Here is a 72,089-nt window from a genome sequence, read left to right as displayed (position 1 = left end):
ACTGTAAGAAGCAGCATACTGTAAAAGAGATCTGTAGGCCAGAGCTGAAGTGTCAGTGATTCTTCTGGTGATAGCAATACTCAAGCAAATAAACCACAGGGCTTTGAGAGCACATCAGAGATACACATTAATGCTTAAGGTATTCAGATGAGAGCAAAAATGAGACTGTAGGAACTATTCCATATCTGAACAAGATGCAAAGTAGTAAAGTTTGCAAGACGCTTGTGTGCACAGAGCTAACAAACACAATCAGGAAGCAGGAGGCCCTGTATTGTGTGTTTTCACAATATATGTCATACATACTGCTTTCCATCACGATGTGATAAATCATTTGTTTGTATCCACAGCCTGACATACTTTAAAACAATCAGCAAAGGACTGCATTGCAAACCAGCTTGTCACTGCTGATTCTCTAAGCTTTTAGTGACTGCTGTTTTGTCCGTATCATTACTGTTTGTCCTTTTAAAAAACATATGGCAATATAGCAAGCACCAAAGCAGGAAGAAAGGAACATGGCTAAAGCAGTAGTTTAACTGTGTCCATCCTTTATCAAAGTAGATAGCTTGGTTTTGGCTGGAAAAAAGTTATTTTTCTTACCAGTAGCTGGTACAGTGCTTGTTTTGGATTTAGTGTGAGAATAATGTTGTTAACGCACTGATGGCAGTGCATATCTACATAAAGGTCTATTCAGTTTCCCATGCTCTTCCAGTGAGCAGGTGCACAACAAACTGGGAGGGAGCACAATGAGGAGAGCTCACTTGAACTGGCCAAAAGGACATTCCATACCACAGAACGTCATGCTCAGTAAATAAACTGTGGGGAGCTGGCTGGGAGGTGCAAACCACTGCTCACGGTGGTGAGCAATTGTATTTTGCACCACTTGTCTTTCTTGGGTTTTATTCTTCTCTTTCTTTTTGTCATCTCCTTTTTCATTACTATTATTGCTATTATTACTACTACTACTATTATTATTGTTGTTGTTGTAATTAAATTTTACTTTATTTCTATAATTAAACTGTTCTTTTCTCAGCTCACAGGTTTTATCTTTTTCCCGATTCTTCTCTCCATCCCACTGGGGGAGTACAGAGTGTGAGCAAGTGTCTGAACAGGACTTAGTTGCTGGGTGGAGTTAAACTGCATCATGCAGAGCAGGTGGTAGACATCTGCAGCCTGGACACTAAAGCACTGCACCTTTGCCCTTCCTCTCTTAACACCATGCAACTTGCAGTGTCACCTGATGATGTTGCACACTTCTGCAGCCTATGGTCCCACATTGTGGCTCTGATTGTTTGAATCAAATAAAATACATGTAGATTTTCTCCCTGCCTTCTCCCGTAGTTAAAAACTAGCAGGTGGCAAGTAAATTTTATTCTGTTTTTTATCCAACATTTCATGCAGTGTTACAGCAAATTGTTAAAACCTCACAAACCTCAAACAAAAAAATGTGTCTGTGAATTTTTGTCAAGATGGAAACACAAGAACAGAAAAGTATTTAACCTATTGAAAAGGACACCAGAATATTAGTGGCAGCATCAAGAATGAAACAAAACTTAAAAAGACCTACCTCACCATTTCTTGTACCAGCCGTTGTACCATTGAGCCTTCATCACTGTCCTTGTGATGCAATCCATAGCAGTGTACCACTGCTTCCACTGGTGCTTTACCATTAGCAGCTTTATTGCTTAAGATTTTCTTTTTCTGCAAACAGTAAAATATTGCAATAACATTTTTGAATGTAGATTATTCCCTGCTTGTAACAATTACCACTAAAATCCTCATATGATTCTTCAGTGTTCTATGCCTTGAAAATGGTATGAGCTCAAGAACTTTTACTGCACAACAGGAATGATTCAGTATTAATTTTCTGGGTTAGGATATTGGGATAACCAGAAAAGATGACACTCTTCTTAAAGGACATCTAGCAAGGGCTTTAGTTTTCTTAAATTATTGTCATCCAAGTTGAACACTAGGGGTCATATTTAGATAACCACTGACACATTGCAGAGCACATCCAGGATTAAAAATAACCACACACTCACCAATGCTAAACCATGAATGTTTAACAATTCACAAAGGAACAGCAGTGATTTTCATAGTATATGGTGCAAATGTTGGTTTGCTGTGAAGTGCTGGGTTGATTCCTGTATTTCTGTTCTCAGCAGGAGTTTGGAAACAAGTGGGAAGGCTCACAACATGCTTACAGCGTCAGATGAGCCCTATATTTTCCCCTAAAGGGGAATGCCCCTGCACAGATGTCTCATGGTCTGTGCTCTCTCAGTTTTTTATTTTCAGCGCCACAACTATTCTAGTTCAGGAGAAGTGCGGCACAACATTTTTGTTGTTGACCCAAAGTGCTCTTGGGAAAACCAGAAAGTTCATTTAGGAGTCAGATTCAGGGGCAGCAACACCAGCTGTTTCATCAGTTTTACTAAACTTTTGTATACTTACACATTTCTTGATATTAACTTTCACCACACACAAAAGACAGATGACTCTGAGGAAGTACATCGACATTACATAGATTCCTGGAAGCCCAGATAACGCCATAGTGCAACATTAATTTTCCACCATTCTTACAGCAGTGGAAAGAGACTACCAGGAGATACGTGCTTTTGTGGAAGTGCAGCTCTACCGGTGCTGAGGGACAGACGTGTTCCCTTACCCCAAACAAGAAGTGCTAGAAGTGGCTTGACAGATGTCTTTGCATTCCCCCTATCTCTGGCTGTGCGTGGTTCTCCAGTGGTTCTGGGGTCACAGTAATAGGTTGTCGCAATTCTGGGTTGATGTCAACTTGCAGCATTGTGCTGCTGCAGTTCCACATGATGAAATGCAAACACAGAAAATAAGCATTAGCTTGTGCCTAATACCTTTCTGTCCACATGGCTTGCTTGTTTCCTACATTATAGTTTCCATTGTGTTGCCCAGTCACCTTTAAAAGTCCTAAGTACTGGAGTTTCCACCATTTCCTTTAGGAGACTATTTCACAATTTGAAATGTCTCGCTGTCAAGGAGGTTTTCCTGACATTCATCCTAAAATTTCCTTCTTTTAATTTCATCTAATTATCCCTAATTAAACACCCATGTAAAAAATTCCTTTCCTTGTGCCAGATTGTGGCTGTTCTTTCATATACTTGCAAGCTGAAGAAGGAAAAGGGAACCTGAATTTACCCCTGCCCTGTGAGGTAAATGCAGAACCAGCACTGAGTGACTCTGAAGAATATTCTTTCAAATTTGAAGTGATAAATGTGTTAGTATATACAGTTAGTTTGAACTCAGATGCTGTAGAAAATGTAAATCAGAACTGAAAATAAATAAAGCAGTTCAAGACAAATAAAAGGTGCAGTGGATTTTTAGTGACCTAAAGCTTTTTTAAGAACATTTACTGCTATTCCATAGTAAAGATATGGGATCATATATATACCTTTCAATTTCTGAAAATGTACTACCTTACTTAAGTATCCCCACTGTTTTGTGGAGCTTCTTGTGAAACTACCTGACCACTACAAGTCTTTCTTCACTGGTTGACAAGTTACTCCAAAGTCTTATTGCTTACCACTTAGTAGTAACAGGTTACCCCTTGAAGCAGGGATTCATCATCAGGCATGGTGATAAGAAACCCCAGATTCAAGTATTTGGCTGAAATTCATCAGCATTTTGGGCAATAAGAGATTAGGTCCATGTTGTCCTGGTTAAATTCTGATTTACCTCTCTTGTACTAACATTTAGTTCTCCTGTAGTTTCAAACTGAGTGTGCTGGTTTTGATTTCCCTTCTCAAAAATGGTTGCACAACATTGCTAGTACACAGTGGCTGCTTTGGTTACATCTGTCTCAGACACCAAGCCTCAACAGTGAGTGGATTAACTGGTGAGATACTTCAATCCCTAAATATTCTGCAGGAAAACAAAAAACTCTACCCATATAGAAATTTAGCAGTATAGACATCTTTTATTAAAATGCATAGCTGCTCACAAAGTTTGCTCTTCAGAAACCCATGCTGTTTCTTGCATATATCAAGTTTATCTTTGGTTTGATTTCAGAACATTCAGAACAGTATCAACTGAGATCCAAAAGGACTACACCAACTTTAAGCTGTCAAAACCCTACAGAAATAAAAAGGAACTTTAAAAATTGCTCCAGTTCAAATTAAATAACCTATATTTAAAATATTCTTGTTTTCTTTAAGGTCTCTGGGAAATCAACTTGTCTTAAGAAATGGCATGGCTTTAAAAAGCATGCCAAATGCCAGCTGCTGAGACTTAAGTTTGTTAACTGGGATACCAAAAAATTACCTTACTTTCATGATTTTTCCTGCTTGGGATGGGATGGAATGGGATGGGATGGGATGGGATGGGATGGGGCAATTCTGTGGCTTGCATGTGGAAACCCTGCTCTGCTCTGCCTGCATGCTGGAAAGAGCCTTGCCTGGAGAAAAGAAAAGCAGGCAGGGAGATGGAAAAAAGTCTGGTTTCTTTCAGGCCCTACAGGAAGTTTGGGCGCAAAAGAGCTATATTAATAGCAATATTTCTTTCATCCTTGGGTGCAATGGGACAAGAGAAGTATGTAAAGACTGAGGCTAGTAGCTGGAACAAGCTGGCTTCTTGTGTGAGTCTTCACAAAGCTTTACTGGTAGGTTTTAAATAATTTTTTAGAGTCTATCATTATGAGCCATTTCAAATCATAAGGAGTGCCCTATTAATTCGGTAAAATGTCAGCCTGAAAATGAGAAAGTTTTACAGACTGCCAGAAATTCTATGTTTTGTTACTTTCCAGCCTCAGAACCAGATTTTTAATAGGTGAATTCCGCCCCGCCCCGTGCTTCTCATACTACACAGAAAATTATTCTGAATAAGTAATTATGGGGATTTTTTAGCATATTCTATTCTTAAAATCAGACAGACTATAAGGAAAGGATAAATACCAAGCTACAGAGTGTCTATCCAACTAGATGTAGAGGACTATTTTTATCAAATATCTAACACTGGAACAAAGAAACACCTGATGTATTGAAGTAAGGCAGGTGGGGCAACTCATCAAAGGCTGAAGAATTAACACAGGAGTCTCACACAGATCACCTCTACTTAATATGGTTTTGTATTCCGATAGATAGTTGCATAAGCATCCTCCACATGCTTAAACATTGAATTTAGCATTTCAAATCAGAAACTGGACACCTTTTAAAAGCTGGTGAGAAGGACTTAGCTTGGGAACCACAGCTTATGCAGAACACTCAAGCACGGGCATTTGCTGTAGAGATGAAGGCAGTGGCTTGTCTTTGGGGTACTAACTTCAGTAGTTGACTCTTTAACTAACAGTTTCTGTGCTTGGGAGTAACAGAGGCTCCTACCAAGCATGTTGCTGAACGTCCTCACTTCTTCTTTTCAATGAGGACTGGGGAATTCAGCACCTTGCAGGAACTGAGTAGTGTTCAGGGAACTATAGTGTCATGTTTTGCTGTCGATTGATATAAAATGGAGAAAACATTCCTTTAATAAATCATAGTTAGAGAATTATTTAAACTTACTGCAAATGAAATTTTTGGTGATGTTAGCGCTAGTACTATCTTCTGTAACCTACTTATCCGGGGTTTTATCCAAAATACATAAACAAAATCTACTGATTCGTTACAGAATGCACCAGAACGCACAAGTTTGTCTAGACAAAATGTAATTGTTTTGCTTTAGCAAAAAAGGGTATAAAAGGCAAAGACCACAATATGTGAATATGTCAGTGCTTGCTTAAGGCCGTGCTTTTCAAAATGTAGCAATCATAACTGTTTGTTTAATGTTGACAGCATGCTTGCTGCTCTGCAATAGCAAACAAAATCATATTTTAATACTTTTGAGCTAACATAACAAAGAACAGACATGACAGAAAGGACTGACAATACTAAAATAACTAATTTGAGTTACTGCTCTTACCTTCCAATTTTATGGCTATTGTAAAAGAAATGAGTTGTCAAAATGGATTGAGTGGAGAGCTATAACTTTGGTGAGATGAAATCAGGAGGATTCAAAGCAGTTTCCAGACTGTGCTGTTCCTGTCATATGGCTCAGTCAATGGTCGAGCCATGTAGAAGGCACTGGTTTTAGAATACTTCACCTGAAATTTACCCTCTCAGAAAACCATATAATTTCTTGAAATAACACTTAGCTCTCCTAAAACTGTGACAGAGATGTTGCGAAGGCTGAACCCCCACCATCCTCATGTTGTTTTGTTTTATAATTTCTAGGTAGCATATTTAGTCTTCACCTAGACAATAGTACAGATAAAAGGTGAATATCAATTGAAATTTTTCCCCTTTTTTTCTTGAATACACATCACACAAAATATAACATGGAATTTAAATCTGTTTTGGCTTGCAAGAAAGCCCATAGAGATAGCAGGAATCCAAAATAACGAATGCATAATAGATAATATATAAATATATATATAATAAGTAAGGAAGTCTTCCTTTATTTTCAGGATATGAAAATAAAGACCCTGAAAAAATGAGGTCTGAAAACATGAGCAGGCGGGGAGGGGAAGTCCCTACATTTCTATGGGCTGTCCCAAGACCTGTAACAGCAAACTAGGAAGAAAGCTCAGAACATAAATAAATAAATAAAGACCAGTTCCCTCTTTGCCTAAAGGAGAGGGAGGGTGAAGGTCTCTGGCCATCTCACGAGCTCCCTTTGCTGAAGATGCAGAGGAGCTGTCAATCCAAGAGCTCTTGCAGGTGGCCTTTGGGTAAGGGTCTAAAATGATACCTTTCCCCTTGCCCCTTCACCCACCTTCCAGAAGGTGGTTAATTCATGAGTCTGTGACTTCCCAGCATTATGTTTTAGTGACAGAACCTGTTCAAGGTGCTGGTGCCCCCATTCCCCCTGGTACACGCACACTGCACAGCGATGCTGAGGTTTCTGAGTGACCCAGCAAACAGCAGCTACCCCTTTAATGAATCATTGTGCCTGGTGGCACTGTTTACTCACCGGTTTCCACACCTCAGTACTGCCTGTGGGACCCTTCCTGCCCTAAGTACTGCAGCTCTGTCCCAGCTTTTCCTTCTCTTCACCACCAGTAGCTCATTCCTGCCCTTCTGCAGCCCAGCTGGAAGAATGACTGCCAGAAGTGGGAAGCCTGCTAGCAAGGTCACATTTATGTTTACAGCACATTCTCTCATCTTCTTCCTTATTCCAGGGGCTCCCAAGGCATGAAGTCATTTTAGGACCAGATGAAGAGAGAAGTGAGACAGCCATGAGAAAAGTAGGGATCTTTGTGGGCTCTGCTTCCCCTTTGAACTGCGATCAACCCCTGGGATGCTTTATAAGACAACTAAGCTTATCTGAGACAACATTAACACCCAAGAGATGTATTCACACTGTCTGATCCTAGATATCTAACATATGTGCTCTGACTAGTCTTCTGAACGGCTCTGTCTCTCTCACTCCACTGACTTTGCTGAGGGCTCAGGCATCCAGGCTCCCCTCTTCTGCATCATGTCCCACAGCCACAAACCCAAAGCAGTCCAGAATACTGAGACCACACGGCTGCACAAACCACAGCTCTGCTTTCCTGAGCTCGAGTGCTGGGACCTGCCAGCTGGTGCAAGAAACAGAAAGCCTTCAGCATTTCTTCTCCTGGTGGATCAGCCCCTGCCATGCATTTGGAGGGACCAGGGGTGAAGAGGTTTCCTCATCAGTTAGCACTGCTAAGCATTGGTGCCTACATGTTCTCTGTGGTGCTCACCTGGACAGACCCCGTCCCCATGAACAGCCACGCTTGAGCTTCCTCTGTCTTCCAAGGAAATAGCACAGGGACCTGTGAGGCTAGAACCGTTATAGCAATGGCACACAGAACACAGTAAAAAGCCTAGCAAACCAGAATTTTTAGGTTTTTTCCAAGAATGGATGATATTTTATGAAGTACTTAGCTCCTGCTTTATTCTCTACTAGGATGTGAACTGTCTTGCAACTGTGAAGTGCTTCAAGTCTTATTCTTAAGTGACACTGCCTTTTATGAAGTCTGTGAAAATGATGAGACACACCGAAGACTGAGGACTGTTTGCTTAGCAGATTACAGGAGCAAATTATTAGTGCTAACACACAGAGGACCTTTGTGTGGTTGGTCTCTCCATGTAGCTGGTTTAGTGACAGCTGTTGGCAAAGAAGATGAAAAGGGAATCTGTATTACAGCTGGCCATGGGGGAATGAAAAGAAAAGAAAAAAGTCTTCACAGTTTGTGAGTTATTTTTTTTACTATTGCATTAAAGAAGTTTTATGAGTGTGCTATTTGCTAGTCACAATAAAAATGTTAGAAGTAACCAACAGGTAGTTCAAGTCCAAATTTTACTGCTTTCCAAAAGCAATAAAATAAAGGTTTACAAAACTTAATGATTATTGAAATATCTTTCAGATGAATGTGTTACCAAAAGGTAAGTTTTACTTTGGATTTTGTAAAACCAAAAAAACCCGATAAATGATACCAAACCTGATTTGTAAGGATGGTATATCTGATTAATCTTATTTTTCTGAACTGAATGAAGGCAAACACGAGAAATAATGAAAAATATATGGACTTGAAAAAATACTACTGAAATTCAAGAATAAAATTCTAAATCTGCCAATGCAAGAATAATTAACTGAATTTGATATGAAAATGTCTGACTGTCCCTTGCTAGGGAGCAGGGATCCTCATTTGCAGAGACACATGGTGGCCTTTCCATGATGCCTGAGCGTGTGCTACTTTCCACCCCTGGCCATGAATGCTAAATCTGTGGTGCAGCCATTGTGCAAGGTAGATGCAAGGAATCAGCATGGTGTAGGCAGCTGTCTGTCAGAGACTATGACCCTTCCTCCTCCCTTCTCCTCTCCCCTCCCCCTGCATGACACAGCTTGTCAGTGGTTCTAGCCAGTGGAAGAAAAAAATACCTTATCTGAGTGGTTTTTTTGTTAAGCCTGCACTGAATCACATTCAGTGTGCATTCTTGGAAATGCCATCCCTTGGAAAGTGACTTGGAAAAAACCCCATTCCTTACTGTTCTAAGTTTTTTCATGAACATTTTCACCCATGGAGAATCAGTTTCCTAGGTTCTGAACCAGAATCATACTGCCCCTAAACAATCTTGCCTTTTATTTCTGTTCTTAGCAGAAACCTCTCATGCCCCTCTTGGGACCTTCCCTCTACCACATGTGGGACATTTAAAGCTCCAGGTTTTTCCCAGCATGACTCCACAATTGTTCTGTTCACTTAGAGCGAAGAAATTATAGACATAACCAGAATCAGACTTTCAGTTTCTGTTTTGGTTTCAACCTGAAAGCAGACTTTGCACGAAAACCAGACATTTCAATAAATCCCGCTAGCTTTTTCAACACACTCTCTGCCTAGGCGAGTGGCTGGAAAAGCCAGGTGTATCGGCCTCAGTGGTTCCTGGCCCACAGAGGAACTGGAAGGTACTCAGAATAGCACAGACATTTTCAGTGAGCTCAGTCACGGTGAAAACTAGACATCCAGACTGGCCAAGCAGAGATATGTCATAAGCCTGTTCCTCTTGCACAGAAAATCAAAACTCATGCGGTTGGTTGGAAATATACATGAGAAAGGAGATGAAGCCTATGTAACAACTTTGAGATTTTAGCACTTCATGTTTTAGCAGTTTAAGTGTAAACTTTTGTTCATCTTAGACTTAAAAATAAAATAATAACCAGGAACAATTTCGTAAGTAATCTAACAATTTTTCATTAGAAAGCAGTTAATTCAGGAGCCAAAGAAAGCCTGGGTTTATCGTTATATTATGTCTGCAGTATAAAATAGGTTTCTAATATCCATAATTTCATTTTCTTGATGGGTGCAGAAAAAAAATGATTACAAGAAAAACAATTGGTGACAGTTTTTGTAATGCTCTAGCAGCACATTAAATCCAAAATAATTTGGTGGACTTCACAGGGTTCATGCTGATGTAAGAGATTAAGATAATCTTCACAGTTATACAGGGCAGGCTGGAACCAATCTTGCCATGCGTTATGAAAATCTTAATCCACATTGTAACTTTACATGTGGAAAATTAACAAAACAATACTTCATCTAAGCATGAGAATTATGTCACTCCCAGTTGCTCCCTGTTGACAGCTGTTTACAGTATGGTCCTGGGAGTGCTGATTCACTCCCACAGCCTGAACTGTGATGTTGAAGTTATTAAGAGAAAGAACACAGAAGAAACCTGCTCTTTATGTTATTGCTATTTGTTAACCACCTGGTTTGGAGCCACCTGGGCACGTACTGTGCGGACATAACCTCTGTGGATGGGATGGCTGCCAAGCAAAGAACATACAGACTCTCTTTCCCCCCTTTTCATGCTCAGTGCCTGGAGAATGTAGGTTCCCACATCATGTAAGCTACCAGCCTTTGCAATGTAGATGGTTTCAGACCAATAAAAGAAAAGTGAACAGCATGTCTGAGAAGGGAACAACAGGCTTGTCTGATGGCATCCCCATGCTGAGGGATGGTTCAGGAGCTCCTTTGGGTTTCTCTTCTCTTTCCCCAGCTTATTAACCTATTCATTGTCAGACACGTTATGACAAACCAGAAACGACAATGCTGTATATAGACTGACTGTTCATCTTCTAGGTAGCTTTCCCCAAGATGGCATCTACTGGAGGTTGTGGCGGTTTCTGTCCAGACTGTGTGTCTGGGATCACTTCACCGTTGTGTAGATGGGTCTCACTCCTAAACAGAAAAGCAATATAGGCAGAGTGGGGCAGGGCCTGGGGAGCAGCCCACGCAGCTGAGGGTGGAGGGTAGAGAACTTATACAGCCAGAGAATTTTATTTTCTCTTGATCTGAGGCCTCAGTCGCACCAGAAAAACCCCACCAACCACAAGAAAAGGAATTATGATCAGATGTTGTTGTCTAGGTCTGACAGTGTTCTAGACTGAGAAAATCTCCCAAAGGGACAGTCCGGTGAGAAGGAAACCACACAGTACCACTAATACTTTAGTGTCTAACGCACCCCTGTGAAAAGGGACCAGTTGTGATATACATTAGTGGGAAAGGAAGAACCAGTCCTATGAAGTTAGGAGACTTCAAACAGCATAAAGTAATTGGACCTAACAGCAGCTTTTAGGAAGGATTCCTTCTTGGAAGGAGACAGCAAAAAGCTGCAAACAGTGCGCAGGTGGTCACTATGAACAGTTGCAAATCAGTTATTTAGATCACTTAAAGGACCACTGTCAAAAGCATTAGCAAAAGTGCTTTTGATATGATGTTATAAAGGTGTGACTTAATGAAGTTCACTGGCAAGGTTCACGCTATTGTACAGCACCATCATTTGAACAATGATTCCAGTCTACCAATATACAAACCAAAGTTATCAAGTAACAAATCAAAGTTACCAAGGCACTAACTGAAGTTACAAAGACAAAACTGAAGTTACCAAGTCACTAATCAATATTACCATACTGCAAGGTAATGCACAATATTGGTTGCTTGCTACAGATCTGTTGGTAAAAAGGTCTCTCAGCAATGAGGAGAAACCTTGAGAGGCGTCCCAGCTCAAGGGGAGACCACTGCCATGCAGCCACACTGCCTAGCGGGGAGAGCTCAAAGGTTCACCTAGGCTGCCATATTTGTGAGATAAAGTGGTTGGCTTATAGTCAAATTATGTGCGATGGGAAAGGTATGCATGAGACTTCTTGTACCCACAGCTTTCTTTGTTCCTTGATAAATGACTGTTGGAAAAGCCACCTGCTATTCATGTGTTAATTGTGTGATCAGTGTTCCAAGCTCATATGCATCGATGCTCTCTGTGTCACTCTGCTGCTCTGTGGGTTTTCAGAGAACAGATTGAAACTAGAAGAGTTCTTGGCCTGTTAACAACACAGGCTTTTACCTCCTTTGGTTCTTGTACCAAACTCCTGCTAGTTTATTTGAATGCATCCATCCCACCAGTGCTTCTAGCTCCAGTCTATTTCCAATGCTCTACCTCAAGCAGCAGGAGAAAGCATCCAGCATTTCAAGTCCATGCTTGACAAAGACAAAAAACCTGCAGAAAATTCAACACACAGTCATGCAAGTCTAACAGCCCAGAGACAATACCTGTTCCGTAGCTTCAGTCTTCAGCTCTGCCCCACATCTGTTCCATCCTCCTTTTCAATGACTGTTGTCTAGGACCAAGTGTTGCTGGTCAAAAATCTCAACAGACTTTAAAAAATAACTAAAACTGCCCAACAAGATAACACTGTTGTCAGTCACACAACACAAACAGACAGCTTCTCCTGAAATAACCAGGAACCATGCAACACTGTCTACTGAGTCATAAATTCTTAGAAGGGATATTCTGGCATTATGGATATACAAAATGGCTGTCTGCAGTGGTGTATCAGGGTATGGGTTTGGTGTATGAACTGAAGTGAACAGTCCTGGTGAGCAAAAGGAACATGTACAGCTGAAGAAATCCCAGTGGCAAGACTTCTAGTGTAGTCTGAAGTTTTTTCTGTAAATGTTTTTTTTCCCCCTGTGCTTTAAGTTATAACCAAAGGCTTTTCTACAAAACAACAGCAGTCTTAGAAAAAGTGTTTTGTATAAATAATAATAAAAAAGGATGAAAACCAAACCCCATTTAAACATTTTAAAAAACAGAGGAAATATAACAGACCTAAGAGCTCTGCTTTTCTTTCCCCCTCATTATTCTTGGCTAGATGTCTTAACACTCACTTTTTATTTGTTGATAACTCCTTTGAGCTCATGTGTCAATCCATATGCTCTGTCACAGGCAGTGAATTATTTTACATTGTCTGACTACTGGCTGTAGCCTTTAATACGCTTGTGACCTAATACAATTACCTCCAGTTATGGAGAAGCCTTACAGCAGCTGGTAAGAGCAGCAAATGAATGAGGACTACAAGAGTACCGTGTGTGCTTTGCCTAGTATTTCCCAAGTGTCAAGGTACAAAACAAACCCACAATTACAAGAAAATCAAGGCCCAAACTCAAAATAAATAAACATCCCCAAACCCCAACCCAAAAGAAATACACAGATTCATTTTTTCTTTTCCTCTTTTTCTTTCTTTCTTCCTTTCTTTCTTTTTCTCTCTCTCTTTCTTTCTCTAAAGCACCAAAAGTTTGCAAAAGGTTTAGAGACAATTTTATTATCCTTCCCACAGGTGTGGAATACTGATTTCCCAAGAGTTTTCTTGGCTTTACAGCCTATCAGCTATAAATCAGAGGGGCAATACTTGGTAGCAGTGGTGGTAGGTTTTCACTATATTTTGCTTCCAGAAAGGGTCTTTTTTATATGCCTACAACACTTCAATTGTAGCACAACTGTTGGATACTCTGGAAAAATATTACAAACTAAAGGACAAAAGTGTATCTCAAAAATTATTTACCACTATCTACTTCATATAAGACAGACACTACATTAGCTAAGTGACTAAAACAATTAAAATGAAAATTACTGCAATTACAGACTGATCACAAAAACTAGATAAATTCATATAAATTTCAAACCCATCTTGAAAGATGAGTTTCCAGAAGAAATACTGTCATATTATCAGAGCTAACAAAGTAAGAAACATCACTGCACAGGGAAGGATATGCAAATATGCCTTTTCCTGGTATTTTCTGAAGAGTGACACATTTTACAGCATTAGATGCTCAGCCTAAGCCTGTGAACATGTTAAGTAATTTCAGGTGCTAAAGTACACAGTAGACATTAGAGTACATGAGTACTTGCAATTAAGTAAGATTACCAAGAAAGACCAGAAGTAGTGCTGGATTAGTTTCCCAGTCTAAGTAGACATAAAACTGCAGCCTTTACTGCTGTCAAATAGCCAGCTTTGAGAAACCACCAAAAAACTTGGTGGATACTTTGGCAACCTTCCACATGTTACAGATCTTCAAACATGACACCAAATTCAAAGTTACTGACCAAAGCCAAGTTCTTGTCCACCTCTGACCTGAATAGGGCTCACAATCCTACTCACATAACTTTACGTATGTTAAAAGATGAAAACACATCCTCTTAATCATACCATCTTATTTTAAAATAGCTTTTGATGGTATTGTTTTAATAAAGGTAGTTGTGATGGTTACATACAGGGTACAGGAAAAGCCTGTCTTTAAATGACTGCAGCCAATGTCATTTACCAGAAATGAGTTTGGCCCATGATAAGTTATAAAGGCCACTTTAAATTATAATAAGATATTTATTGCCAGGAAAGCTCCTCTCTTTAATACAGATTTCCACTTTTCTCTGCCCCAAACAATTGACAAATGTGGCTGGTCCGAAGGATATAGTCTGTAACTGCTAATAGTTCATTAAAGTAGTGATATTACCTGACTCAAAAAGTAAAAAATATGCAGATGACAGAGTAGTAAATCTAGCTGTACAAGCACATAGTTGTGAGAACACTTTAATCACACGATGATTGTGAAAAGCAGGTGGTACTGTAAAATCTTTGGAATATTTTCTAATATGCTAACGTTTTCTAATCTGAGAAATGAAATGTAATACATATAGTATGACTGCAAAAATAAAATAATAATAAAAAAACAAACAACAACCCTGGAGATATATTATCGTGTAACAATGTATGCAGGCTTAATGCACAGCAATACAACAAATTGCAACACATAACCAAATATCGAATATCGGTAACTAGAGCCGCATTCCCCACACATTGCAGTGCAGAAGAGCCCTTTAGGCTCAGCTCTGCTTGTCTCTAGTCCCATTAGCATTCTGCCAGCTCATTCCTGAACAGTCTGCGGTAAACATGCAATGCAGAAAAGCAACCAGGAAAGCATAGCAGAGAGTGACTTATGGAAAACAATTAGGTGTCCTTCAGGTTTTTTGTTGCTAAGTGAGAAGCCTATTATTTTTACTCAGCTAAAATGCCACAGGTATTCTGTAGGCCAGAAGGAACATATTAATCTTATTTTTCACAGACAGTTCAGATATATATGGTTATTGTCTTAAAGCAATGAAGCAAACCAGTAAATGTCTCTGGGTTTTGCATCTGGTCTCATTTTCCCAAAATGAAGTGGAATACTATTGCTGCTGCAGTTACCTCTATGTTCTTTTCTAGCTATGCTGGATAGAGGCTCAAATTATTTTTAGCCTGCTGAACTTGTTTATTTCATTCTTATTTTGAACATATAGGAAATCATCCCTGCTGTCATTGGAAAGAGCCTGTGAAACACAATTTATTTCCTTCTGGAGTTAAAAAAATGAAAAAAAAAAAAAAAAGAGAGAGAAACCAAGGCCTTAACATTGTAGTTATCACTCTGGTTGAAGATCTAGTCTGATCATAGACTGGTACTAGAGGAATCTTCTTGGTCCTCAAGACTTACCCTGAGCATGACCACAAGATTTTATTTTTTTTTCTAGCCACTCCTTACAAGTGACTGTGTACAGGACCTGGAAAGCACTTACACTTGAAGTTGTTCACTTACCTGCATTGAGGCTGTTACTGTACCTTTCTGAATTTGTATCAGTGGCTTCATTTTTGTAACAGCACAGTGAGAAAAGGTTAAAAAAAAAAAAAAGGCTAACTCTTCTTTCAGAAATATGTCCTGAAAAATAGATGAGCTTGTCCCTTAAAACTTGGGTAAATATAAACAGCCTTCTGTTGTGACTTGTTTTGTTTAACTTTAGATACCAATGATTTCGGCCTTGCACAGGCAATGACCTTGCAAGGAATTTTTCTGGCATGAAAATCAGTTTCAGTGCCTCTTCTTCCTTAGGTTATGCTTTTCTGGCAGCAGTTGGGAGAAACTGGCAGAAGTCAGAGCAAGTCAAGTGCTACAGTGACTGCACACTGGGAAGCAAGATTACTTTACCTGGCCCTGCATGGGGCAACTAAGTAAGCCCGAAGCACCTGGGTGGTGGAAAGGCTGCTGGCAATGGGACCTGAGGTAGGATTAGCAAAGAGCTTACATGTGCCGCTTTCATGGCTGAAGTAGGAGCTTTCACAGTCTCCTTCAATCAGAATAGCAAAGTGTTATAACCTGTGGACAACGGTATGTAGATGTTTGCGGCCAACCTTTTAGCTTTACAATTTTCAAGAAGGGAAAACCTGCTATTTGAAGAAGTACGGGTATCTGTGACAATTAAGTCCTTCACAGAGGGATACAGACTAACGCATACTCTCAGTGACTTACGTAAGAATGATCCTAACTTGGTCATATAGTTTTTCAACTAAACCTCTGCAATGTGTTCCCAGTGCAGAGAAACAAAATGCTATGTAATGGCAGTCTTCAGGGTCTCATTAACCTTGCATGCCTGGCAAATAAATAAATAAACCAAATTTTAAAAGCCTGGAAGCTGCTGCCATCTTTAAGATCTTGATAAACAATTTCAAAACAGAACAAGATTTTTTGAGTTATTAGACTGACCTCACGGGACAACACATTAATTTAGTGGCTTCCCATGCCTCCACTTCTTTTGTGCTTGGTATGCACTAGAGCTCTGTTTGATTAGGGCTTCCATTCCCAAGGGACTATCAAGGTCTACATTTGCAGTACATACCCTAAGTGCATTACATTATTTTGCTTTTAAAATTCACCCTCCTGTTAAGCTCTCACCCATTCCAGGAAACACTGGTGATGTTGATCACTTGTAACACCTGCACAGGTCTGTCAGCTACTGATGTCCATTATTGAAGCTTTAACTTTCTGAATATTAAAATAAAATTCTCTCCAGCCAAAAAATTGCTAGATGTCTTCTGGAAATAGCACCAGGAACTGCATGAACGAACACAGGTGCTGAAGAGCTACTTCCTATGTTAGGTTGCAGCTTATCAATTCTCATTATTGTACAATTAAAAAAAGTAAAATCTTTAGGGATACCATACCATCTCATCCTCCCATTAACACTGGATTTACAGCAATAATTCAATTTATTTCAGCAGCATTAATCTAGCTATTGCTCCCAGAACGAAGTTTGGATGCACAGTTTATGAAAGAGGGCTATCTGAAATGTCTTTTCATTTTATGTCTCTCTCAGAAGTCAACCCTGAATTGCTCATCAATAAGCAGCCCCATCTTCAGTACCACATTACAAGGCTAGCTGAAAATTCAGCCCGAGCAACAGTGCGAAAGTGTTAACTGGCAAGAATACTAGAATGAAAAAAAATCAGTGGGGAAAAAGAAGGGGAGCATCTAGCCACTATAAGTGGTCTTCAGATGATAGATAAAGTTAGGGGAAAATGCATAAGCAAACAAAAACTCAGTGAAGCACAATGGACTAAACCTATCCCAAGTATAACTCCAGCCAGCTGGCCATTATCTGGTTGTCAAAATATGTTTACTGGGGAAAGAAAGAAACAAAATAAAGTATAAAATCTGTTCTAGAACATAGCACATTGGTTTTGTTTGGATAAATCAGGATGCCTTCTATAATGCAATTCTTCAAGATAAATTACTTGTTACTGCAACTCCAATATTAAGCCATGATCCTCATAATTTTTGTGAACCCTTCCATCCCCCTTTTTATTTCAAGCATTCTATAAATATCCAGTGTCTTATTTTCTTGTGTTCATAGTAAAGAGGTGTCTTAGGAAGTTTTGTACCTATATCACTGTGGAAACAAGATATGTGTATACATCTGTGACTGCTCCTTCTCTAGAGAAAAATCCTGCATTATCTGTGCAAGCTTATGGCTAATTTTTCTGATAAGATATGGGTGTCTTATTCCTACACTACTTCAGAAATGCATTTCATGTAGTTGCACATAGCAAGCTGTAAAGTAGGTTTTATGAAGCCAATAATGCAGATATAATACTTAAGGAATTCCTTTTGGTTTGGATATATTTATTTTTCCAAACATTTTGTTTGAGAGAAAACGAGATTGTTATCTGCTGTTTCCTTATTTTCTTGCAGGAAAGCAAAGGGTTGTTGACTTCCTCTCCCCTCCCTTCCTTCCTTCTTTCTGAAGGTACTGTACTCATCTGAAAAAAAAGAGAACGAAATGATTGTTCCTGTTCTCTTTCTTAAGTCATTTGAAACACTGTCCCTGCTAGTTTTCTAAGTTTACTGCAATCTCTGCACAGGGGGAGGGAGAGAGAGGGAGAGACAGAGATTACCAACATGAGAGCAGGTAGAGAGTTTAGGGCAAGACTCCTTCCAGCTTCAGCAACTGGTAAGTTAAGTGAAAATGCTTTTATGGTTAACTCTTTAGAAGTGCAATATATATGCTTTTGTATTAAGAAAAGGCATTAATCAGATACACATTTAACTGGTAGAAAGATAACCATATGCATTGACAAGCAGTATATTTAAGCTATAGATACCTGTAGTCTGGGTTTTAGAGACTGGTGATAATAGCCTACGCTTTTACCAACGTAGACAAGAAAGTATTTTCCAGTGAGGCTGATAATATTCATAACATAATCTGCTGTGAATTTTGCATATATGGCTTCTGCTACCAGAATCTTGTTACAGGCTTCACTAGCTTTATCCTGAACGTTTCAGCAAGATTCACTGGGTCATTTCTGAAACAAAGACAGAAGCCGTGTCATATGCAAATTGATGCATTTCATATATCATCTGCCACTAGTGAAGTCTGCTCCAACCCACCAACCTGTGCTATAGTGGGCGAATAATTACTAGGACTTTTTTTTTTCCTTCTAACCATCTTGTGTTTATGATTATACATGTTTATCTGTACTCACCTCTGTGTATGATTCGTCTAGGGTAAGTGACATTTAAGACATGGTAAGACAGTTCCAGGTTCTCACTTGAAAAAAAAAAAAAAAAAAAAAAAGAAAAGTACATGTTGTGTAGTATATAACAACACTGAGGCTGATGACCAGCATCAGAAATGGGATGGACCCAAATGTTCGTTTGTTGCTTGTATTGTTGCAGATATCGACAGTATTTTTCATGTTGGGCATAAAATCCATCAGAACAGTCAGAACTGGCATGTAGAATGAGTGACTGAATGCAAGAGTATATTACAAATATTGCAAGAGAAAAGTCCCCCTCTCCCCTCCGCGCCACACTTTTATAAAAGCAGAATGCAGAGGTGGGGGAAGGAATCAGGACAGGTGTCCATTTCCCTGCAGAAGGAGAGCTTGGTCATCTTCTGGTGCAGTGTTTCTTCAAGCTGCAGCTCTCTGAAGTGCAGGGTCCTCTGCGGGACGCCTGCAGCCCAGACAGATTGGCTCCACATGCTGGGCAGGCATGGTGGAGGGCCGTCAGGCAGCTCCAGCTGCCCTGCTCCCGCTCCCACTGGGGCACCTGCCTGTGCTTCCATGCCGGGACAACCCGCTGCTCCCACCCCTTGCTGAGCCAAACAGTGGAAAGGATTTTCTCCCCCCTCAACCTGGTGTCTTTCTGCAAGTTTTTGCGTAGGAAGGAGTGATCTACCCCAAAGTCAGCCTGATTTCTGGGTAAGTTGTAGATTCCCTTCACTTTAGCAGCAGTGGATGGATTCTGCTAAAGGGAGGTGGAAATAACTTGTTTCTTGAACTCTGTAGCTTTATGTTGCAGCTCTGTCCAGTTTGGTACCAATTATTAGGTTTATCTGGTTATATTTAAGCGACAAATGATCCTCTGCTAATAGCAAGTAAATGCCAGGTGTTGCCCTGAAAACCACTTGCCACATTTTCGCTCAGGATACGGTGTTTTATGTTTTATGTGACTAAATACTGACTCAAATTGAATAGATTATTTGGACAGCTATTTGGACAGCTATTTTGACAGCTACATGTCAGACAACTGGAAAACCACTTTTTACTTCAAGTGAGAAGCAGAGGAGTCTCCCAAACATTAAAAAAAAAGTAGATAAACTCTGTTGTGGTATTTTGCTCCAGCTGCAGAGTGGTAGTCTGGATTGCAATCACTTGTGAGTTTTGATTTGGATAGCTCAGAAGTTCAGTCTACCATGTAGGTAAGAGCCAGTTCCAGCCTTTAGGTACATATTTTATTTCTCAAGATACTAAACATGAATATATTCTTGATATGGACCACATATATGACAAATTATTTCTCTGGGAGATTGTCTGAAATACATAAAAAGGAATATGTGTGTTCAAACTCATAGTAAGTGACCAAAAGTAGTACATACTGTTTCCCCAGTAATGATCACACAGAAACAGCATTTTTAATGGAATGCTTAATAATTTGACAGTAAAAAATAGAACTTGAATTTTGAACTTCATTCTTAGATTTCACCTATTAGATTTACTTTTCTTTCAAATAATACATCTTTAAAATAATTTTCAGTTTATTTGTTTTCACATTGTATAATTCATTGCTGGGATAACTGTAACATGATTTAGTATAATGGTAATTTGTAACACAACTAATATCTTCCTCAAGGTGTCATGAAGAGGAGAGTTTTGGCTGATGTGTTATCCTTATCCCACATGCTGAGATATTTACAAGCAGAGAAGGTTATAGACTGAAGCTGCGTTGAGTGCAGATCTACTACCAGCTTATGGCACAAATTAAATATTTGTGAAATGAATTTTCAGTTATTCACCTCAATGTTATAAAAAACCCCTCTAAATTTGAAGCAATGAACCAAGACTGAAAAGAGAGAGGCTCTGTTTATTTTCCTTACAGTCTTATTGCTTCTATTGCTAAAAGCCATATTTATGTATATAGCATACATAAGTAGACCGTCAGTGTCTATGTTTACCTAGAGAATTAAAGCCATTATTTCCATTTGATTTGTTCTCAATTATAATGAAAAAGAAGACACAGAGATTTTGCTTTTGTTCTAAAAAACAAAATGAAAACTACACTAATACTGGCAAAGATGTTCCAAAAATAAGTTGCAGCCCATGGAAATCCCAAGTTAACAGGTCTGATTTAAAAACCAGAAACTGATAGAAATCTTTCTGCAAGTGTCAATTGCCTTTTTATTTTTAGGATCAGCTTCTTTAATGGTGGAAACTGTTGAGAACATGAGTTTTGGATGTAGAATAGTAGCACTGAATTACCTCCCTAGTAACATTTTGCATTTTTAATATGGATTTTTGACCAGGAGATAATTTGAATCTTTGGATTTTAAGGAGTTTTTAATTGTTTTTTGCATTCTTTCAAACAAGCACATTAATAAGAGCCTTGCCTTACGAATATCTGAATGTAGAGCAGATACTGGTGGACTCAGAGGCACAATGTGCATCTATCTCACCGATGAACATGTTGGCATACCTTTTAGGTGCCGTTTCTGGTAGTGCCAGATATATGTGCAGGCTTTAGAATGGGAGAAGCACAGGGGGATGAATCATTGTAGCAACCCAAGACAAGCCTCATGTACAGAGGCAGAAGAGTATGGATTACCCCAGATAGCATTTACATTGTTTTCAATCTTTGATATTGCAAAGCCTTGATGATGCAGAAAGACTGATTTCTGAAAGGACCACTCCATTCAGCCAGAGATGTCAGCAGCATACCACCATGAGGAACAAAAGCAATACAGGCTGCATTAGGCAACAGGATTTTTCTGTGACCGTGGTTTAAGGACACAAGTCAGGCAAAGGTATGTAAGGAAAAGCAGCTTCTTGTTAGTTGATAAGAAACGATACATAGCTTCTGAGCACTAATGTATGTTCTTGATCCAAAGAAACAAACTGCTTCTTCAAACAGACCTTACAAATGCTGTGTCGACTGCTACAAATAGTTGTAAAATTATTCATTCATTTGCTGGACTGATTTTACACCCCAACCTATTTTCAAAAATAGACCACTTGTTAAAACCAAAGGAGCATTTTCTTTGTAAATGCACTAGTTTTCCCCGTTCTAGTTTACCATCCCAGACCACTGAAAAAGAAGGAATGTCATATTGCAGAAGGAAGAATTATAGAGAGACAAATAATGTGAAGCCTTCAAAAAGAAACAAATATGGAAAAAAGGTGACTTGGAATTATTTTCTTTCTGATGAAAAGCTGATATTCTGAAACTGAGACTGGAGCTCTCCGTTGCTGTTAAAATGCAGTGGAATTTTATGGATGATATTCAGATTTTCATTCAACGAAGAGGCCTAAGTTAACACTTACTGGCTATTTAAAACACATATTGAACTGCATGCTGGATGTCTGATTTTTCTTCATATCTATCTGGCAAGGACTAGTTCTTCTTGCCTGGCTTCTAAAATACTAATGATCCAATAAAAAATATTATTTAGTCTTTGTTTTAGTTCCTTCCAAACTTAATACCTTTGTGACTTGCTTTTGTAAAACAAATGGCTTTATACTAATGTTACCCTGATCCTGATAAGCAAAACTCAGCATTTTCCTTCTAAATCAACAATGTGTAATGTATTGTAAAAACTTCTCATGTCACTGGAAGCTAAATGATCTTGTATTAAAAGAAAATATTTTCATGATCTGAAAGTTAAGGGAAGAAATGATGTGAATATTTTTCTTTTTTTTTTACTGTCACTCCTTATTTCCTGCTCTGTATGTTAGGAAGACACATTAATTATTTGGATGAAGGATGAAAAAAATAGCATTCTTGCTTTCTCTTCCCTCCCTCTTCTACTAGAAAAGCTAAAACACTGTCACATTTTCCCTCTACTTTGTGGATATCCATGAATTCATGTGATTTAAAAGAAGAAATAGGATAAAAGGTGTGTTTCCTGAAAACCTATTTTCTCCCTGCCAATATTCACAAAAAGTAAACCTGGAAACACTCAATTTTCCAGCTGCTTATGCTCATTAGTAGCACCAGAATTCAGAGAACACTGAAAAATACAAATGTTCATTCAGTCTGAAGGTTCATTTCATTATAAAAAGCTACAAGATTAACTGAGTCTCATACATTGGTAATATCACTTTTTGCTAATGAATTGGAGAAAGGCACAACTGATTTGAAATTGAAAGCAAGGCTGTAAGAAGGGTCATACATTTTTAGCTGTTGTTCTTTGATGATGCTGTCCTACAAGGAACGCTAATGCATAGCAAGCAGGCATTACCCACGAAGTCCTCTGTCTGGAAGCCTGATGAAGAACAGAAACCACCTAACTTCTCCACATGGAAAGAATTCTGCAGGGTGGTGTTTCCAACGTGGAGAAGCAGGTGTGGCAGCTCTGGAAAGGGAGCATATGGCTTTGCCCCTTCTTGGGGAGCAGCTTATTCTGACACCAGGCCCTCTGATAAGCCACATGTGTGTTGACTGGGAGGGACAAGATGACTTCCAGTCTTTCTTTTCACTGGTTTGTTGCTGTTCCTGACTGTGCAAACGCCACTTATGCTTTAGTCTTCTCTGGTTAGGGTTGCAATGTAACTGTTGGACTCTTCTTGCAGGGACGAAAGACTTTGTTTTATGGAGGGCTCTATGCTGGGTCAGCTACTAATGACTTCATAAATGCGAAAAAGTATGTGCTGTTACCAACACCCAAATCACTAGATTTAAACCAAACTTACATATATCTACTCTAAAGATATCCAGGAAGAATACATTGGTATATAGCTGCTATTTGAGGTTTAGTCCTCTCTCTGAGGTGCTTTCTAAAGCAAGTAGTGTTTCTGTTCAGTGTTTCAACTTCAGATAAAAATTATTTGAAAGGGGAGTGTCTTTCATACAGTACTTCTGGTAGAAAGATATTTTTGTACCCCTCTATTTTTTCTTAAAAGGATTTAGAATATATCTGCAATGAAAACAGCACCAGGAGGTGAAAAGGAAAGGGGTGTTTAGAGCATCCATCAGTTTCTAAACCCAGCTGGTAGGCACCAGCCTACACTGGGTTGGTTCCCCAATGCAGGTTTCTGAGGCTATGAAGAGTGTTTTGTATTGTCCAAAACTATTGTCCTGTGACAGGAATTCTAGAAAACTGTAGAGGATCTCCTGGAAGAGCAAGTTGACAACAATGTGCTCATAGGCTTCCCAGAAATCAAACCATTTATGAAGGTGCAGGAAAACAGCATTTTTTTCTGCAGCACTACAGTAAGGAATCACACCAGAGTGAATGCTATTTCAAAGAGTTTTTCTGTATAATGCTGCACTCACAATATGAAGCCACCAAGGTTTCCAGAATAATTTTATATGTCTGTAGGTAACATTTTGTCAGCATGCTATGGAAGCAGTCACATGCATCAGAGAAATGGTGCTGACCAGCTCCTCCTCCATATCTCCTTATCTCTTCCCTCCACCACAAAAATCAAAACACTAATTAAAGACTTTTGATCCCAAATACACTAATTTATTTTTTCATGCCCCACAAAAAGGGAAACCCACTTAAGCTTAAGCACAGCTAAAGAAATGCAATTGAACAGATGTCACTGTATTCTGTAGGCAAATGATCAGGGCTTGGGATTCTCTCTGCAGTAAGGATTTTCACCAGAATGTTCATTACTAAGCACAGAAAAAAATGCATGAACAGGCACCCAGTGGAAGGCACTGAATGTGGTTGGACAGTAAGATGGAACAGAATTCACACAACTATTTATACTCTGGGTTATGTCCCCCTGCCTATATATTAGTCTTGCCTGCTATTCCTCCCAAAACACAACAATAATCTCTATCAAATATTCCAGGTTTTTGTACATGACACTTGGATTTTTCCAGGGAAAAAGCATGAATAGAATGATGGGGAATGGGGGGTGGGGATTGAGAGAAAGAGTCAATTTAATATATAAGGTGACGTTTTACAAAACTTCATGTTATATTGCTGGTTGCCCATTCTTAGTCACGGGGTAGTGTCACAGTGGTTTGATGGTGGTTTTGGTTTCTTTTTTCTTGTGATGAAAATCTGAACTGTGTTCAGCATACAGAATAAGCCTTTGGCATCACCAGTGGTGAAGGATTATTACTAGAGTGTTTGGGAAATGTTCAGAATTTCAGATTTCAAACTATGTTGAATTTCTTCTCACTCTTCCCCCCTGCCCCCCACCTTTGGCAAAAAGTAATGTCTTGTTTGTAGCTCTAGTCTCTGCTCCAGTATCTGCTGATGACATTTGGCTAAGTCTTAGCTGCCATTCCCACTCTGCATGCTAGTTTATTGAATTCAGTAAAATTGGTATTTTAAATCTGTCTTGGTTTAAAATAATTAATGTCAATAATTTTTCCCTGCTAGTTGATTTACACAGAGATTTGTTTTCCAATTGATCAAAATCACAGAAGCAATAACAATTTGTTTAAAATTTGAGATTTTCTTTTATTGTGGCAACAAACTAATGTCTATTTTTAAAACTTTTTAGAAGCTAAAATAATTAAAGACAATATGCACCATGCATTTTGGGGATCAGAAAGGGAAAGCATTTGCTTTTTGCTGTTCAGTCAAGGAGAAAACTCAAGTTTGGCATCACAGGTGAAGGGCAAAGCCAGAGAGGAAGTTATCTTAAATTACTTCCTTATGGGCACTTCATATGATCAGTCAGAAATACCATTTTATGCTGGAACTGAAGAACTAAGCACATTCCTCTTCAAACAAAAGAAACTGAATTTTAAAAATGAAGCCTTATTTGAATGCCATTGTGAGATGTATGTGAAGATGATAGTTTTTCTGAACAATAAATTGATATTCAGCACTGTTTCAATGCTTTAACACAGCTTTTATGCTCTGGCAGTCTAGAAAACAGGTCCCTAATCACAGTGCAGATATATATAAAATACTTTCCTCCAGTACTCCAGTGTTTTGCCTGAAGAGCCATTTTTACCTCTGTGTCATTGTTCATGCTTCCTAGTTTTTTCTATTTGGATAGCAATGGAATAAACACAGTGGTGTCCTAGGAGTGGCACTGATCTCTAATTCCTTTGCTGTGTTTCCTATTGAACTTATATTCAGAGGGAAAGTCTAAGTCACTACTGAGCCAGCTTAATTGCAACTGAGTAACAGAGGTTAATAGGGATTAATCAGCCTTTTCAGCCAAGCAGCTTTTCCAGCAAGGTCTGCTCAAACTTCAGATGAAATCAAATCTATTCATCTTTTCTAAATGTTTAGGAAAGCATCATCTGGTAATTACTCTTAATGAACCGGACAACAAGAGAAACATTCAGTAGCAGACATATTTTTCCTAACTCTGTCAGTTTCTGGGTGAAATCCTCTTCTTCCAGTTCTTGTAGGGCATGGTGTATCTTACTGGAACACACAATTCCTACCACTTTAGCAACCTTCAGTTTCACTAGGAGTTTTGAATTGTGTGAGACAAAGAATTGAATGCAAATTAAATACAAAAGACAGTGGTCCTGCTGAAGACTAATAATATTCCCCCATGTTTAAATAAAGCTTGACTCTTTTTTGACTAATCTGTTTTGGAGACTCTATATGAAAACTCTCCCATCCAGTCCTCTTCTCCCTTGGCCCTTCTCCAAGCATACATGCACATAGTACCTGGTACTTTCTTTTTTGAGGTACCTGTTGCTTTACACGTGCAACATCCAGAAGGTGAAATTAACTACTGATGATTTAAGGAGGCTGCCAGCAGGCTGGCTTGAAGAACCGAGGCTGAAGGTGGCCCTTCGCTACCCTTTAAGACAACAAAGAGGTGGGAGGAGCCAGACCATCTCTCTGGCCTCCATAGAGGTGATAAGAACACTGGGACTACAGTAGGAAGGAAAGCTCAATCTATTTCCTTTTTAAAGGTCATGAATGCCAGTGAAAGGTTTATTTTCAAAACAACAGCCCAAGCAGGACAGCATGAGGGTTATGGAAGGGCATGCTTTTTTGATCATTCTAATTTTGGGTGTTCTGCATAGCTCCATTATTTATTCTAAAATAATACTACAGTACAGCACAAAACCGCTCTGTCTCCACTTCACTTTATAGTGTTTAATGATTGTGCTTTGTAGGTGGAAAGATTATGTCCAAAGTGTTCTTTCAAGAGCTCCACATTCTATTCAATATTACTATTTTATGATCAGATCCTTCCTTTTATTTATTTGTTCTTCTGTTCACCCTGTCTCTTATATCTGTATGATGAGGAAAAAAACCCCTAAAACCATGTTGCTGTTATCTGATGATTTTCCAGAGGAAAAACTATTTAATGCATAGGATTCCTATGGTGCCAGAAAGGTACTATTTTAATTTGCAGTGGCAGATATGGAAGTAGACAGGAAACAGGGATAGAGTGATAGGACTTCTATAAACAGTGATTAAAGTGACTCCACATACTTTATAAAGGCAGAGGCAGATCTATGGTTCCAGGTTTTGACATAAGAGCTCCTTATCCACTTAAGAAAAGGAAGAAATTTGTCTTATTGGTATCACGTCATAACAGCCAAATCCTGAATCTTGTTCTCAGCTACACCCCAAATTTTCCATGATGATTTCAGTACAATGTAGATGATGCCAGGGAGCAAATTAGGACAGTTACTTAGGACAAATTACTGCCATTGTTTAATTGAGTAATTAACTGAGTTGGCCAACCCATCATTAGTTCCAATAACTAGTGAGGGCAGGATCAAACTGTATTTCTACGCAGTCTGCTGGCACCCGATAAGCTATATACATTTGGAGCCCTGCTACTGTGTGTGCTCCTGATGTCAACACCATGGCCAATCTGCTCTGGTCAGCCCTGAACCCTGGGCAGGGTCTGCAGACTCAGTATACCTATGTCCATATGCTCTTGGGGACCCAGTCCTGTGAGAATATTTATATGAAACTGAATATACATCAATGACATCAAATTCAGTGCAAAATGTAACAGCCACAAGGTGGGAGACTTTGATTCACTTCCCTTCTCCCCCCTGAGGAGTCTGGACGAACAACTCCAGCCTCTTAAGGGAATGCCCTAATTAGAGCCTGTGAGGGTAACCCTGCTCTCCTTTGGCTGTAGCTGGGCCATTACACAGACAAAAATGCAAGTGCCAAGGGACAGGGAGCAGAAAGAAGTCAGATGGAGGTAGCCAGGGGCTGCAGACTCCATCCCTCTAGAGGCTCCTCTCCAGGTGTTGTTTCTCCAGGTTTACTGAAAGCTAAAATGCACGTCAGCCTCCTGAGTGATTGTATTTATGGCTTGGCCACAGAGGCTCCTTTAAGTTCATTCTGCCTCATAACCCCTTCTCTGCTGTGCCAAAGCTCCAGAAGAGGGGACTGAGAGTCCAGTATGGGTAAGTGCAATTTGTTAAGGTGCATCATCAGCCTAAGCTCAGACCTGGACTAATTTCCTGGACAACAGCTCTCAGCAGTCAGCCTTGCTTTTTTGTTTTCTTTTCAAAACAGGTGCAATAGTCTGAAGTACCCAAGACAATTGCTTCTTGATGTGAACATAGGAGTGCCTTAAAGAGCAACCCAGGGTCACACGGTGGTTAGCTTGCTTAAGGCAAATTTCCCCCCACATATCCTCCAAATTTCTATCCAGAATATGAATGTATTTTGCTTTCCTGTTTTGGTGGGGAAAAAAAAAGAAAAGAAGAGAGGCATAGTACATTTTAAAAACCCTAACCAATAATGACTATGCAGTTAAACTGTTTTTAGCAAAAATGATGCTGCTTTACAGTGGCAAAATAAGTTTCTAAAGATGGGAGAGATTGAAGCAGGACAGAGTCAGCTGTTCAGGGAGCTAGTGGGGAGGTGAAAAGTGGGGCATGAGTGAAACGACCTACAGTACACCTGGGTTTCAGGGGACTTTAAGGAGAAGAAATATAAGTTTTTCAGGGAGAGGTACAATGAGAAAAGCATAGGTGGGCATCTCTCCTCCTGAACAGTGCAGCTGACAGTGCGCTGGCTCCTTTCTAAATCTGCAGAGGTGCAATACCTTACGTCAAAGTACTCAGAGATAGCTCACTTCCCCAAGACATTGTACCTATCTCTGTAGGCCCTTCAGCCTGCAAAAACAGTTGTCTCTGGATTTTTATATTAAATAACTTTTATCTACATGCATCCTTCATGGAATTAAAAAAAAAAATCAGAATGCAGCCTCTTTGGATCAGGAAAGTTCGGAGCCACAGACAGCTGGAGGCCTGCAGACAATGCTGGGAAGTTGTCAGGATACTCTCTCCTGTTTCTTACATTCCTCACAGGACTGGTATCTTGGGTTAGCTACACTACTAGCCTGAGCTGATATGGTTGGTTTTACATCCTCCTGTACCTCATCAGCAGCTGTTTCAGGCTACACTTAGCAGGTTTCTGAGGAGGAAAAGAGAAAGGCAGGAGACTGGGCCAGATCCCATGGTGCTGGGATGGGGCAGGGCTGTGCTGTGGACCCAGAGATAGGGATCTGCCAGCAAACATCTGTTCCCTCTCCCCTTCATTCCCACCCCATAGAAGCCTTGAATTCCCTGTTGGTACCAGAGATTCAGGCAGGTGGAGATGCCTTTGGTCCCCTCACACACTTTTGAGCACATAAACTTCTATGACTTTCAGGCTCCCACCATTCATAGCTGTGGTCTGAGGTGGCTTTGTGTAAGCAGCTGACACTTCAGAACCTGTGGACTTAACATCTGCTTCATTATCCAGGTTGTCTACGTGTTGCTGACCATTTCAGCAGATAGAATAGAGAAGCAGATAGGGAGTGAACCACAGATAGAATAGAGAAGTGAAGAGGGAAGGAAACGTTAGAGAAGAACTAGGAAAAGTCAGAAAGAGGAAGAAAAAAGAGAAAAAAGGAGAAAGGAGGATAAGAAAAAGAGAAATAAAGATCCAAAACAGCAGCAAGCCTAAATTGTGCTCAAAGGGCACTTGGTATGTGACATTGAAATGTGGTCATTTGAGATAGTCTATGAGGCCTAAGTACTGCTAGGAGCATTACTGGTAAAGCCCTGCTGCAGATGTTTGGTGGTTAACCCAGCCATGCTGCTCTATGACCTCCACCCCTTGTCTTGTTAGGCAGCAGAAAAGTAGTGAGAACGACAGCAAAGGTTTTTCTAAACTGAGGAGAGAGTATATATAAAAGCAACTAGAGGGGCAGCAAACCATTTTACTAAACTAAGAACACGGCACTCGTACTGGAGAGAAGAAAACTATCTACAGCTACCTCACTACAGCATCAGGCAATTTTTTGTTATTCTAATCAGTGTCACCACTGAAAAGCAAATTATGCCATAAACAGCTCTATAAGCACATCTGATGCCACAAACAGTGCACCAGACTTGGCAGGGTGGGCGGTGGGACTCCTCCAGACTTTCAGCAGAGGGAGAGTCAGAGTCTAGTTTAATACTTTCAATAATTATTTAAAAAAAAATAAATAGCTGTAAGTTGTGGAAACTGAATACACATTAATTTTATACTATTTTAAACTGTTTCTCTTTTACAAGAGATACCAAAGTAAATGTACTCCTGTAAAAGTGCTCCCTGAAAGTTACACATACACCCAATGCCCACACTGCCAGTGCAGGCAAATGAATATGTTTTTCCTGGCTAAAATAAAACAAAAAGTATGTAAATTAAATATTAAAGTTTGGGAACAACAAAGATGATACAGGCAGGGTATTTCTGTTGTACAGTTTTCTGAAAGAAGACTCGTTTCTTTGTATTGGTGTCATCTCCTAGACAATATTAATGCAGCTACACTGCATAGGAATCCCTTAGAGCAGGAGGAATACCTAAAATGATCAAACTTCAAACATGAAGCGAAGAAGACATGCCAAAAGAGAGTCAAGGAGGGAAAACAATTATTATTTAATATATGAGATATCTTTGAAAGTTCATTGCTTGTTGCATCTGTTTAATGTGAGATGTTAAACTGTTTAAAAGTGTCAGATTTTTTAATCAGTCAAGTTTCTTAGATGTGTGATTGCATGATTTCCATTACGTTTGTCTGCAAAAGTTACCATCTTTTAACATATTGGCTCAGGATATAATTTTTTTTTCCCATAGATATACATTTGTCAAAATTGTCAAATTTCAGTCATGACATAGATGGGTTTTCATATCTCATTGGACAACAGAACTCATAATAAATAGCAAGGAAAACTGTGAAGGATTAGTTTCAAAGCTCATTGGAAGTCTTCCCATAAGCCTTAGTGAGCTCTGGTTATGCCTTAGGAAGAGTTAACAAGGTTATCAGTTTTCCTTTACCAAGCATTTGCTGAGAAATAAACCACATTTGTTGATGGAAAGAAGTTGTTTTATCCTGAAGCCTATACCAGTAGATGAAGGTAATTTCCCAGGGAGAAGTGAAAAGACACTGAGCTCCTCAGTACTATCATACTAATGTAGGAAGAAAGAACCTGATATGGTCCACTTCTCATTTTCAGTCATTGTAGATCTTTTTCATGAACAAATGTACACTTGTTTCCAATTCTATTAATTATGGTAATACAAAAGGGGAAGAATATTTATGGAAATATCTTTATCTTGATGGTGTTCTCCATTTAAGGAGACATATCTGTTTCACAAAAGGGATGGGACTAGAAACCTTATCTCAGAAGACAACTAAGCTGATGGTTAAATCACGGGCTTCATTTGACACCAGGTCTACATACATGTAAGAGAGAGAAAGCAAGTGTCTGTATTGGAAAAGTATTGATTAAACTCCACAACAGCTATTATTCCCAACTCTGGCCTGCTTTTTTAAGGCTTCCCCAATATTTGCGTCTCCCTAATCAGTATCTGCACTCATTGATTTTGGATATTTTCCCTATACATGTGTTTATTTTTGCAAGTTAGTCCATATTTCTGTCTTCTCCTGGACACACACTGTGGCAGAAAAAGTGCTCTCTTAATCTAGAATTTAAATAATCTTTTAGGTTAGCTTCAAGTAGTGTATCATAAAGACTTCAAGGACAATTTGGGTCTATTAACATATACTCAGTTTATATACAACATGTACTCAGTTTATATACTCAGCACGTGTATATCAACATAACACTCAGTATATGTTAACGAGGCTCATTTTTCAGATTTGTGTGCTTGATATGTGGATATTTATACCTGCAGAACATGGATGGAAAACACATCTTGCATGTACTTCTCTAAAGAGTAGAAGAGTAGGATTGACACTGATTTTAGACAAGTTCTGGTATGGATCTGAACATGGTCTTTTACCTTCTGCCCTCGTCTAGTGACTATAGTCACTCAAACCTAGAGTAAATAAAATACTTTCATTTGAAAAAAACCGTACAAATAATCCATTATTGAATAACAATGGTAGTTTGAGCCGATATCTAGTGAACATAGTGTAGAAATAACTCTAAATCTTTTGAGCATATTTAGAACTTCTGCATCATTCACCAAGGCAACTGTTACAAATAAAAATCTGACTGTCCAAACGAAAAGCAGGTGCACAGATTTTACAGATACAGAACATTATTATCATCTAGTCCAACTTCTTACTTATGACAGGCCATAAAAACCAACAAAACAGACAAGAAACACTTGAAAATTACAGGTTAAAAACATCCATGATTGTTTTCCAACTCTCCAAAATTATGAAATTCCCAATAGAAAAACAAATGAGGAACTGCAACATTATTTCACAACTCCATTAACACACTGGACACAGCATTAAAAAAATGGAAGAGAAAATAAAAAGTAGCTTATGTAGAGTTAGACCTGCCACTGAAGGAAACTGGCAGAGAAAATCATAAGGAGGGATCAGATGCTTACCCACTGAAAATACTTGGTTACCAGTAATGTATTACATTCATGTTTGTACAGGTATTCCTGGCATTTTCAAAGTCTGACAAATAACTTGAAGCAGTGCAGATTTGGTGGGAAACACTGATTTGCTACTGAAATAAAATGAGTTCATCATAGTAAAGCCCCTTTGGTCAGATCCTGAGAGTGATGCAGGTTTTGCATAAATAGCAAATGAGTGAAAACTAAGTAAAGAATTTGGTGCTTAGTTCAACAGCTGTATGACTGAAAACATCTAAAACCAACACCTATTTGGAAGTGAATTGAATGAAGAAGACCCCATTAAACCTGTTAAAATTTCCATAACCCCCTGTGCTGGTTTTGGCTGGAATTTTCCTCATAGTTGCTGGTATGGGGCTATGTTTTGGATTTATGCTGAATATAGTGTTGATAATAGGGAGATGTTTTAGTTCTTGCTGAGCAGAGCTTGCACAGAGTCAAGGCCTTTTCTGCTCCTCACCTCACCCCACCCCACCCCACCCCACCAGAGAGTAGGTTAGGGGTGGACAAGATGCTGGGAGGGGACATAGCTGGGGCAGCTGATCCCAAGTGGCCAAAGGGATATGCCATACCATATCACGTCATGCTCAGCGTATAAAGCTGGGGGAAGAGAAGGAAGGGGGGACATTTGGAGTGATGGAGCCTGGCTTTCCTGGGGATGGCCGAACACCTGCCTGCTCATGGGAAGTGGTGAATGAACTCCTTGGTTTGCTTTGCTTGCGTGAGTGGCTTTTTCTTTACCTGTTAACTGTCTTTATCTCAACCCACAAGTTTTCTCACTTTTACTCTTCTGATTCTCTCCCCTAACACCACTGGGAGGGAGGGAGAGAGTGGCTGTGTAGAGCTTAGTTGCTGGTTGGGGTAATATCTCCATACTCTCTCTATAATAACAGTTTACAAAAGTCAGAGATTGGAAAAAAAAAAAACGCCCGGCTGGTTGTTCAATAAGGCTAAAGCTCACCAGCTGCTCGGTTTTAGCTTAGTAGAGTGTAACAGTGTGTTATTTGCCACTGATTCTTACCACATCCAACATAGAAACAGCTGTTAGATTTCATTATTTCCTTATAGATGGCAATATTTCAGGCCCCCAAGGGGAGAGCAGAAATTCACTCTTAGGGTTTCTACAGTAATAGATGTTCAATTAAACATGGAATTTCTCTTCCAGCTAAGAGATGCTGTTCAGCCTATTGAGCCACCTTTAGGTTTCCTACACTTTGCTCTGTTTCATCTCCTGAAACAGCAAAACCAAATGAAAATCTTCTAAAAAGTAGCCCATTTCCCTTTGACAGAAGGGACATAAGACTTCCACTCATCTTGGTCTCATTTCTGGTTTTGCCATTGTGTTACCCAAGAGCAAAATCAGAACAGTAGTAGTCAGTGTTTAAGCTTGAGAAACTTCATAACCTTACATTTTTATGGCTGGGATTATTATCAGTTTATAGACATAAGTTACTTTCATATGGGAAGCAGAATCTTGGTTCTACTGAGATATAAATAAAATTTGCTGTTGACTTCAGATCAGAATATTAACTGGAGACTGTCACAATGTGTATGCTTGTAGAGTAAATAGCATGTTTTACATACTTTTTTAATCCTTTGTAGAAATACGATGAGTGGAAATGAGAAGGTAAATGATGATTCATATTCTGTATTAAACTCTCTTCCTCTTTCATGGAAATTAACAACATCATTAGCTGCATAGATATTCTATTTTGGAAATACCTCCACAACTACCTGAGCTCACCACAGACTTTCTTTTTCATTTTTTTCCCTCCTTTTGTTGTTGTTGGTTGGTTGGTTGTTTTTTTGCAAGAGCAGGGAGAGAACTTGTTTGTGGTTGTATTTTTCAAAATAGTGTATTTCAAAATAGACTTATCTACATAAAGAAAGAAACTGTGAGGATGCTTGTCTGTTCTAAAGAAAATAACTTTTTCATAAGCTCTAGAGTGCTAGATTTAGGCGGGGGAGTGTGTGTGTGTATATGTTTGAGTACCAATACAGCATGGAAATCCCTGTCCCAGTAAGCTTTCCAGACCAAGTTTTCAAAACTTAGTATATGAAATACAACTGACAAAAGCTAGAATTTTTAACGTCTATCCAGGTTTAAACTAACCTTAATGTTTAGAATCAGGTACTGCTGTGCTACATAGCATGACATTTTAAATACTAAGTGCTGAGGAAAGAAAAAAGTTTTAAAGTGCTTATATAGGAAACACATAAGGTCCCTAAGAAATATTTAAAACAAATTTTTTTCCAATTCACCCCCATTATTTATTTATTTATTTTTGCATATTAAACTGAGAGTAGCTACTCCAGAGTCAGATGGAACAAAACTATTGGGGAACTGTGTTATTAAAAGCTTTAGTTCTCTACTGAAGTTATTTAAAGAAGAAGGGACTGATCCTTACCTATTTCTTGCATGGTGGTCAAATCTGTAGTCTCTTCTACACTTTCCTAAGGATTCACATTTTTATGGGATTAAGTTCTGGTCAAGGTGAAGATCATGTTTCTATTCAAATTAGCAAGAGTTTGCTACCAACATGAAAGGAGATGAGAAGAGAGGCTACATTTAATATTTCCTGAATTAATTTCTACATCATGTGGTTTGGCAGACTGAAGGGGGAAAAAAGAAGCAAGGTGATCCATATTTAGACTGCAAGTCTGCACTTTCCTTCGCCTTTTAGGTTCTCTTTTTTGGACTACATAGCAACTCTCTGATTGTGCTGGTCACTGACTGTTTTAAACACTTTCCCTTGTAGGCTTGTTCCTGTGATGTGTATAGCCGTGAACAGTGGAATAAACCCATGTGCTCAGTGAAAGCATCCAAAGGTTAGTAGTGCAAGGAAATTATTTCTTTCTAGTAATTTCAAGCAGTTCCACAGTCTCTGCCTTAACTCCATGTTTCAGAAAGATTGAAATTTTGCATAAAACAGGCAATGGAAGAAGGGAGTAGCTAGCAGCCAAAAGACAAGACAGCAATTAGACACAACTCACTCTCACTTCTGTAACATTTTTGGCAGGATTTCAATAACCTAACAGAAGCAGTAAATAACATAGTTGGGCTCTCAACTGCTGTGAGCTTTCTGAAGCACTTTATACCCATACTGCTGGGAAAGAATCAGTTACAGAAGATGAAAAATACTTGAGGGACAGGCCTCTACTTTAAAGGGAATTTACGTTCACATTTTATGAGTTTAACTTTGCTTAAAACGAATTTTTAAAACCCCACCTTTTTCCCATTCTGGAAAGAAGTTGTCTTTTTTGGTATTTAAAGAATTTCCTTCCCTTTCTCCCTTTTTAGTATGTCAAGCCTTTGTACCCAAAGAGTGTTCAAGATCTAACCGTTCCTTATTTTGCCCAGGAAGTTAGGGTGACAAGAAAACATGGCAGAAGGCATACTCCCTAACAGTCCACTCTGAACATACATGGTTACATATATTACATATTCACACATACACACACACACACCAAATATAGTGTGTGTGTATAGATAGGTAGATAGATAGATAGATAGAGATATCTATCATGTGTGTATATATGTACACTGTTTCAAATCACTGAGCTAAGGACTGAAAGTCATATTCTGATATAATTATTAGATACTTGTCCCAGGTGTAAGCAATTTTTTCTAGCTTTTTCCACCATCACAGGTGTCTTTTAAATCATCAGTGTAGAGAAGCTATAGCTGTTGCTTCATTTACTAATCCTTCTTTGTGCATTGATTCATTTCTTTGTCTAAATTTTCCATCTTTAAGTTTTGTCCCTGTGCCTTTCACTTCATGCAGTATCTCAAAGATAATTCCACAGTCTACCTTGTAAGAAGGAAGTAATCCGTTTGCAAGCAGGTTTTTAAGATGCCTTCTCTTGTCTACAGCCTAACTAGGTCACAGAGATGTGATTTTATCTATCTTTAGAAGCAGGTTTATCCGTCCTGAAAAAGAAACAGGAGTGTCTTTAGTACTCCAACCACCTTCATGCTTTCCACCCAGCGTTTCCAAGAACAGTCTTATAAATAGTACTGACATGTCACAGGTGACAGAGGGAAAATACGCCTAGATTTCCAACCTGACCTCTGCCTGGTTGGATAGATGCGTGCACACTAACACACACACACATATCTAGATAAGTGCATCCCTCAGGAGGACTACAAGGATGTTGTGACATTATGCAGGGAGAAAATCAGAAGGGTTGAAACCCAGCTAGAACTTAATCTGGCTGCTGCAGTAAAGGACAATATATTTTTTTTCTATAAACACATTAGAAAAAAAGGTGGGTTAAGGAGAATCTCCATCCTTCATTGGATGTGGGGGAAAACATAGTGACAAAGGATGGAGAAAAGGCTGAGGTACTTAATGCTGACTTTGCCTCAGCCTTGTTCTTCAGGTGCCCAGGCCCTGAGCTGGAAGACATGCACAGTGAGCAGAATGAAACCCCCTAATCCAAGGGGAAATGGTCAGTGACCTGCTGCAACACTTAGACACATAGAATTCTATGGGGCTGGGTGGGATCCACCTGAGAGTACTGAGGGACCTGGCAGAAGAGGTCACCAAGCCACTTTCCAGCATTTATCAACAGTCTTGACTAACCAGGGAGGTCCCAGAAGACTGGAGGTTAGCCAACATGATGCCCATCTACAGTAAGGGCCAGAAGGAGGATCTGGGGAACTAAAGGCCTGTCAGCCTGACCTTGGTGATGGGGAAGGTTATAGAGCAGATCATCCCAAGTGCCATCACACAGCGTGTGTGGGACAACCTGGGGATCAGGCCCAGCCAGCATGGGTTTATGAAAGGCAGGTCCTACTTGATGAACTGATCTCCTTTCATGACAAGATGACCTGCCTAGTGCATGAGGGAAAGGCTGTGGATGTTGTGTACCTGGACTTTAGTAAAGCCTTTGACACCATCTCCCACAGCATTCTCCTGGAAAAACTGGCTGCTCATGGCTTGGACAGGTGTGCTCCATGTTGGGTTAAAAGCTGGCTGGACAGCTGAACCCAAAGTGTGGCAGTGAATGGACATAAATCCAGTTGGCGACTGGTCACAAGTGGTGCTCCCCAGGGTTCAGGATTGGGGACAGTTTTGTTTGATATGTTTAACAATGATCTGGACAAGGGGATCAAGTGCACCCTCAGCAACTTTGCCGATGACACCAAGCTGGGCAGGAGCGTTGATCTGCTGGAGGGCAGGAGGCTCTGCAGAGGGGTCTGGACATGTCGGACCGATGGGCCAAGGCCAGCTGGATGAGGTTCAAGAAGGCTCCGTGCCGGGTCCTGCACCTGGGTCACACCAGCCCCACACAGCGCTACAGGCTGGGGCAGAGCGGCTGGAAAGGGCCTGGTGGGAAAGGGCCTGGGGGTGCTGGTCGGCAGCCGGCTGGGCATGAGCCAGCAGTGTGCCCAGGTGGCCAAGGAGGCCAGCAGCACCCTGGCTTGTGTCAGAAGCAGTGTGGCCAGCAGGGCAAGGGAAGGGACTGTCCCCCTGCACTGGGCACTGGTGAGGCCGCACCTCGAACCCTGTGTTCAGGTCTGGGCCCCTCACTGCAGGAGGGACGTAGAGGGGCTGCAGCGTGTCCAGGGAAGGGCCACGGGGCTGGGGAAGGGTCTAGTGAGTAAGTCCTGTGAGGACTGGCTGAGGGAACTGGGGTTGTTTAGCCTAGAGAAAAAGAGGCTCAGGAGGGACCCTATCACTACAACTACCTGAAAGGAGGTTGTAGCAAGGTGGGTGTTGGTCTCTTTTCCCAGGTAACAAGTGATAGGACAAGAGTAAATGCCCTCAAGTTGTGCCAAGGGAGGTTTAGTTTGGATATTAGGAAAAATTTCTTCACCAAAAGTGTTGTCAAGCATTGGAACAGGCTGCTGAGGGAAGTGATTCAGTCACCATCCCTGGCGGTATTTAAAAGACATGTAGCCATGGTGCTTAGGGTCATGGTTTAGTGGTGGACTTGGCAGTGCTAGGTTTACAATTGGACTCAATGATCTTAAAGGTCTTTTCCAACCTAAAGGACTTATGATTCTACAGCCAAGGCAAAAAGATGCAAACTTGTTCAAGATGAACCAAAATTCATAACCAATATTTTTGATAAATGCCAAATTCAGGAGAAGCTCCCTGTATGATCAGTAAAACACAAAATTTTGCTAGAAGAAAATTATTAATCTGCCTTGTCACATTGTGCCACTAGAAATGCTCTGAGTATTTTTAGGTGTCAATTACTCTGGAGTCCTGGGGGCTGTGGTCATTAATTCTTTATTTAGTTTTATAGTAGAGATTTTGCCCACCTCTTTAGAAACAAAAAAACCCCTAGATTAAGTCTATAAAATTGAACGTAACTCAGAGAGACGTCAAAGGTCTTTCCTCCCCCAAATCTGCCAGGTAAATATCTCTGCCAGGGATTAAAAAAAAAAGAAAATAAATTAATCTCCGCCTTCTTATTACAATACAAAGTGAGAGAAGCCAGGAAATATGGCTCAAAACCTGATGGTACACAGTGTCCTTAGATCACTTGGCCATTGTTTTCTCTCGCAGCAGCACATGTTAATGATACAAAGGAGTTTGACATTTTTTGGCTTTGGCTTTTCATGTCACAACCATAATAAATGTGCACATTATTGTTTGTATTGCCATATCCTTTAGATGCACCGCCAATTTCTAGAGCCTGTGCATGCACAGCCAAGGACAGGATTTTGCCCACAAATAGCCTGGCTGAATTAAATTAAGCAGAAATTTGACATATGAATTCAACTGCAAAATTGTGGGTCATGGTACAGCACGTTTATGTTGCAAAAATATTGAATGGGTCAAACTTGATTTAAACCATCAATTCTACTGCAGGAAGACCAAAGCTTCTTTGTTCTTCTCTAACCAATTTAATTCTGCTTTAAAAGGCCTTTGTCTTATATGAGTCTAAGACAACCTTAGTTGTATTTAGTTAAAAAAACCCAACAACCTTCAAAAGAATAAAATAGGCAATAAATGTTAAACCTGGGAGAACAGGAAGAAATGAAGAGATTTAGTGGTTGTTTGCTTTTTTGTTTGTTTGTTTTAAGGAATTTGGGCAACACAGGAAAAAATCAAATATGATGAAGAATGAAGAAACTAATTTTAATATGGGTAGTACCCGAACATCTCCCTTCTCCCACTGTCTGCAGCCACTGAGCCCTGTTACAAAGCCACACAGAACAACTCCGTTTGGTGAAGAATTCAGACCACACCTCTCACATTTCCACTATGGCCCTTCTCCTCTTGGAGACATGGAAACATTCCAGGGGTCCTTGGAAGGAGGGTCTCGGAAGCGCAAGAGCATGCCGACAAAAATGCCTCCTTCTATCGCCCTTGAGGGTTCCTCATCACCACCAGATAGATCTGAGGATCACAATGACATAGGCTCTTCCAGTCTGCCCTTAGTGTTTCAACAGCCAGCACAGCCCAAGTACAGTTCCCAGATGATTGACCTCTGTAACTTTGGTTTTCAGTTCTATAGAAGTCTGGAGCACTGTGGAACCAAACCCATTAAGCAAGAACCAGTGAAGCCTAACATGGCATGGGCCAGCAGCCCAGCATTCATGCAGGCTCCTTACCCTTATTATCCTAAAGTCCACCCTGGATTAATGTTTCCTTTTATTGTGCCACCAAACTTTCATTTCAGGAACCCCTTTCAAATGAAAAGACCTCCAGAGCCACCCTTCAGGAGGGCTGAAGTAAGAGGAGGTGGTGAAAATAAACAGAAAGTGGAAAGAGTAGATGTCAACCTTCAGATAGATGACAGTTACTATGTTGATGTGGGGGGTGAACAGAAACGCTGGCAATGTCCCATGTGTGAGAAGTCCTATACATCCAAGTACAATTTGGTCACGCACATCTTGGGGCACAGCGGCATTAAGCCACATGCTTGCACCCGATGTGGCAAGCTTTTCAAGCAGCTAAGCCACTTGCACACACATATGTTGACACACCAGGGCACCCGGCCACACAAGTGCCAGGTGTGCCACAAGGCTTTCACTCAAACTAGTCACCTTAAGAGACACATGATGCAACACAGTGACATCAAGCCTTACAACTGCAGGATCTGTGGCAGAGGTTTTGCCTACCCCAGTGAGCTAAAAGCACACGAGTCGAAGCACGAGAGTGGCCGAGAGAACATTTGTGTGGAGTGTGGTCTGGACTTCCCAACCCTGGCCCAGCTGAAGAGACACTTAACAACCCACCGTGGCCCTATACAGTACAATTGCACCGAATGTGATAAGACCTTCCAGTACCCAAGTCAGCTGCAAAACCACATGATGAAGCACAAAGACATCCGCCCGTACATCTGCACTGAATGCGGCATGGAGTTTGTGCAGCCCCACCATCTCAAACAACACTCCCTGACTCACAAGGTAAGCCTGCATGGGTTGCGCTCTCACGTTGCATCAGGAGGTAGCACAAGAATTACAGGCTCTGAAGATATTCGTATGTACTGCCACGGAAAGAAGGTAATCAATCTATAGAGCCTCATGCTGGGCCTTTGCCAGCTGGGGAGTTCTATGCAGAACAAAAGCCCCAGCAGTGCTGGCAACAGTAGAAGCTAGATGTCTCTGTCAGTCTTAAGAAAGTACACACAAAACCTGCTTTGTTCCAGACAGCTGTTTGGTTAAACCACCCGTATTGCTTCCCAAAACCATATTCACATCTCTCCATTTCTGGGTTTTATCTTCAGAATGACCCTCTGTAACATAACACACTTGTGTAGAGCTGCACAAACCCCCCTGAAATCTTAAAAGGAATTTTCTACTGAAAACTGGCTCTATTACTTTGCTCCCTTAATTGGGAAGTAGGTGGATTTGCAGTAGACTGCAGCAAAAGAAAGTATACTCAACAGATTTTGAAGAATCATTCTAATGAAACACTGAGGTAAAAAAAACAAAACAAAAACAACGTAAGAAAAATTCCCCTTCATGCTTAAGCTATCCACAATGCCACTTAATAAAAGCAGATAAGCAGGACTGTAATCCCAGGCAATTCTTATCAAGTGGTAGTCTTGCCACTGCTGACAGCAATGACAGCAGTCAGGTTAGGCTAGGAGTGGGCTTTGGAATGCATCCAGAAAGATTGCTTTCAAAAATAGGAAAAATGTAACTGTTCCATTCAAGAAAATCTGATATTGGCTTACTCACCTTTATAAAAATGTGGTGAAGACAAGTCACCACCACCACCCCAAATTTTGTGAGTTTGCTTCCAGCTTTGCATATTTCTTCTTTTAACACTTTAATTCTGGTTTTTCTATGAAAAACATCAAAAATACAGAAAGCTACAGCATTTCAGTCGTACAAACACATTTTATTTTAAAAAGGAACAGCCTCTACTTCCACATTTGCTTTTTCTTCCCTACTACATGATTATAATTTCTGCTCTTTTTGGAGATTCCCTGGTCTTTGGATTTACCATGTAAAATTCTACTAATTTAAGACATGGTAGTTTTTTGTCACAGGAAGTGCAATGCCCCTGACCCTTTAGAGAGCTTCTGCTTCTTTGTCCATAGCTGCAGGTGGACTCAGCTGTGAACCTAATTAGCAGTACTTAGCTGACCAAATGCAGCCTCACATCAGATAGGCAAACACTTACAGCTGCTGTGGTATTCACAGTTTTAGCTTTGCAATTAACTGTGAAAACCACTGGCTGGCCTGAAAGTAGAAATTGTTTCAAGTCATCTTTGTAATTGGGGCCTGCTGGAGAAGTAATTGCTCTCGACACTTCACTAGGAAATCCTCATTACCTTCAACAAGTTATGCTCAAAATCTTGAAGTGTTTAGTGGTAAATTCATTGATTTTCATAACATCTAAATGACTTTTTGAGAAGCTGGCAGTGAGACCACATAGATGTGAGCAAGAATATCGAATTATGCATTAGCAAATTGACTGGATGTCTTAAAAGATGCTAGAAATGCTCTGTAAACAACAGAGAGAACACCATCAATCCATTAGGGTTAATGCAAGTCACACTAAGAGTGAACAGTTTTTTCTCCTCATTGAATGTAACATGTATATCCTTCCTTGGTGAACATTGCTTAACTAGTTCTCAGTTACTTCCGATTATCTTCTTCAAAACAGGGTTATGCCTTTTTTAGAAGCCAGTGGCCTTCAATTATCAAAGGCAAGCACTACTTCAGTCTCTCAACTGGTTAGCTTTTACTCTTTGTCAGTAAGTACATATATTTGACTGATACTTTACATAAGCAGCAAAGTTGGACTAAGAAGCTCTGCTACAGACTATGTCTCATTGATTTGTAAACTTACTGATGGAAACAAAACTCATTATTTCATGAAGCTTACGTTTTGTTTTCCCTCTCTGCTTCTCAGATCCTTGTAAGAATTTGCCAGGAGAAAAAAAAATAGTATCTATTACTTCAATGAATGATGATAAAAGTGAAATAATTTATTACCTTCTTTGCTAATGCAAAATTAATAATTCATATATTGCAGTACTGAAGATGAGATGATCCAGAAAATTTTCCATCTACATAATTTTCTGATTTTTTTGTTTTCTTTCAGGGTGTGAAAGAGCACAAATGTGGAATTTGTGGCCGGGAATTTACTCTGCTGGCCAACATGAAGCGACATGTCCTGATTCACACCAATATCAGAGCCTATCAATGCCATTTGTGCTTCAAGAGCTTTGTGCAAAAGCAGACTCTCAAGGCCCACATGATTGTTCACTCTGATGTCAAACCCTTTAAATGCAAGGTAAGTGCATTTGGTGGCACTGGCATTAACCTATTGGATATTTTCCTGATGTTATAATCTTGCAATATGGTAGAATTAGAAAAACAAGTTTTGCTAACACCTACTGCAGCTGCATTTAAATTAGCATAAACCAGCCTGCTTTTCTTTCTTTATCCAGGTTCTGCTTAAGTAGCACAAAATAACTGAGGTCAATATCTGTGGTTTATTCCCTTCTCCTTCAATACCAGTAACTTTCATCCTTAAATATTTTTTCTGCTTTGTGAGCATTTAAATGCCATGGTGGTTTGAGGACAATAAACATACCTGACATTTGCAGAAGTCTAAGTGCTTAGTAGCTTGAAACATTTACTAAAAGCATATATCAAGTTGTGCACCCCACAGAGGACCATGGAAAAGTAGCAGCCATGACTTCACACAGTGATGCTATGCAATGCTTCGGGGAAGGACTCTAAGCCACAGCAAAATATGCTAAGGAAGGAATTTGAATGGGCCAAGTGTAATTACCAGACTGAAATTAAGGGCAGGACATCACTATCCTAACACAACAGCCTCTAAGACTATCGGGCCTTTATTGGTTCCTGCGCAAATTCCAGTTTGCTGCCTCCCTCTAGCACATTTGAGGATGACATTCCCTTACCATCCTCTCTTCTTGGTTTTCTTGACCGTGCTCAATACTTCCTCATGAATGATTCATGTTTATATTCTTACCCGCTATTGGACACTACATCTGTTCCTTCTGCTGCTTATCTGGTTCGTTACTGTAGTCATATCTTGTGAAGTCAAAGGTTGTAGGTTTTATTCCCACTTTGACCTGCTCTAAGAGACATATGAATACAGAGTGGAGCATATTACACAGTTTATGCCTAAGTAACTGAAGATTGATCTGGAAGCAATTTCTAGAATTTTAAATAGAATTATTTTCTCTTGAAAAATGTAGAACTTCAAAATGTCATAGGAAAATATGGCATTCAGTGATAATTTTAGTAGGAAAATGTCAAAATGAATCTTTTTTACTTCCTCACTCTCCTTTGATAAGTTTGAAACATTACGCTTTGAAAAAATAACAGCAAAGTCTTTCAACTTTAGCATTTTGCTTCATTTTAGTTTATGTCCTATTAAAAGGTATACTAGAACTTGCATTATTCTATATTGATAAAATAATTTCTATAACTGAAATGCTTGGGTAGTTACATGTCAAGCCTGCTGGAGACTTTCACTCTTCAAGAACACCTTCAAGCCTGTCTTTTTGTTCCCATTTGGTCAAACTCCTCCTCTGACCCGTCAAATTTCAGAAAAGGAACTTAATCGTTTGATCATCTGTTCTGGATGCAGTACCTGCAGCCACACTATTTTTTAGGTATGTGAAGATGAGCTGCAAGTTTGTGTTCAGGTTAGGGTTTGATGATGACAGACTATTAAAACTTGGATATGGCAACAGTTTGAACCAAGAACTGGAGTACCACCAGTATGTTTTCCAACCAGTAACAAAAGCTCTACAGGAACACCTATTTTTCTTTTTTTCTTTTTTTTTTTTTTCCTTCTCTGTCCCCACCCAGTGTTCCTAGGAGGAAAGAAACAAGTATGCACAGTGAACTAGCTTCTCCTATGGTGGAAAGAGTATGAATCAACATCAGTGCCCCTGAATGGAGTGGAGATTGTAACAAGCTAAGGCTGAATCAGGAATTGCTCTTTGGTGTTAGGAACATCACTTACCTCACTGGCAGAGCCCTTGAAAGACTTCAGCAAGTATTTCTGGCTGGTATTTAGAGGGTTAAGGCAATGACCAGATAGCAGCCTTTTGGCACCAAGCTCCTCCTCAGCAGAAGGAAGGATATAGCTGTATGAACAGGCTGCTTAACAATGGCTCACATGTCCCCGGGGAACCGCCTGCAAATAGATTTCATCTTGCTTTCTCTTGTACTTTTCAAAGCTTCCTGTTTTCTCACGGTCCTTTTGGACAGTTTACAGTCTTTCTCCCTCTCCCTCTCTCTTTGAGGAAAGGAACACCCTTCTTACCAAGGGAAAAAAAAAAAAAAAGAAGACGAAGAATGTAAGGGAAAGAGAGCACAGCAGTAGCCTTTCTACTTCACCGCATGCAATGGTTTTCTTTACCTTTTTCTCACAACAAAAGAAAACATGAGGCTTTCCTATGTGTCTAATCACAGCTAAGCACAGACTGTCTGAAGTGAGGCAGTAGCAAATAGTTGTCCCTTCTGTTTCCTCATCCAGCTGCAGTCTGGATCTGTGTTTGATTTTTCTCTGAAAAGCCAACTTGTCTGTAGCATGTAAAGGCCTGAGCCCACGCTGCCTTAGTTGTTTCTGTTTAAAAAAGCACACAGAAGACTTCTGAAGGAGTTGCACCAACAGGTGTAATAGTACTAATTCTGATTTGTAGAGGAAGCTTCTATGAAATTTACAGTAGCTTTTAGTGCTGAAGTCAGCAATGTTTCAGACCTCTGATAAAGAATGCAATGAAGTTTTCTCCAGCCCAGTCAAATACACTTTGAAGCTGATGTTTTGAACTCCACTGCTCTCCCATTTAAAATCCTGAGATTAGATCAGAAGTCAAAACCAAAGAAAATGTGAGAGATAAGTACTTAGGGAAGAAACAAAACTGAGTGACATACCTAGAAGGGCAATACTTCATGTGGTGGCTTCAGAAGACAAAGTGTTGAAGTAATTCAGACTTTTCCAGCAAACTGTACTGAAGTCCGTTTCACCAGTCAGTGCAACAAAGTGTGTTCAGCAGACTTGTAGTTGAGGTCTTTCTTTTCAGGGCTTGAATTTTATTCTGTCTAAAGTAGACAGCCTAACACAAGGTCCACAAATAAACCATGCTGTTCCTGCTATCCCAAGTTCTCTTGCATGACCTTTGCATCTCCCTGAGCGCTAAGGTTATTTGTGATGAGTTCTGCTGGAGCTCCCTCCCATGCAACTGGCTCAGGTCAGCTTTCACATTCTGCTCATCAGTGCTCACACCACTGCCCTGTCACAGAGAAACTCTTGTACACCTTCCTAGTTTGTTCTGCAGATTCAGGCTGTTCTTGAAGCATTAGCTGTGAACCCCAGCTAGCTTTGAGTTGCTGTCTTTCAGCCCATGAGCCCAAAGCATGCTCTCTTCACCCTCTGGATCATTAACAGTAATCTGAAAATCATCTTGTGCCTTTTGAAAAGCATAGGTTACCCAGAGACTGTGCCACATAGAGACACCATTAAAAAAAACCAAACAAATCCTATCTGTGTTTCTTTCATTTTCCTGCCACACCTCTCCACTGTAGTACCATTTTCTCATGTCCCCAGAAGAGATTTCAGGACAAGAGCACATCACACATCTGTAAGATTCTGTATGACTTTGGGAAATAGAAAACCTACCCGTTTTATTCAGAGACAAAGAACTTCTGTGCTGTAAGGAGCTATCCTTTACAAAGTCCTGTGTCTTTTCATTATGAAGAAAGAGAAATTAATATTGCCTTGACAGAAACAAAATAAAAGCTCCTACTAGACACATTTTAATACTCAATACCTTAACAGTTACAGATTTGCAGGAAGTACTCCAGCTATCCACCTGTTCAACCTGATTTTCCTTGATTATCAGTTCAGATAGAGAAGTAAAGACTTAGCTATCAGAAAGCAAAAGCTGGTGAGAACACAGGTCAGCCACAATATAAGCAGATAACCAGAAGCCTTCTGCTAAGAGGCACTGAGGTATTATTGTTGGCGTTCTTGTAGTCAGAAATATTGACTTGTCATTCCAGCAGCTGTCAAGATATAATCAGCTGCTGTTCTTCCTTGTAAATTTTCTGTGGTCATCAGTGCTTCTTCTCCTCTTTGTTTCCTCCCAGCGCTTTCAGAAGTTGTTTCTGGTGCATTCGTTCCCCTGAATATAAGTCATCTGGCATATTAGCTTTCTTTGAATGCAAAGAAAAGACAGTCCTCTTTCCTAAGTGGATAGATGACCCTTGGAACCAGATAGCTTACTTTTACAAATTAATAACTTTTTTTCAAAGGCTTTTTTTTTCCCCCTCCACTGTCTTGGTGAACACTTTGCTGACAAATTTATTTGCTAGAATGTTCATTTTAACAAAATCACAGACAGCAAGACACAGAAGAGAATTTATGCAGCTGAAGCAAATGTTTTTTTAAAAGTTAGTATTTCCAGACTCTTTCTTTTTGCAGCATTGACTTAGGTCTAGTTTTTATTTTAAAATTTTTGTAGTAATGAAATGCTTCTATTTTCCCTCAAGAGATGGTTTAAAAATGCAAAGGATACATTACTATTTCACCAAGGATTGCTTCTTACCTACATTTCATCCAGATATTCCAGGTGATGGCTTTGTGAATTTGAATCAAAAAGTAGGGTAGAAGACTTACTGTACTATCAAAATAAATCACATCAGAAGTCGTTAGACCAAAAATTTGGTGGAATCTCAGTAGTTGCTTGTCAGTAATTTTCTCCCAAATGAGTACACTGCTTGATGAAACTTTCAATTACTCATTAGTGGTGATTCTGGCTCATATAGTAATAAAGATCATTAGAAGAAAAAAAATCTGATTATGAAAGCATTCCAAAAGAAGGAGTTGAAGTCGAAAGCAAACACAGAAGTTTGCAGAGGATGGAAATAGCCACTTTAATGTGAATAAAAATATAAATCCTTATAAGGAAAGACCAGAAGACAAGTAAGTCTAGAAGCTTGTAACAGTAATGTCGAACTCTCATGTCTTGAGAATACATTTGATTTATAAGGTACCAGACTACAAAAGGACACATCTAGATAAACAACAACAATGGAAAAAACCCACTTATTGTTTCATCAAAGGGAAACTTGCACGATCAATAGCTTGAGCTGGCAGGAACATGCTTCAGGGAAAGCTGAGTCATTCTTGCAGCCCCATGACTGTTTAAATTGCAGCTTACTCGCCAGAGACACCGAAACACAGAAGTTGGTAAACAGAAGACAAGAGGATCAGAGAAAACTGTGGGACAAAGAAAAAAAGGGAAAAAATAATTGCTTTTTCTAAATTCAAGCAAAATATGCAGTCATTAAATTTCCGCTTAAGGAGAAGTAATATTCTGCTTGAGTGTTTCACAGAAACCCTTCATAGATTTTATTTTTTATCTCCATCTCTGCCTGTTCTTGGTTAAAGGCTGGATTTATAAACTACAAAAAAAATGGTTCACCAGTGCAGAACATTATACCTTGAATTTCTTTCCAGTTACAAGCCTTCCAGTTTATGCACTTAAGGCTCTCCCCTCCCTACAACAATGTTCCCTGCTTTGGGGGAATCTTTGACTGTATGTCCTAGTCACCAAACTTAAAAAATGGCAGCAGTGCAGAAGGCCCCAGATAGATCAGACTCAATCACATATTCTTGTCTCTAGGATTTTTGCCTGTATCTTTACAGCCAGAAGATACATCCAGAAGCAGCCAGGGCTCAAGTTGAGAAGAGTAGGTCCTATTTTCTTTTTAAATGTTTTCCTTGAAAGTACCCCTTTGAACTAATCATTTTTATTTTTACTGTTTTTACAGCTTTGTGGAAAGGAATTTAACAGAATGCACAATTTAATGGGACACATGCACTTGCACTCAGACAGTAAACCTTTCAAGTGCCTCTACTGTCCCAGCAAATTCACTTTGAAGGGGAACCTAACCAGGCACATGAAAGTCAAACATGGGGTGATGGAAAGAGGATTTCATTCTCAAGGTAATTTTTTTTCAGCAAGGTTATTCTCTGAAAGATTTGAAGATGTGCATCAGTAAACCCAAATGGGCTTTGTTCCACAGATCTGCAATCTTGTACCATAGATCCAATGCTATTGGAAGAATTTAAATCCCATAAACCTGGGAGGTTGTTGTGAACTATCTATATTACTCCAGTGCTACAGATCGGAGATCCCCAAGTTATTGACCCTTGTCAGACCTTTCAGACTACATATGTGATAACACAGAGGTACAGACTAAGATATAGGAGAAGGTGGAGACAAAATGAGACAGTATTTATGAGCACAAAGGAAATAATTTTAACTACATTGCTGTCATCAGGTGTTAGGGAGAATATGATCAGCAGTGTGACAGCAGAGGATTTATCAAGCCATACCAACTGTTCTTGTACTTAAACCCAGGGCTCCCCATCCATCACTGTGACAAGATGAAATATCCACAGCACCACAGAGCTTCTCCCAGCATGTGGGTACTCTGAGACACAAATGGGAGCAAGCTGGTGGACAATCAGCCTTAGTTAGGCTGTGGCACATGTAGTTGGTCAGGGAAGTAATTAGATAACATGGCCTTCCTGATTGAAGGTGTAGTTCTGTTATTTTTTGATAAACACTACTGTTTCAAGGGGCTTGATTCCCAGAGGCTGATAGACCACAGCCTAGCAGCCATGGACAAGCAGACATTTTTCCCTAGGCACATCTGGTTGGGAGTTCATAGATTTTCTCTCATGTTCGAGGTACATCATAAACCATAAATTCATTCAAAACTGTCAGAAACAAAAAAAATTTAGAAGATTTCATGTGACTTGCTCACTGCTTTTTGGATTCCAGTCTGGAATGAGAATGAAAGCCTGAATGGCTCTATGTCTTGGTTATTCTGTACCATATTAATATAGCTGACATTAGGTGAAGGCCACAGGTTCAAGACCTAGTTCACAAAAAATCATGTGAACAGGAGGAAACGCTCCTCCCCCATCTCAAAGCATATGGATTTTTGACTACCCGTGGTACCCTGCAAAGCATTTCTTAGCTCCCACTTACCACATACACTTCCTAAAGTCATCCTTATGTATGCACACGTGCCAATGTTATCTAAAAAAGTGAGAGAACTAGGGAGGATTATGTTGAGAGCTTGTGTATCCAAGATGTTTTTTGTTAAGATTTCCTGGATAAATAATTCTTTCATGCGTGAGATTTCTTGATGTTTCTGAAATTCAAGCTTTAGGGCAGCCTAGCACATATGTAAAACACATACTTTAATGATATTCGGCATAAAATGTAAAAAGATCCTAAAAGGTCATGAAACAAACGTGCTTTTTAAAAAAAAAATCTCCTAGAGCACCATGCTAATTACACAATTACTTGTAATTGAAGACAGCCTAAGAGCTTTTCAGTGTACAGAGATATTTCAGCCCTGGAGGCTTATCAGGCACAAAACAATTTGCAAGGGCTGCCACCTGCTCATGAACCATTTTAACAAATACAACCTGTTGCAAAGTAAAAGCTGTATCTGGTAAGGCTGCATAGATGCTGCAGAAACTGAATTCAATTACTGTGAGAAAAAAACCAAACCAAACCAAAGAAAGCCAAATAGTTGCTTTTGTAGTTATTTGCAATTGGGTGAAATCCTCATCCAAGTAATGTCACTATTCTTTTAATTAAGATGGACTATGCCTGCAGCATCTGAATTATCTTTGGTGCATCCCGATGCTCAGAGAGTATTTGTGTCCACGGATGCCTCCTGCCTAACCCCTGGATTTCCAGTAAGAAAGGAGGCACTCTAACAAATATTAAGATAAACCATGTCCAGAATTACACTCAGACTTACACTGCACTGCTCAAAATCATCACTTGTTTATAATGATTTCCTTGTGCTGAAGCACTATGTAGTCCATAGAGCTTTTCAGTGGTGTAAGTGGCTTCTTGGTGGATTAAAGAGGAAAAATTAAGGAGAGTGGAGGCTGTAGACTGCTGAGAGTTGATTGTTTTTTTCATTTTTAAAGTAGTAACTTTGAACCAGAGTGTCCACAGAACAAACACATTAACATGTTTTTAATCTCTTCCATTCCTCTGGGGGAAAAAAAAAAGAAGTACAAAACCTGGGACTTTGATTATGGCCTGTGATGCTTTAGATCAAAGTTTTCATTAAAAAAAAAAAATAGTAATGAGGAAGTGGGTAGGTTCACTAGCAAAAATAGTTTACAAGAGGCCAGGCTACTTCACTTTTATTCCTAGCTCCCTCACCAAGTGTCTGGCATGTACAAGCCAATATTTTGTGTGTCCTGAGCTGGCTGTAAAGTACTTCTTCTAACAGCATCTGAAAGGAGATGCCCTGAGATGTAAACAGTAGAGTACTTGGCAATTGCAGGGTAGAACACAAAGCTGAAGTATGAAACAGAAGGCCGCCTCACATTTTGTTTTTTAACCATGTATCATGTAATGAAGTTTCTTATATATAAATCATTCCTTTTCTCCTTCCTTCAAAACACTACAAGGTTTTGGAAGAGGAAGAATTGCTCTGTCACAGACAAATGTCTTGAGGAGCTTGGAACAGGAAGAGCCCTTTGATCTTTCCCAGAAAAGCCAAGGGAAGACAATCTCATTTCATTTGGATGGTGAGAGTGCCAAGGGCAACTTGTGCCAGGAAGAAGAGGAAGACAACTGCTATGAGGCAGAGCAGTACAGCCCCACCACGTACCACCATGATGACAACAAGCTGTATGTGGCTCAAGATCTGTCTGGCAAACGTGAGTGCATGATGAAGGACTTCAGAGAGTCCTACTGCAATGAGAAGGAAGTGCTAAGTGAGGAAGGACTGGAGAAGAGAATAGAAAATTCAGACAAACAGGAGAGCCAAGGAGAGAGAGACCTTGCAAACAACAAAGAACACCTCAGCTTTAGAGCCTTTGAAAAGGCCAGGCTTGGCCACTCTCTCTCTGATTACTTGTATTTCAAGCACAGGAACAAGAGTTTGAAAGAATTGCTGGAAAGAAAAATGGAAAAACAAACAATGCTTATAGGCATTTAAAATGGACATTTTAAAACAGCTGGAAAATTGCAACCAGATAGCTTTTAACAGGAACTACAATTTACCAAAGCCTGGAAGTTTGTAGTAGTCTTTAGAAATAAGAAAGCCAAATTAATAAAAATAGTTTCAGGTAGAACACATACATTGAAAAAATAAAGCAGTTCAAGGTCACCAAGAAATGCAATAGATATTGAACAATAACATTTTTATACTTATCCATTTGATGTAGACAATGGGGTGGGTACAGAAGTTTATTTTCCTTTATCTGGGGTGGTAGAGACTTATATGCAATTTTCTAGTTATCAACAAGCAGCATACTTTAGTGTTTGATTTATTATCTGACTAAATATATATGAACACTTCTAACTATATGTCTCAAAAACTCTGAAAATACTAAGAATTTCAAAGTATAAACAAGAGTACTGTTAAACATCATGTGCATGAAAGTTCTAAGAGTGAATGAACTAACACGGTCCAAATACTTTCATTTGCTGAAGTGACTGTTAATTCAACCACTTAAAATGAGAAATGGGAAACAAATTAAGAAGAAATACTAATGTTTTGTGAGATAGTGGAGTGCAGCTCTGTAAGGCTTTGAAAGGGCTGGAATTTATTACAGTCACAGAAGCTTTTCCGCTGGCACAAGGGATGTTTGTGCTTTGCTATATATCAGTCAGTGAGGGAATATTCAGCAATTCTTAAAGTAAAATAGCATGGGCTGTGTTGACATTTTGTTCTACTGTCTACTCAGACAACTGATAAGCAGCAGCAGCATGTAGCATTTGCAAGGCTTGCTGTAATTACACATAGAGCAACATGAGTAATTCATTGAGAAAATGCAATTTTACCATTTATCTCTTCAGTTTATCTTGGCTAGCAAGGATGATTTTTAAATACACAAGTCTGATCAGACTGTTTTAGAAGGTATGCCAAAAATCAGCCCTTACAGGGCAAGCAGTGCCTCACAGAGGAAAACTGGTTTTGGATTTCCTTTTGTCAGAGTCACAATTTTTCTCTTATCATCATGGCTTGACCAGTAAGCTCCAGTAAAACTTGCTGGTTTTACTGAGTCATTCTCAGCATTTAATCCTCTGATTCCCATACAATTACATGTTCATAACAAAGATGCTGAAAACACATTCCATTAATTGCATGAATAACTCACCGGCATTTTGATGCTTGTGTCTTCCAGATAGGTGACAAACAGCCCCACACCATCCTATTGCTTATAAGGAAGTAAAGTTTTAATCATTCATTTAATTAGTCTTATGTCATTCTGACATCCCAGCTCAAAAGGTTAAAATCCATATATATGGTACATCTTTTCCAAATATTGCTACCTTCTTCACTTAACTGTCAAGTCCTTGATTTGAAATGCCTTGCTCGATATATAGCAAGTTATAATTAAATATAGTCATATACTTATGGCTTGCTAAGGCTAGAGTCATGTAGCTGCAGCCCTCTCTCATTTTAAGAAACCACTCACAGGGCTAATGATTCTCACACCTACCAGTTAATCACAATTCATAGGGCAGCGGCCCTTACTCAGCATATAAAACTGTGTTTGTGTAGTCTAAGGTTGCAGAAGGTAGTTTCATTTTTCAGGGCTCAAACACAGCATAGTAAAGATTCTGAATGAAGAACAGAAAAAGTGGTTGATAAAAGAAGCTGTAACATAAAGGTGACTATTCAAAATGTAATTAACTCTACAGCTAATGTACATAATTTTTTAAAATAAAAAGGGGATATTGAATTGAGGTAGAATGTAGGTCACTTGAGACCTAGAACTAATGATGTCTTTCAAAATGAGGTGTATTTCAGAGGTACATAGCGTGTTATTTCAATGATGAACTGTCTTATATACATTCAACTTCCTTGCTTCCACCGCAAGGTAAGTCCTCTTAAAAAAGCAGACATCTTTCTTTCAAGGAAGTTACTGTGATCAAGCAGAAGAATCGTAAAATGTTTAGTGATATTTTTAGTGATGTGTGTAACTGCATTCTTTATTAAACTAGAGGGGAAATTATTAGATAGAAATCCAGCATGGTCTAGGAGATCGTCTCTCAGAGATGGCAACAAGTCCTTTGGTTACCTTCTTGGCAATATCATGTCCCTGCCAGACAAAAGCTCCAATCTGAGAATGTATACAGCCAAGGGCTGGGAGCCATTGACTCTAAGAAATGTCTTTCTCAAGGTGGTGTAGTTTCCAGCTGTGCATGATTCAAGATCAGTCCACTCCACCTTTGCAGCCATATTAGTTCCTATGACAAGGTGAATACGCAAAGAATCAGGAATCTGGTTGCAATTTCTAGAATGCTGATCATGCAGATTAGTTGAATTAAGCAAGTGTCTTCACTTCTGTGGTGGGTAAAGCAGAAAGGCATGCAGCCCTTCCATTGCATTGGAGAGTGTTATGGAACAGCTAGGCAATCCTTATCAAGAAAGAGACAAATGATTACCTATCAATAGCACTCCAGGCAAATGGAGCAAAGGAGACATTTTCAGCAGGGCTCTGCTGCCAGTAGATAACATTGTAACCACAAAAATTATGTCTACTGGAACCATGCAGTCCAGAGTTCCCTTAAAGAACTTGTAAGGGAAAGTGCCAGATGTGTCCTTAGGAAAGGGAATCACTGCAAACAGTTTTGGGTTGCCTCAATGCTTAACCCAAACACTTTCAATGGCACTGTCACTGCAGCCAAGTTACCCACTTCTACAATCCCACTTCTCGCTGGAGCAAAAGCAACTGCCAAACACATACAGCCAGGCTGAAAGGAGTAGAGGTCCCTGAATGGCAATGCTATTTGGGAGTAATATTAATGTGAATCCCTTTCCTTACGTTCTTCCTAGGAAGCAGAGAATATTCCATTAGAAAGCAGCCTTGAGACTGTACCCAGTCACATAGTCATATAAGTTAATTCACAAACACCCAAGACTAATTCATGTTAGAACAGTAAAGAGCTCATCTAAAACCCTAAGTCACTGGTCAGAGGAATTGCAAACAAAACTATTACCGAGATAAGAAGACAGTGCCAAGTGACCCATGCAAAGACATTAGGAGATGATAGTCCTCTGTATTGCAGAGCCTAATGCAGCTGGGTCTAAGACATTTGTTACAAAGAGGCCCCAAGGGACAAATTAAAAGTGAAGTAACAGCCATCATTGTGAAACACTTTGCTTTTCAAACGTATTTACATTGGCACCATTTTGGGAACAGACAGTAACAGCCTTTGGTTTTTAATAGCTTTGAAAATGCTGTATAGTAATTTGCTCTCATAATAAAGTTATTTCCCATCTCTAATTTTCGAGGGATTAGCTTCCTTGTTTTGCTTTCAATAGAGGCTCAGAAGTCCTGTAGAGACATTGCTTGTGTCCAGGACCTTAGGGGATATATTTTCTCTTTTTCCTCCTTCCTAATCTATCTACCTTCTTCTTGCTATGTTGTGGAAAAAAAAATGTATTTATCTGACTCTTCTCTGCTATTTGGGTTTTCAGCTCATGGTAACACATGAAAGTAAAGCCCAGCCTCCACCACTTGTATATTAAATCACATCCATACCGTTTCCCTGCATTACTATATGAAGCCTAACTTCACCCTCCTGCAAAGCATCAGAGCAAAGTAGAGTGGCCACAAACTCATATAACTCAGGTGTTTTTCAAACTCATACAAAATGAGATACTTCAAGAAGCTGTGCTGAAGAAAGATAAATTGGCCACACTATGAGTCTAAGCAAGTGAAGGCAAGTGGTTTGTTAAATTCGAGGCTTTTCTGCTGTTAAGGGCAGCAGGGAGAATTCTAGAAGACACTGTAAAGAACAGAGTAGGTGGATGAAATGTCAAAATCTGGGTTTGTAAAATCTGAAGGTAAAGAAAGACAACACATTTACTGAGAAAGTGAAGTTGTAGGTCACCCTGGAACAAGCTGTTTTGAACGGCCACCAGGACTCAGCTGACTCCTAGTAAACTTGAGTTCTGGCTGCCAGGCAGCCTCCAGTCAGTGAAGGCAAAGACAGGTGCTCTGTGTTCAGCAACTCAAAGGATAAAACACTTCATGATAATATTATAATAGAAGTTCTGTGCTTTGTCCTATAAAACGAGCTACTGCAAAGACCAAGTAATGCTACTATACCCATCTTTTTACAACTCTGTGTTTGTCCACTAGCTATTCTCAGATTTCTGTCTTCTTATGGTGCTGCTGGACTCCGCTGTTGTGAGTGTACAGTTAAGAAGTAATATAAGTACTATATTTATTATTCCAAGGAGTTTTTAATAATTATTAATAGTTTTGCAAATAAGTAATGTCTGCTCAGCTGAACAAGATGTAACAGAGCTAACATTTTGTACTCCTAACAGATTTTGCAAATACTGTGGTGTATATTTATTTAACATAGAATGCTGGGTTCCTATCTAAAGACCCAACTCAAAAAACAGGCCAACTATCTGTGAAGATTTAGTTTCTGACTTTCTATCTCAATAGTAAAAGCATGTATGATGTATTGTATTAATTTAAGCAAATAAACATGTACTGGAGAAACTGCTGTACTTTGCATTGAAATGGATCTGGAGTTCTTGGTACTCTAGCTAGTTGACATACTAAATGCGTGGGGCTGGTCTGGCAAGACCATACTTCACTCAGCACCAATGAAGAGTGATCCTTGTAAAGGGAAGCCTAAATCAATGATGGAGGTCTAGTTAGAAGACAAGGGCAGAAATGCTGCCAGGTCATCTGAGGTAGAGACATCGCTTCATTGTAACAGACTGCAGCGATGACATAAAGAATGCTCTGGAATGGTTATGGTATTTGTTAACTTGGTCCTAGACAGGCTAAAAAGGAAAGACGTAATCCTTAAAAGAAGTTTCAAATATCTGCATCATGTAAAAAGAGAGGAAAAACCAACCAGGTAAGTTATAAAATTGATGTTAAGAAATTAGGAATATGTTTACAACTTAAGAAATAAGCATAAGACTGAACTCAGAGGCTCGGCATTTCTTTTTCTAATGGAAAACATCACTTCTAGTGAGGAGTAAACTCCTGGATGTGTTTGTTTTAATGAGAACCTGATGGAATTGGCATAATCAGACTTCACAGAGAACATTTTAAGCTCTTTGTGAGCACAGAGAGAAAGCGGCTGGCATGCTGGCTATAAAATAACTCGAGTAATAAAGAAAACAGAGATATTCCCTTTCTGTCAGAGGTATATACCTTAACAAGTGCAAGAAGGCTATATAGAAACACTAGAAATACATGTAAAAGGCTGAATGAAGCAGAGTTAAGCCTTTTTTGCTTTCCTATTTTTTTGTTTTCTTTCCCCTCCCTTTTGTTTTGATTGCACGTAACAACCACTGTGAAGATTATAAACTACCTCTACATGAGGAGGAACAGCGTATATTGGGGAGTGACATAGTTCATTCTCATGTGACCCTGTGCTAATGAATCTCAAAGTTTCCCTTTTATCAGTCACAAAAATATAATTTAGAAAAACATGTGTTTGATCCTTTTCACAAATTTCCTTTTAATTTTTTTTTTTTTTTTAAACTGAGCTATGCTCACTTATGTCTTCCAACAAGCAGAAATCAAGTAGAGGAGAGAGCCTCTCAGGTGTTCGCAGGGGGCTTTTCTGTGCCTGTAGTGAAGTGGTGAAAGGCTCAGTATATCTAAAGTATTTTCATGAAGACAGACAAATTAATACCGATGATATGACAAGAAGTGTTGAATCATGAAAAGGAAAACCAACCCTAGTAAGATACAAATTATATGGGATATCTCTGAGAAGAGCAAGTCTCTGTTAAGCTGCAGTGTGTTAGACCTTTAAGAAATTAAAATCCTAGTTTAAGTAACAAGGCCGCATACACAACCTCTTGCCAAATTCATCCCATTAATACACTCTATAGCTTGTGTACTTTGATACAGATAAATGTGTTTGCCCACAGGTCCATAATAAAAAATAATAATAATAAAATAATTAAAAAATATATATTAAAAAAAATAAATAAACACATGCAGGGAGTCCGTCATTCCAGCAACTGGAAATGGTGAAACACTGAACAGGGATCACTGCTAACGCTGTCCCTAGATATGGTATGGTGGTGTGTTGGATCACACAGCATAAATTTCCCTAATGATCAGCCTGCAAAGAAAGTACAGCTGAACCAAGAACATCCTCTTTGTGAATAAACCTTCGGTGTCCTGTCGTTCTGTTTACCCTGTCTGAAAAAATACTGTGTATCCAGTCCAATTACATAAATGATTTAATTTGGAAAGATCCAGACACCACTGTTCTTCAGTGAATTACTCATTGGACTGAAAAATCTCTGTAATGCGAAAATTTTGTTCAACAGAACTCTGTAAATTTACATCAGGGGAGAATGTTGGCTTGTGGTTTTGAAGCTGGGATCTTCTGCTTGTACTGTACTTTCTCAGTACTTAAGTACCCTTACAGTTCTGAATGGAAGATCATTAAAGAATAAATTATGATTGAGAGACTAATTAGCCAAATAAAAGACAGGGTGCAGTAAAATGAGAATGATGGAGTTGTGTGAAAGCAAGAAATCTATTTCTATCCTCTGAAAAGATATTATAAAATGAACGGAGATGGGAATAGGATTCAGATGACAGATAAAGCATCATAGTAATGTCTCTAAAAGAAATGTAGTTTAGAAAGGTAAGTGGCAGATACAACCCAGAAAGATACCTATCAATAGAGTGATATCTGTGTCAGGGAATTCTGCAAGCTGCTTAATTCTTTGCAGACCTTGCCATTGTCTACTACAAGATACAGGACTTTTCTAGAAACACTGAATCCTGATCTTTTTTGTTTCATAGGCCAAGATATTTTTTTAAAATCAGTATATAAAGCATTTGTACAAGAGGGGGAATCAACACTCTAGCCAGCCACATAAATATAGTGAAAACTGACAACAATCGTGAAGTCTTGCTGTGAAGAAAGTTACATTAAAATTGAGGCAGGATTGTGCCTAGTACAATCTATCTTGGAAGTCTATGAGAGCAGAACCGAGACCAGACAAGTCCAAGATGGTATAGGTCTGGGAAATGCACATGCAAACACTCCCTGGGAGCTTAGAATGAAATGTGATCTTAAGGGAAAAAAATTAAAAGCTGTTCCATAATGAGAGTTTTTCTTAAACTGGGAGTAATTACATTGGAGGTTCCAAAAGGATTGTATGAGGCAGGTTTCACATGAGCAATCAGTTGAGACTAGACCCCAGCAAAATAATGCCACTCTGAAATGTCTCCTACAGAAATGTCTGGAATTGTTTATGATAACAGTCGCTTATACATGCTTGTCACCTTCACTCTGCAGGAGGCAACCACCCTAGAGTCAACCAGCAGAATGGATCATGAGAGAGGATTTGTGCAAATGTCACCCACTCCAGTGAAGTAACTCCATTTTAATTATATCATCCCCAGGTTAAACAAACCTGTGTAATTTCACTTTGGAGGGAATGAGGCATGCTTGTGCAGCCTGTTCCACCCACTCTTCTGTAACATGCAGCTGTGGGACAAACACATTTTGAATAGCTGCACCCATTTCACTAAGGAGCGTCTAATGAAGGACTTCACTAACATGTTTGATTTCAGCAGTGAGGTCAGTGGTCCTTCTACCCACCCTAATTGTATTAGCAAATCCAGCCCCTGTACAGCATGAAACCACCCAACTACTCATACCCTATTGGTTGATGTAGGGCTTATCCATTTCCATTGCTCCAGTAGTCTCAAAGTGGGAGTCTAATAACCTTGCAGATGGTTTGATCTGCTTCCTCAGTTCCTTGCAATCACAACCTTGCAGGTTTATTTTTCCAGGGCTTTGGTTCTGCATTTTTAAGCTTCTGTGTAGAACCAGGTTTTGTGTAAATCTTATCATGCATACTGAGGGAAGTAAATGCAAGTGATGACTTGCATGCATTTTTGACAGATAGTAGCAGACTAGCACATTATATTTTCTTACTTTTTTATTTTGAATTGTTTACAATATGTTTCCTCTTTTTTCATTGTATTTTTTTTCTGATTAATTCTTTAGGACCCTAGTGCGCAGACCACTAATCAGCTTCCTACAGGGGACCCTAAGTGTTCAGGGTGATCTACTCTGAGACCACTACTGCAGAGCCATTTCCCATCATGTTTTAGGGAGTGCTTGAAACAAAGAAGAATACCCCAGTGTGATGGACAGGCACGCAGAATGACAGACCCAGGTGCACTTAGTATCATTTCCAAGAGCACCATAAGTACAGCACATTAGTCCTCACTTCTAAGCAAGATGTAGATTTACATATTTTTAGATTAATTTTGAAACACTGTTTCAGTGTTTCAGGGTTTGCACTCTTCGGATTACGGACTGAATATGTGAGTAATAGCAGGCAGTGGGAACATGCAGATTCACTCATAGTGGACAAAGATTGTTAATCATCCTTTTATCTTTATGTCCCATGAATTAGCAGTCTAGTCAACCAGAGTATATTTATGATGCGGCTGTTTCCATATATGAGTTCTTCCAATGACACAAGAAAAAATCCCTTTGGATTGACAGCAACCATAAAATCTTGCTAATCAGGGTATGAAGGTCATCTCATCCCATTCATGTCATCCCAAAACAACAGCTTCATAAAGCAGCATAGTCAGCAAACCTAGGTTTGCTTTTGTTGTACAAATGTGGGGTTGTAAGTGCATAGTTAAAGATCCCATTGCCAAAGATAATATGCCTCCTGTCTTCTGCAGCTCGAGCACCTTGATTACAGTGTTGTCAAAACGAGCAGAACATCTGCTTGTACATCAGAAGATTTTCTTCAGTTTAATTTTTTTATTTCAACTGTCATCAGCTTTTGACCTTAAAATCTTAACCTGAATTGCCATGAGTCACACAAACAAGAGTTAGGGGAACAGGGACAAACAGCGTAATCATTCTGGAGATCAAGGTTGATAAAAAAAAATGTAATCTTACCAATATTAAACACCTTCCAATCTGTGCATTAAATATCCCTAAAATTTCCTTCATTCCAGAGCTACTTTATGATGTTAACATGAAGACGAGGCCTAGCTGCCCAGCCAGTAGAAAGCTATCCTACACTGTTCAAACCTGAAAATCCTCCAGAAACATTTAATTAAATATGCAGCTTTTCAAGCCTTATTCTGCAGGTTTTTTGTTAGATTTTGTTAGTACTTCCACATTACTGACCCTCCTGCTGCTTTCTGAATCAGTTACACAAACGCGTGCCTGGAGGCAAGGCCATCGGAGCAACCAGGAGCAACCACACCTTCCTCACCCTGCAGCCCTGTCCTCTCCATCCAAGGTGTCTCCTCAGATGGTACCTCCTGACCACTGCATTTTGCAAACTGGTTACTGAGCAAAAGATTTCCAGCTTCATCTTGTGGGGTGCAAACCATTGCAATTGGTTTTACAGAAGAGACATGAAGTTTTTCCCTGCTTTTAAGAGGGTGACAACCTTCAAATGGACCCAAAGGCTCTCTGGGTCAAAGCAGCCACAGGACAGCTGTCAGGGCTGCCCAGGTAGGGGCACTCGGGTCAGCCTCCCACTAGTAGGAGAAAGGTAAGAAGTGTATGTAAAAGGCGTACAGAAAGGGACTACACTATGCCTGTGCATCACCGTTACCATGAGTAACCACTTATACTTTCTTCCATAAAGCTCAGTCTGAGGGAATGCAAGAGATAGGGTCTTGATTCAACCTGCTTTGTGAATTGGGCAGCAATTATTTTAAGAAATGTGCCTTTCAGGAGAGCATGAATACTCTTGGGAGCAGCCAGCTCTGTTGAAAATGAGCCCCAGAGCTCATTAGGGGAGAAACATGCAGTGGTAACATGAGACATAATGGGGAGGCATATTTCACTTCTAGCTTGTCCTTGCACTTAGCCCTACCTCCATTTTTTGAGGTCCTTCACTACTGCAGGGTACAAGCCCTTCTTACAAAGCCTCCAGTAACCATCTGGCAAGGATAGTCCGTCCTTATGATCCTCATTTTTTGTTACAGGTTTCCAACATCTTTAAAGCAAAGTTGTCTATCAAACCTTCAGTTTTTCCTCCTAGCACTGGAGAAACAAGACTTCTTCCCTCCAGACCCCCTGAGTGCCCTGCTCCACCATGCTGCTCCCACTGATGGATCTCCCTCACTGGGTGGGTGAGCTCACGTGGCTTCCATGCCGATGGAGGCACTTGAACCCATTCCTGGCCTGGCCAGAACCCACCTCCTCACAATGTCTTTGTCTCCTGCTAACCTTTGGGTTTTGAGTTTCTTGAATAAATGCCCTGTTAGGGTATACATTTTGTTGTTATGGAGCTCTCCTTTGTGAGAGAAGTAGTAGCATCACTCCCCTCAAGTGCCATCAGACTGTCTTCACTAGCAATCTTTTTTCTCTTTTTCTCTCTCTTCCTCTTGCTTGTTTTTTTATTCTTCCCTCTAGGCAGATGCAACTGACACATCACCTCTTCAGGTGGGAAGCAGTAGGTGACCATGTTAGTCAGACTATAAGATCAAATGAAAATATAGAGCAAAACTGCATGCTGCCCTAACTGTGCACGTTAAGGTTCTCTGTGCAAGAAACTAATAGGAGCTTTGTATTTATGATGGAGGTGATTGCACTCTCCACCTTTAAATGAAAGGTTTTATTCTCTTGTCTTCAGCCGTCTCGAGGATGCTGTTTTTAAAATGGTAAATTTTAAAACCATAATCCACAGGAAGGTTTAACTGACTTTTAGAACTGACTTTCACCTTACCACAAACCAATTGTAACACATATGAGAGTAAAGAGAACTTTACTTCCCTGTCTTTAAACAGGCAGCAGATTGTGTCTGACAGCCAGAACAATGGCTGCCCCATCCACCAGCGATGACAATATCAACCTGAACCGTGTGCCCATAGGCAAAGCGTACACACAGAACTTACAGAACCACGTAGTCCACTGCACAGCTGAAATGGAAAATGGGTTTAGCTGTCAGTTAAGGTTGCTGCCTAATGCTTATGCTTTCAGCCCATTAACTGAGGAAGGGATGTACCCCAAAACAGGTGCCACTAGACCTTTCAACTGTGAACGCCTGACCAACTGCCAGTTGGCTATTAACAGTAGAAGATAAAACAAGGTTTCTGACAGACAAATTTCCTTTGCTGTCTCTTCCTCCTTCCATGGTTGAGCAGACTCTGATCTGAAAATGCTCCTATTCTGGTGCCTGACTAGACAGCACTACCCTGGCAACATGCAAACCTGACCCAGTTTGACTTGGCTGCTCAATTTTGGATGGCACACAGCCAACTTGCTACCAGTTAGGTTATTCATGCTGCAATAGGAAGCAATCTTCCTGACATGCAGACTTCCTTCTTATTTTGCCTGAGCAGCAGTGCAGGCAGTCAAGATGCTGAGCTAGATAAAGAACAATTTGACCCTGTAAAGATATGGGTCTTGACCCAAGGCTGTACTTCAGCTTCATTGTGCTAGCCAGCAGCAAAAATTACCATTACTAACGGCAAATCCTGAAAAGACAGAAAAGAGTTCTTGTAATAGAGAATTGCTGTTACAGCTCCTATAGCAGCACTTACTCCATATTCAGATGCCCATGTGTGCCCTGGAAATCCTAGGTAAATAAAATGGGCTACGGGAGGTAATCTAAACTGGAATTCAAGGTGCCACTGCAGAGTTTGATTACATTCATCTTGCTGTCAAGAATGCTAACTTATTAGAAAGGGCTTCATCATCTGCAGGTTAAACTGCTTATAAGAGATCACTTCCTCTCCCTTTTTGTCCTCATGGAAACTCTAAATCATATTTTTTAAAAAATCTACATCAACCTGCGATGTGTTTCATTAGCCTGGCCACTTGATCTGATGTATAATATTATTCCTGGAGGACAGCAAGTTAGAAGAACTGTCTATCTGACCTAAGAACACCAAAGCACCAATACAAGCTTTGTGTTTATATAAGGCTCTCCTTAGCATGTTATCTGAAGGGGAAGGAGAGGCTTGGAACAGCAAAAGGAAAGCAATGGGGAGCCTATATTTTAGTTTCCAACTGGAGCAAAGATGTTCTGTTAGCACTCATACCCTTAAACTCTCAATTTTTACTCATTCTCACTGTTTGTTACACAATTGTATCATGGGTGTAGCTGTGGGACTGGTTTATATTCCAAAGCTGAAAGCAAGGTGGTAAGCACTGCAAATCTACCACACTGTTCAGCTGAGTAACTGGAAATTAAAGTCAGTGATAAGAAAGTGTACGGAGAAATTAAAATCATGGGAAGTTCATCAATAACCAACAGCAACTTAAATTTGGAGAGCTTGAGATTTGGGGGTGTGTGTGGTGTTGCTCTCTATTTACAAAGAAAGTACACAGAATTCTCTCTCTTTGAATACAGTAGGGACAAACAACAGGAGGCAGTTTCTTTGTTCAGAAAATCAAACCTGTTTCAAGCCAGCATTCTGTCCAAAATTAGAACTTTCTCTCCCACTTTGGATTTCTTCCAGGCCCATGCTGCTGGTACTTCCTTGGCTGCTCCTTGCTCTTTTTTGACTGCATTTTTGTTAGGTTCACTTCACACACATATGCACCTTTATGATCTAGCTTGAACCCATCATCTGTGCTTCCAGAATGTCCCAGAGAAAACTTTTTTGATTGGTACAGTCCAGGCTTTCCTTAGCACCTCAGTGGTCTGTGACTTGACAGTTTCTACTGTTTCATTTGTTGCTAAGCAAAAGGGTATATAATTATTTTCTCAGTGACATTATGTGAGAGTCTACTAGCCAGCTATACTGATGTCTGAGATCACCGATATGTCAAAATTATGAACTCCTGACAATTGCCAGCATCTTCCAGCCTAGAAGTGTTGTATTCATGGAAAGAAAATAAGTTAGAATATGCAGGAATGCAACCGGCAGGTTGACAACACGATCAGAATTGAGGAGGTGAATCAGAATTATTTAAAGGTGTGCATTTCAAGTGGAGTATCCTTACAGCTTTAAATTGTTAGGTGCTAAGGTAGTGGAAATTGATTTGATTAAATACCCTTTGAATCTGAATTAAGCTACATAAAAATTTAATTCTTAAAAGTAGTATAAAAAAGAATTAAACACAGTTTACCTAATCTACTTTACAATTAATTTAGTTTCATATTCCTGAGGATCACCTTCTATGTCTAAAATATAAATATTACCTCCCTGATTTATTTCATGACATCCATGAAAATGAAATATGGCTGGTCAGTGTAATATTAATATATACTGACATGCTTGAAGCGATATGTAATAGGCATTCAGCATTGTTCTGAAAAATAACTCCAGTTGATGATATACAAAACAGAAGGGTATAACAATGCAATTCCTCTGCCAAATTTGCTCTTAGCAGCAGCAGTTGTTAGATGTGACTCACAAACACTGTGATTTAGTAAATGCTTTGCTGCTTGGGAGTGTGGCATATACCTAGCTGGTCTAGTTTAGGGATCAAATGGGAGCGTTAACTTAATTCGTCAGTGGGAAAGGGACAGAGCAAGCTGCTTGGCTGGTCCTAAAGCTGGCTGGAACCCACTTTAATGAGAGTGGCAGTTTGATGTTTTATTGCTGGTGTCACTGAAAAGTAATTTCACACATTGCCTTAGAAAAATACATTCTGAGCTCAAGCTTTTGTAGGACTCCCTTTAAGCAAATGAAGGTCAATAACTGTTTCAGCCTCCAGATCTCGTGAATCACCATCACAGAAAATAAAGACACATCTCTTTCCTTGCTGGCTGTGCAAGGAGGCTGGCTTACTAGTGAACAGCCAACGTACTTGGATAAAGGTAAGTAGCATATATACTAACTTCTCCCCAAAATGTTTCATTATAAACCAAATCTAAGTCATATGTTACACTAGATAAATTAAGATCTAGTGATGGCAAGAAACATAAGCTAGCAGGTGCCCAGAAACATTTACAAGCACAATTACGTAGTATAATCTAATGACATCAAATAACAATAATATTTTCCAAATAGATTCCAAAATGCAATCTGAATCTTTTCTGAAACAAAATCCTTTCTGACTGCAAAAATCTTCACCGAAATCAATACAGCTTTGCAGGAGAGAAATACGTTGATTTGAAACAGTTTTTTCTGACAGAAGTTACTCAGAAAGGGTTTCTCAACTGTAGCCACTCCTGACCTTATAAAAACTTCAACAAGTTCTCTTAAACTTGAAAGCTGTGATGGTTACATGTGCAGTACTGTGTTCCTTTGACTTTTCCCCTTCCTTTAAAATGTAAACCCATGACAGATCCATCTATTTGTTTATCTTTCACAGTACAGAGCCATGCACATTTCTTGTCCTATACAAATGATTAATAATGTCATGACTTTTTAGCCACTGATTATGAAGAAACACTTTACTTCTTACCCTCTGCTTCATAATTTGAAGTCTCCCACCCCCATCCATGACACACAGGCTTGTCATTCTCTTTCACTGTCATTTCCTTCTATTTTATCTAAGTGTTTCAGAGTTTTCCCCAGGAAATTCTTTTCTATTCATTTTTAGTGCTTTTAAAGGAGCAAACAAGATGAAAGCTTAAGGAAAAAAATGTTGTCTTTCTTGACATTGTAAATATAGCTGATGTTTCCCTTTTTGTAGCTATGTGGGACGCAATCTGAAAACTATTAAGGTAAATAGCAGTTAGCGAAGCCTTCATTTTACAGCACAGCAGACACTGCTGAAATTGAGTATCTTTCTAAATCAGTTAGAAAGCAACACAAAGTCAGAACAATGCAATAAAGTACTTCAGTAGATATATAAAGCCTAATTGATCCTCTACACAGCAAGACATGTTAAATATTTAACTATTTGTTGGTTAAACCCAGGAATATAACTTGATTGCCTTCTTATGGTGAACTTGATTGCCTTCTTATGGTGTAAACCAGGAATAACTCATTTGAAGTTGCATTGTTCTCATGTGGGAGGTTGCTAACCAGACTTTGGTAAAGCAGATGAGAGCAGTTTCCTTTTCTCTAGCTATTTTTGTGCAAAAAACAACATGCAGAACATGAAATGTCTCTCCACGTTTTTTACTGACACCAACAGCCACTGTGCAGAGAACTTGCTGAATGTTGTCTTCTAAAATCCCTACCTGATAAGTAACCCTGTAGTACAGCATGGTGAGAAAAAAAGATAATCCTATAGTAACAGGAATTCCTCCACCTTCAGTTAGGTCTTCTTAAGATATGGTAGTTAATCTAACAAGTAGGAAAACTGGAGAAAGAGGAATTCCCCTTGTTAGTATGGAAATTATAATTTGTTTGATTGACAAAGGAAAATAGATTTGTTGTATTAGTAACTTCAGCAGCTGAAGAGGACACAATATTTATAGATTTGGAGAATCACAGGACAACTGAGGTTGGAAGGGACCTCTGAATGCCATCTAGTCCAACTTCTTGTTCAAAATGGGTCCAACTAGATCAGATGGCTCAGGACATTAATCGATTGAGTTTTGAGTATCTCCCAAGGATGAAGGCCCTACAGTCATTCAGGGAAACCTGTTCAAGTGCAATGGAAATTTTCCAGTGATAAATGGTTTCTTATTCCCAAGTTCTGATTTGTGCTTATTGCCTCCACAGTCCTGTTAATGTGCACTTCCAGGAAGAGTCTGTCTCTGTCTTCTCTGTATCTTCTCATGAGGCAGTTGCAGATAGCACTTCAATATTCTCTGCAAAGTTAATTTCCAGCCACTTTCTGTAGTGTTGCAGGAGGTTATTCTCTACCAGGACTTTGCACTTGTCCTTGTTAAACTTTCCAAGACTCCTGCCACCCTATTTCTCCCCACTGTTCGGAATTTCCGGCTCCTCTCAGCATGCCCTCTAGCATATCTACCATCCCCTGGCTTAGTATTATTGGCAGTGTTGTTGAGGGCGAGCTTCCTATCATCCAGGTAATTACAGAGATGTTAAACAGTATGGGTCTCAGTGTCTGTCCCTGAGGGACATAGTGATTAACCAGCCAAGAGTTGGACTTCATACTCATGGACCCACAAACGTCTGAGCCCAGCAATCCTGCCATTTTCCCACCTGCTCGACCATTTATGTATCTAATCCATAGCTCACCAATTTGGGTACTAGGATACTATGGAAGACCATGTCAAAAGCCTTGCAAAGTGTGGTGCAGTCATCATAGCATCTATTCGTAGGAGTCAGTCAGTTTAGTGGAGTGACCTTTGAGCTGCTAAAGATTCATATAGTTTTATTGATTTTTGCCTGTTTCTTTTCATCAGTAGTTTTGACCCTTCTATTTATACTCAGTTAAAGCTTCTGGTTTCTGTTGTCCAGTTGACTTAGCACTATTAAAAAACTCAAAGATCATGTCAAGTGAGTGAAAGGAGACCATGAAAGAAGACCAGCACTGTCTTATGGCTTCTGCTACGTGGTGCAACACAGTTACATTAGAAACAGATTTTTCAGTCAGAATGCTATTTTTCTTTACTGACCAGGATCCATAGCTGGCTGAAGCCTCTGGGAAGGCACTTCGTGCTCTCCTCCTTAGAAAAGAAGGGAAATCATGTATTATGCTTGCAGAACCAAGATGTACGACAGAAGATGTGTTTTATTCATTGCTGATAGACAACACTTTGCAAGACACCATCAGAAAACGTCTTTAATTTCAGATGAAATATAATAAACTTCAACCTCAAAGCAAACCTTTACTGATTTCAAGGAACTCCATGATTTGGCAAAAAAAAATTGTTTATCCTTCTACATGGAAGACAAAAAATCTTTTGGGGGAAATTTCATCAAAACATTAGTTTTCTGCTGAAGAGCAGTTTAGCTAGAAAATATTTCTAATCTGTCAGCTAAAGCTAGGTGTGGTGAGTCACTGTAACCTAGATGAAAATTAAGTCCCGTCATTTACAAGTGAAGATAGAACTAATGGCACTTACCTACAGTTTGTAAAATGCCTCAAATCCCTCTAATAAAATGTCTGCTTGCAGGCTGCTATTAAAACTTTAGGCAAAATTATTCAAATTAACATTTCCAGTATATCTTTGAATAAATTGTTGTTATTATTACAACACACATAGAACAGTGTGGTTAGTCCATATGTTTCCTTACAAATTCCTGTAATGGAGGAGAGCCACACAAATTTACAAATGTTAGCAATAACTGGGTGATGTTAGGGGGAGCATGTAAAATAATTGCCCCAAATCTCTGATTCATCAGACCTCAGAGCTGTTTGCCCTGTGACCTCATAAATGCCTGATGTGCTCTAACAATTCTCCACTGCATTCTTTCTCAGGATATTGTAGTTACTTCCTTGTACCTTGCAGTAAAAATATTAGAATAGTAGCTCGTGTATTATTACCCTTTCATGACATCAGTTCTTGCAAATACCTTCTTAGCACATATCTAAGTGGTTCCCATTTGAATTTGTGTAAACATTTTGTGCTATTGAACTAGAAGTCACTTAATTTTGCACCTGTCCCTTCCTCAGTTTAAATAATACACACATATTTCTCCTTCCTGCTATTGTTCTCCCATATAGGAAAAGTATGAAGATCCAGAATGTAAAACTTGTAAAGGAAATTACATTAATGTATATTGGAAAAGCACATTAATAATAAATGTGTTAGCAAGTGCCCAAGTTTGCTAGAGAAAAAAATCCAGTCCTCATTATCAAAGGCATTTTTTCATAAATTGCAGGTATCTGTTCTTCTTTGCATGTAGTCTACATCTAGTTACTATTTCACTCAATGGCAATGTGCTTGTTTTCTTTCTACAGCACCGATGAAATCTGTGAAGAAAAAGAGGGCATATAAATTATACATTCTATTTATTTAAAGTCCCCGTGTACGTCATTAATCATGAGGAATTACGTACCACATCGATGAGAGAAGCTTTAAATCAGTAGTGGTGGAGCCGTGGTGGATTCAAACAAAAGGACCTCCACATGCAGAGAAACATCTTGAGCGACATAATTGAAATGTGGCACTAACCAAAGGTAAGTGTCTGACGCAATGAATCGCAGAGTATCAATGAAGGGACATCTTGATAAATTTAAGGGCTGGGCCAACAGCTGGCTCGTAAGTTTCAATAAAGACAAGTGGAAGAGCCCATGCACTGGTATGGCTGGGAATGGACTGGCTAAGAGCACTCTTGTTGCACATTAGGCAAACCTGGTTAATATGCTGGGCTGCTTTAGGAGGGTTATAGCCAGCAGGTCAAGGAGATTTATAATCGCACGGTGTTCTGTGCTGGTGAGGCTGGCTTGGAAATATTGCATCCAGTTTTATTCATCTGCTTTCAAGAAGCATGTGGACAAAATAGAAAGGTTCCAGTGGAGGGTTACCAACAGGACGAGGGGCCTACCGCATATATCTGTGAAAAAAGGCTGAAGGATTTACTTAATCTGGGGAAGAGAAAGCTAAGGGGTGATATAACAGCTACCTGTCACTTCTTAGAGTTGCAAAGATGACAGACCAATTCTTGGTAGTGCTAGATGATACAACAGACAGTGACCAGAAACTGTGGCTTGGGAGGTTCAGGTTGTACATTAGGGGCATTAGAAAGCATGGTTTTGCTAGCAAAAACTAGTACAGCACTGGAACAGGTTGTCCGGAGTTGCTTCTTAGTCCATTGAGGTTTTCAAGATCGGCTAGAAAAAGCTGTGGCTGATGTGACTTAGTCTGAGAAACAGCCTTACTTCAAGTAGCAAATGGGACTGCATGACCACCAGCCTATATTTCTCACCTTCTGTGAACGAAACTGATCTGAAAGCTGTCCACTGTAATGCCAACAATAATCCAAGGCCTGGAAAAAATATTACAAATTGTTATTGTAATTGTTGTTATTGGTGAGCTACAAAAAGAACTGAAATAATTCATCATGATCTTCACTAAATGTAATAGATAAACAGCTAACAGCATGCTTGGAAGCTAGAAAAAATGAGAAAAGGCAAAATTTGGGCACATAATCAAGGATACTTAAAGTTTTTTTCATGGTCTAATGACAAATTTCAAGATTTGCTGTTGTGGAGGCAAGTAGAAATAGTCCAAGTGTCTTGGTGTCTATTGCCTCTTAATTGGAAAAGTATGACTATTTTTCATAGCTGCTTATCTTCAGGAAAACCACCTCCACCCCCACCCCCACCCCACCCCGCCCCCCAGTCACATACTCCAGAGGAATAATTTTGAAATTACAAGTTGCAAAAATTTTATTTTCAAAGTATTGGTAGAAAGTGATTGGAATGGTTAAGCTTTCTGATGTGGAGTCTAAAACATCTCTAGCTGTCACTGTAGAAAATGCATGGGAGGACACCAGTACCTGTCTAGACAAGCTGCACACTTCACACAATACCACTTTTCATGGCTGAGCATCTTAAATATATTTGAAAAATGCTTTCATATGATGATGTAAGATCTCAGAAAGAGCATAAGGACTATCATTCCTTCAGTGATGAAACTTTCATAACTACAGTAACATATGAAGATCTATTTTCTGTCCTGCTGCAGCGAAAAGGTGCAAGAACACGTAACTGACTTTCTGATTTTGCATTTAGTGAAGTTCAGTTTCAGTTGTGTTGACTGTAATGTGTTGGTGTAGCATGTGGGAATTTTCCCGACATTTCAGGAGTTTTCCTAAATACAGTGTCGTTGAGGTAATACCGGACTTCTGGCTACTGAGAGCTGTGGGTACCAGACTTGGGGTACCAATGCAAAACAGTATAACATGGATTCAGAATAGAAAAGTCCATCATGTTTAATAAGTATGATGGGATATTTGTTTTTTTATTTAGCAATTTGGTAATGTGCCTACTGTGAGTCAAGAGTAGAAAGTATCTTCAACAACAAATTTTCTTCTAATTATTCTTTTATGTATAGAGGTGGATGGATGAAGGTCACTATGACCTCCAGGGATTTTTTTAAAACAATACATAAATAACTTCAACATTATCCTGTATTTCCATTACTCTTTGAAGCCATTCCAAAGATGCAATCACTTTGATAGAGTAATAGTTTGCGAAGTTCTTGAGGGTTAGCATCTTATGCTGAAAATGATAGAAGGCATATTTTTATTGTATCAGTGTCACAGTAAGACAAATTTTAATTCTGTGAATATAACCTTTTACACAACAAGGTGTTTCCTCAGTGTTATCTCTTCTGATAGCTGAAAGGTCATAGTCAAATGAAGTAGCAAAACCCGTAGCAGAGTTGAAGCAGAGCATCTT

At 39.5% G+C, this 72,089-nt stretch overlaps 1 protein-coding gene across 6 annotated transcripts; it reads left to right on the top strand.

The window, feature by feature from the left end:
• Positions 1-17,977: 17,977 nt before the first annotated feature.
• Positions 17,978-56,455, top strand: ZNF366 (zinc finger protein 366). 6 transcript variants are annotated; one of them, XM_037373922.1, is made up of 8 exons: positions 17,978-18,113; positions 19,039-19,365; positions 20,297-21,464; positions 35,201-35,270; positions 39,484-40,812; positions 42,965-43,156; positions 48,685-48,859; positions 51,368-56,455. In XM_037373922.1, exons 5-8 carry the CDS (start codon positions 39,514-39,516, stop codon positions 51,898-51,900), a joined length of 2,199 nt encoding a protein of 732 aa, XP_037229819.1. In that variant the 5' UTR covers positions 17,978-18,113; positions 19,039-19,365; positions 20,297-21,464; positions 35,201-35,270; positions 39,484-39,513; the 3' UTR covers positions 51,901-56,455. The 6 variants fall into 6 exon arrangements, with proteins under 6 accessions (XP_037229819.1, XP_037229821.1, XP_037229818.1 ...); XM_037373924.1 differs by lacking the exon at positions 19,039-19,365 and having other exon boundaries at positions 21,310-21,464; XM_037373921.1 differs by lacking the exon at positions 19,039-19,365.
• The last annotated feature ends 15,634 nt before the right edge of the window (positions 56,456-72,089 follow it).

The sequence above is a fragment of the Falco rusticolus genome, chromosome Z, assembly GCF_015220075.1.
Source record: "Falco rusticolus isolate bFalRus1 chromosome Z, bFalRus1.pri, whole genome shotgun sequence".
Taxonomy (NCBI): domain Eukaryota; kingdom Metazoa; phylum Chordata; class Aves; order Falconiformes; family Falconidae; genus Falco; species Falco rusticolus.
The sequence above is the reverse complement of the archived record's forward strand: the minus strand, read 5'-3'. Positions and strand labels throughout refer to the sequence as shown.

Bases quoted from the DNA above. Each gene is read 5' to 3' on its own strand.
- ZNF366 (XM_037373919.1), top strand. From the start codon at position 39,514: ATGATGAAGAATGAAGAAACTAATTTTAATATGGGTAGTACCCGAACA. The intron at 40,813-42,964 runs GTAAGCCTGCAT...GTTTTCTTTCAG, and splicing joins AACACTCCCTGACTCACAAG to GGTGTGAAAGAGCACAAATG. The intron at 43,157-48,684 runs GTAAGTGCATTT...CTGTTTTTACAG, and splicing joins TCAAACCCTTTAAATGCAAG to CTTTGTGGAAAGGAATTTAA.